General features: G+C 51.5%; 3 protein-coding genes, 1 long non-coding RNA gene and 1 other non-coding gene across 37 annotated transcripts; 3 read left to right on the forward strand and 2 right to left on the reverse strand.

Annotated features, from left to right (window-relative positions):
• Positions 1-4,857: 4,857 nt before the first annotated feature.
• On the reverse strand, positions 4,858-4,930 carry TRNAE-CUC (transfer RNA glutamic acid (anticodon CUC)). The gene has a single exon. It is a non-coding gene; the product is annotated as a tRNA-Glu (tRNA).
• Positions 4,931-9,784: 4,854 nt separating this feature from the next.
• Positions 9,785-15,979, forward strand: MEN1 (menin 1). Of its 3 annotated transcripts, none has more exons than XM_081532558.1 (10): positions 9,785-9,824; positions 10,221-10,681; positions 11,626-11,834; positions 12,025-12,153; positions 12,439-12,479; positions 12,555-12,642; positions 13,282-13,418; positions 13,840-13,975; positions 14,431-14,595; positions 14,796-15,979. In XM_081532558.1, coding segments are annotated over exons 1-10 (1,851 nt in total). In that variant the 5' UTR covers positions 9,785-9,822; the 3' UTR covers positions 15,279-15,979. The 3 variants fall into 3 exon arrangements, with proteins under 3 accessions (XP_081388684.1, XP_081388686.1, XP_081388685.1); XM_081532560.1 differs by having other exon boundaries at positions 9,811-9,926; XM_081532559.1 differs by having other exon boundaries at positions 9,811-9,836.
• Positions 15,980-16,410: 431 nt separating this feature from the next.
• On the forward strand, positions 16,411-33,880 carry MAP4K2 (mitogen-activated protein kinase kinase kinase kinase 2). Of its 3 annotated transcripts, none has more exons than XM_081532561.1 (32): positions 16,411-16,545; positions 16,691-16,748; positions 16,984-17,074; positions 17,161-17,225; positions 17,534-17,589; positions 17,915-17,962; positions 18,049-18,091; positions 18,478-18,550; positions 18,631-18,762; positions 18,837-18,899; positions 19,272-19,353; positions 19,445-19,552; positions 19,989-20,067; positions 20,383-20,441; positions 20,946-21,253; positions 21,335-21,373; positions 21,465-21,498; positions 21,602-21,707; positions 21,788-21,876; positions 21,951-21,992; positions 22,117-22,201; positions 22,295-22,374; positions 22,461-22,521; positions 22,605-22,722; positions 26,835-26,893; positions 26,979-27,082; positions 27,173-27,350; positions 28,105-28,173; positions 28,265-28,351; positions 28,595-28,665; positions 28,763-28,818; positions 28,924-33,880. In XM_081532561.1, exons 1-32 carry the CDS (start codon positions 16,450-16,452, stop codon positions 29,009-29,011), a joined length of 2,727 nt encoding a protein of 908 aa, XP_081388687.1. In that variant the 5' UTR covers positions 16,411-16,449; the 3' UTR covers positions 29,012-33,880. The 3 variants fall into 3 exon arrangements, with proteins under 3 accessions (XP_081388687.1, XP_081388688.1, XP_081388690.1); XM_081532562.1 differs by having other exon boundaries at positions 21,210-21,253; XM_081532564.1 differs by having other exon boundaries at positions 21,210-21,253; positions 21,812-21,876.
• LOC145523018 (uncharacterized) lies at positions 31,075-41,307 on the reverse strand. The gene is made up of 5 exons (XR_014066297.1): positions 41,127-41,307; positions 37,068-37,226; positions 35,859-36,012; positions 31,987-32,182; positions 31,075-31,892 (listed from the first exon to the last, which is right to left on the reverse strand). It is a non-coding gene; the product is annotated as an uncharacterized LOC145523018 (long non-coding RNA).
• SF1 (splicing factor 1) lies at positions 40,702-54,394 on the forward strand. 29 transcript variants are annotated; one of them, XM_081532571.1, is made up of 15 exons: positions 40,702-40,872; positions 41,082-41,244; positions 42,559-42,687; positions 45,347-45,422; positions 48,460-48,612; positions 48,816-48,905; positions 49,455-49,638; positions 49,727-49,842; positions 49,944-50,051; positions 50,745-50,925; positions 51,181-51,454; positions 51,781-51,840; positions 51,962-52,141; positions 52,850-53,054; positions 53,485-54,394. In XM_081532571.1, the coding sequence occupies exons 2-15, from the start codon at positions 41,169-41,171 to the stop codon at positions 53,612-53,614; spliced, it is 1,962 nt and encodes a 653-aa protein (XP_081388697.1). In that variant the 5' UTR covers positions 40,702-40,872; positions 41,082-41,168; the 3' UTR covers positions 53,615-54,394. The 29 variants fall into 29 exon arrangements, with proteins under 29 accessions (XP_081388697.1, XP_081388705.1, XP_081388700.1 ...); XM_081532579.1 differs by having other exon boundaries at positions 51,786-51,840; XM_081532574.1 differs by having other exon boundaries at positions 51,202-51,454.
• Positions 54,395-54,634: the final 240 nt, after the last annotated feature.

Genomic DNA, 54,634 nt, shown 5'->3' on the forward strand with positions numbered 1-54,634 from the left:
CACCAAATTGGAGAAATGGCCGTTTCTCTAGCACCCTTCAATAATTTAGCCAACAGGTTTTCAGTTTCACATTAAAAAAATGTTTTTTCTCCCAAAGTTTTATGTTGACAAATTTCAAAAATGGTTGAAAGATTACGAACTCCCCACCTCTTCTCCTGGATTCACCATTGTTCTCATTTTGCTGCTTTTGTATTTCTCATGTACTGATGTATTTCGCTACCATCTGAAAGTAAGTTACACACAACCTGAATTTTGCTAAATACTTTGCAGACATCTGTTAAGAAAAAGGAACCACCACCAAGGGAATTCCCTGCCAATCCATGTCTTGAACCCATGTCCTTGGCAGTGGAAGCGTAGAGTCCTAACCATTAGACCTCCAGGAAGTTCCCAGGGCATATCTTTTTTTTGTGTGTGGCTATGCTTTGGCAGTCCAGTGGTTAGGACTCCATGCTGTCACTGCTCAGGGCCCGGGTTCAATCCCTGGTCGGGGAACTAAGATCCTGCAAGCTGCGTGGTGAGGCCAAAAAAGAGAAAGAAAAAAAAAAGACAATAAGGAACCACCAGAAGTCACTCTCACAAGATTTAATATTGATACTCTGTAGCAATCTGTTATGCGTTGAATTATGACTCCTAAAAATGAAGTCCTATTCCCAAATACTTCAGAGTGTGACCCTATTCGGAACTAGAGTCATTGCAGACATAAGTAGTTAAAACCAGATCATTAGGGTGGGCCCTAATCCAATATGACTGGTGTTCTTTAAAAAAGGGGGAAATGTGGATATACACACAGGGAGCGCATCAACTGAAAATGAAGGCAGAGATCAGAGTGATGCTTCTATAATCCAAGGAACGCCATCGATTTGCCAACAAACCACTAGTAGCTAGGAGAGAGGCCTGGAATAGATTGTCTCACAGCTCTCAGGAGTAACAAATCCTGCAGACATTTTTTTTTTAATTTATTTATTTTTAATTGAAGGATAATTGCTTTACAATATTATGTTGGTTTCTGCCATACATCAACATGAATCAGCCATCAGTTCAGTTCAGTCGCTCAGTTGTGTCCGACTCTGCGACCCCATGAACCGCAGCACGCCAGGCCTCCCTGTCCATCACCAACTCCTGGAGTTTACCCAAACTCTTGTCCATCGAATTGGTGACGCCATCCAGCCATCTCATCCTCTGTCGTCCCCTTCTCCTCCTGCCCCCAATCCTTCCCAGCATTAGGGTCTTTTCCAATGAGTCAACTCTTTGCATGAGGTGGCCAAAATATTGGAGTTTCAGCTTCAACATCAGTCCTTCTAATGATCACCCAGGTCCGCTCTCCTTTAGGATGGGATGGTTGGATGTCCTTGCAGTCCAAGGGACTCTCAAGAGTCTTCTCCAACACCACAGTTCAAAAGCATCAATTCTTCGGCACTCAGCTTTCTTTATAGTCCAACTCTCACATCCATACATGACCACTGGGAAAACCATAGCCTTGACTAGACAGACCTTTGTTGGCAAAGTAACGTCTCTGCTTTTTAATATGCTATCTAGGTTGGTCATAACTTTCCTTCCAAGGAGTAATCAGCCATAGGTATACATATGTCCCCTCCCTCTTAAACTTCCCACCTCCCACCCCATCCCACCCCTCTAGGTTGTCACAGAGCGCTGGATTGAGTTCCCGGAGTCATAGAGCAAAATTCCCACTGGCTCTCTACTTTACATACGGTAGTGTGTATATTTCCATGCTACTCTCTCCATCCGTCCTACCCTCTCCTTCGCCCCCACTCCACCCCCATGCCCATAATTCTGTTCTCTATGTCTCCTGCAGTCATTTTGATCTTAGACTTCTAGGCTCCACATCTGTAAAGTGATACATTTCTGTTTAAGTCAACCAGTTTGTGGTATAATGGTGTCAAAAATATTCTTTGTAGCATTAAAAAAAATCGAGTATCCAATTCTAGATCACATGTTGCATTCAGTTCTTGTGTCTCTTGAATCTCCTTTGACCTAAGACAATTTTCTCCTCCTTCCTTTTTAGGTCATTTTTTTATGATGTTAACATCTTTTTAATGGTCCAGGCCAGTTTTCTTTGGTAGCTGCTGCTGCTGCTGCTAAGTCGCTTCAGTCGTGTCCGACTCTGTGCGACCCCATAGACGGCAGCCCACCAGGCTCCACTGTCCCTGGGATTCTCCAGGCAAGAATACTGGAGTGGGTTGCCATTTCCTTCTCCAGTGCATGAAAGGGGAAAGTGAAAGTGAAGTCGCTCAGTCGTGTCCGACTCTTAGCGACCCCATGGACTGTAGCCTACCAGGCTCCTCCATCCATGGGATTTTCCAGGCAAGAGTACTGGAGTGGGGTGCCATTGCCTTCTCCATTCTTTGGTAGAATAACTTGCAATTTGCATTTGCCTGTTTGTTTCCTCATTAAATTCAGATTTAATACTTTTGTCAAGACATAGCAGATGCTATTTTAAATTAATTTTGATTACAACAATACACATTTTTTTTTCTGGTAACTTAGAGGCTGAACTCCCATTTGGCTCCCTGCCCTCCCCGCCCATGATGTTAATTTATGTCAATGTGTACCATGTCATTGGCGGGCATCAAGAGGGACCACCCTCCCCTAGCCTCCTTCTCTCCATCAGCAGGAATCAAGTTGGATCTTCAGGACCCTCCCTGTCCTTGGCAGGAAGCCCTGACCTCCTTGCTTGCAGCTGGCCCACCACCCGACCCTTACCTCAAGACCATCAGACCTGGTCCTACTCTTTCTCCCTGTTGCTCAGTTTCACTGCAGGGGCTGAGGCTTCTAAGTTCTCCATGGCTCTGGCCATCCCTTTTTCTGACCCCATCTCCACCGTCAGCTCCTGATAGCTGTTCATCATGTGCTCTAGAGCTGATGGTCCAACTTCAGCAAAATCCCTCATGCCCTCGCCCCCTTTTGCAAATGGTCCTTAACCCTCCTGCTCTGGCGGAAACTTTGCCCTTTGGAGTCCCTGCTGCTCACTGCCTTGTGTCCCACAGACTTTCCACAGCCCTCCTGCCTTGGGGCCTGGAGATGGGGTAGGTGTCCTTCCCGAGGCCACTGGTAGACATTCTCCGCCCTCTTCCTTTCAAGCACTTAGTTTTGAACTCAAGTTATCAGCTTTTACCACTCACTTTGTCTCAATGTCTCCCAACCCATGCAAGGCTCATTTCTTAATAATTCTAGCTCCTGGCTTGTTGTCACTCTCTCTATCCAACTCCTGTTTTATTACATTTATTTATTTTGGCTGGCCATGCTGCGCAGCTTGTAGGACCTTGGTTCCCTGACCAGGGATCAAACCCAGGCCTTTGGCAGTGAAAGCACTGGTCCTAACCACTGGACCGCCAGGGAATTCCTTCTATCCTACTTCCCTGGTGGCTCAGCTGGTGAAGAATCCACTTACAATGCAGGAGACCTGGGTTTGATCCCTGGGTTGGGAAGATCCTCTGGAGAAGGGAACAACTACCCACTCCAGTATTCTGGCCTGGAGAATTCCATGGACCATATAGTCTATGGGGTTGCAAAGAGTTGGACACAACTGAGCGACTTTCAATTCACTTCACTTACTACTATTTTAATTGTTAGAGATTTTGATATACACGTGGATGATCCAGCTGCCCAGCCTCTCTGTTCCTTGAGCTCATCTTGTCTCATGATCTTACCTTCCAGTCACTCACTCTCACAGCCAATACTGGAGAGCCACACTGTCTTACATGGGAGCCACTGGTCACATGTAGCCACTGAACATTTGAAATGTGACTGGTCTGAGTTGAGATATGCTGTGTGTATAAAATACATACCAGATTTCAAAGGCTTTGTTGTTCAATTGCTAAGTCATATTGATGAATGGCGGAAACCAATACAATATTGTAAAGCAATTGTCTTTCAATTGTTGTTGTTGTGCAGTTGCTAAGTCATGTCTGACTCTTTGCAACCCCAAGGACTGCAGCATGCCAGGCTTTCCTGTCCTTCACTTATCTCCCAGAGTTTTCTCAAACTCATGTCCATTTAGTCAGTGAGTCAGTGATGCCGTTGAGCCATCTCTTCCTCTGTCACCCCCTTCTCCTCCAGCCCTCAGTCTGTCCCAGCATCAGGGGCTTTTCCAAGGAGTTGACACTCAAAGTATTGCAGCTTCAGCTCCAGCATCAGTCCTTCCAATGAACACCTGGGACTGATCTCCTTTAGGATGGACTGGTTGGATCTCCTTGCTGTCCAAGGGACTCTCAAGAGTCTTCTCAAGCACCACAATTTGAAAGCATCAGTTCTTCAGGGCTCAGCCTTCTTTATGGTCCAACTCTCACATCCATACATGACTAATGGAAAAACCATAGCTCTGACCATATGGACCTTTGTTGTGTACAGAACTAAGTCTTGGGACTCCCTTGGTGGTCCAGTGGTTAAGACTTTGCCTTCCAATGCAGGGAGTGCCTGGTTCGATCCCTGGTCGGGGAGCTAAGATCCCACATGCCTTGTGGCCAAAAGACCAAAAATATAAAACAGAAACAATATCGTAACAAATTCAATAAAGATTTAAAAAATATATATATATCAAAAAAAAAAAATAAAAAAATAAAAAATAAAAAAAAAAGAACTAAGTCTTATTCGAAGACTTAGTATGGCAAAAACATAAATTGTCCTTAATAATTTTATATTGACTGTGATTTGAAATACATTTTGCTATATGTGATTAAAATTAATCTCACTTGTGTCTTTTACTTATCTTTTACTTTTTTAATGTAGCTACTAGAAATTTAAAATTTATATATACAGCTCCTGTTAGGTTTGTACAGGAAGCACTACTCTAAATTTTTTTTTTTTTTTTGGCCTGGTTGCATGACTTGTGGGATTTAGTTCCCCAACCAGGGATTGAACCTGGGTCCTCAGCAGTGAGAGGGTGGAGTCCTAACCACTGGACCATCAGGGAATTTTCCTAAATATTTTCACTGCCAATAATGACAGCAACCTTCTCCCCATAATTTCAATGCCAAGCATCCTACTCTCTAATTAACACCCTTATCTTTCCAGCTCTCTCTAGTACCCCAACAACAATAAAGTTTTAACCCCCCTGGAACCTACATTCCATTTATTTATTCATTTTTGTCTGTGCTAGGTCTTCATTGCTTCATGGACTTTATCCAGCTGTGGCGGGTGGGGGGCTACTCTCTAATTGTGGTGTGCAGGCTTCTCATTGCAGTGGCTTCTCTTGTTGTTGAGCGTGGGCTTCAGTAGCTGTGATATGTGAGCTCAGTAGTCCCAGTTCTCAGCCTCTAGAGCACCGGCTCAATGGTTGTGGCGCATGGGCTTAGTTGCTCTACAGCATGTGGGATTTTTCCAGACCAGGGATCAAACCCATTTCTCCTGCCTTGCTCGTGTGTGTCCTCAGTCATGTCCGACTCTCTGTGACCCCATGGACTGTGGCCCACCAAGGTTCCTCTGTCTATGGAATTTCTCAGGCAAGAATACTGGAGTGGGTTGCCATTTCCCCTTCTAGGGCATCTTCCCAACCCAGGGATCAAACCTGTGTCTCCTGCATTGGCAGGTGGATTCTTTACCACTGAGCCAGCAGGAAAGCCCTGGCAGGTGGATTCTTAACCACTGGATCACCAGGGAAGTTCAATAATCCATTGATTTTGCCATACTTTTGCTGTCCCTCATTCCTCTTGTGTCTGTACGTCTGTCCCCTGCCTCAAACAGCCTAAATTCCAGGCCAATGGTATAATCACTCCTTTGAATGAATGTATTTGTTCATTTATTCAGCAAATAATTGTTGAACATCAGTTATGTACAGGACACTATTCTAGGAACATGAAACACATCCATGAATAAAACAGACATGTTACCTGTCATTGTGGAGCTTACATTTTGGTGGTTTGAGACAAATAATAAATAAGTCAAGCTATGGTTTTTCCAGTAGTCATGTACAGATGTGAGAGTTGGACCATAAAGAAGGCTGAGTGCCGAAGAATTGATGCTTTCAAACTGTGGTGTTGGAGAAGACTCTTGAGAGTCCCTTGGACTGCAGGGAGATCCAACCAGTCCATCCTAAAGGAGATCAGTCCTGGGTGTTCATTGGAAGGACTGATGCTGGAGCTGAAACTCCAATACTTTGGCAACCTGATGAGAAGAGCTGACTCATTGAAAAGACCCTGATGCTGGGAAAGACTGAGGACAGGAGGAGAAGAGGGTGACACAGGATGAGATGCTTGGATGGCATCACTGAGTCAATGGACATGAGTTTGCAAAAACTCTGGGAGATAGTGAAGGACAGGGAAGTCTGGTGTGCTGCAGTCCATGGGATGCAAAGAGTCGGACACGACTGAGTGACTGAGCAACAACAACAATTATGGAGGACTCTGGTGGGCTACAGTCCATGGGGCCACAAAGAGTCAGACATGACTGAAGCGACTGAGCCCTTATGAGATGCTGGAGAAGGGGTTCTTAACAGGGAGCAATTTGCCCCCCAGAGATATTTGGCAATGTTTGGAGACATTTCTACTGTCACAGTAGGGGGAGGGACATCTAAAGTGGGGAGAAGCCAGGGAGGCTGCTAAGCATCCTACAGGGCACAAATCAGTCCCCAACTATGGTGACACTAGTGGTAAAGAATCTGCCTGCCAGTTAAGGAGACGAAGGAGACATGGGTTCGATCCCTGGGTTGGGAAGCTCCCTTGGAGTAGGAAATGACAACCCGCTCCAGTATTCTTGCCTGAAAAATCCCATGGACAAAGGAGCCTGGTGGGCTTCAGTCCATGGGATCTCAAAAGAGTCAGACACAACTGAGTGACTGAGCATGTATATGGATACAAATGTCAGTAGTGCCCCGGTTGAGAAACCCTGTTCTAGAAGCTGTTAATGCTTTAAAAGAAAACATTTTAGAATGCAGAGTGGAGGGGAGGGGTTAGAAGAAGCATTTCAGTTGGAGAGTGTGATTTTAAGTAGGCTGGTTAGGTCTGGGTCAGTGGCATTGAGAAGGTGGCATTTGGGAGGAAGACCAGCTGGGCTTTCTACTTCATTGAGAAAATGAAAGTACCTGTGTACTCTACCTTATCTCCAATTATTGTGACTAGACTGTTCATGCTACTAGCAAAGGACAAGCCTGCAAATTGTGTTTTTTTTTAATTAAAAAAATTTTTTTTCTACAGGCCTGCAAATTGGGAACTCCCATCCTCTCTACTTGTTCAAGGTCATCAGTCCTGCCTTCTGTCCTATTAAACAACGGCCATGTTGCACTCGCCCTCTGCGACAGCCCACACTCTGTCTGTGGAGAGTGATTCTCTGTATCAGAGTAAATCCACTCCTCACCTATCACTTTGTCTGAATTCTTTCTGCGATGAGACATCAAGCTGCTAAGCTGCTAAGTCACTTCAGTCGTGTCCGACTCTGTGCGACCCCAGAGACGGCAGCCCACCAGGTTCCCCTGTCCCTGGGATTCTCCAGGCAAGAACATTGGAGTGGGTTGCCATTTCCTTCTCCAATGCTTGCAAGTGAAAAGCGAAAGTGAAGTCGCTCAGTCGTGTCCGACTCTTTGCGACCCCATGGACTGTAGCCTACCAGGATCCTCCGTCCATGGGATTTTCCAGGCAAGAGTACTGGAGTGGGGTGCCATTGCCTTCTCCGAGACATCAAGACTCAGCCTATAAAAACTAACCACACCAAATTTCAGGGCTGTACTCGCCCTCTGTGGTGGCCCAAACTCTGTCTGTGGAGTGTGCTTCTCTCTGTATCTGAATAAATCCACTTCTTACCTATCAAAAAAACCCCAAAACAGCCACAACACCAGGACCTCCTTTGACCCTCTTCTACCTCCAATTGCCAGCTTGGTTTTTTCTTCCCTTCTGCAAAGCTCCCTAACAGAGTTGTATATTATCACTGTCTCCATTTTCTTTCTTCTCATTTTTCTTGAGCCCAAGAACTCTGGGCTTTTTTTCCCCAAAGTACTCCTAAGGTGGTCACCAGGGGTTCTCACAGAGCTAAATGCAGTCAGTCCTTGGTGCTCAGCTTGCTGACCTGTGGGCAGCACCCAACCCTGTGGATCATTCCTCTGCCTTGGTCTTCTAAACCAAATGCCCATGTGGCTTTTCTCCCATCTCTCTGGCTGATTCCTCTCAGAATCCTTTGCTGGTTCCTCCTGGTTTCCCAGCCTCTACATGAAGGGGTACTCCAGAACTCAGTCCTTGATGATCTAATTCCCATACACGCCTCACTCAACTTCCATGAATGTTAACATCTTACACAACACGGTACATGTATCAAGACTTATGGATGAAAATTATAAATAAAGCTACAGATATTTTTGAATTTCACAAGTAGGGCTCACAGGTGCCCAAGACTTGACTGGTTTAGTTTTAAAACTGAAAGTCCTCTTGCCTGGAAAATCCCAGAGACATGGGAGCCTGGTGGGCTGCGGTCTATGGGGTTGCACAGGGTTGAACACGACTGGAGTGACTTAGCAGCAGCAGCAGCAGCCTTTACCTATTCTTCTATTGGATTTATAAGATAATAAGATTATCTTATTAATTTCTAGGAGGCCTTTATATATTATAAGGATTAACCATTATCTGTGATATGAGGATCAAATTGTTTTTTGTGATTTGAGATTTGTTTTAGCTTAAGGTGCTTTGTTGGGCAAAATTGAAAAAAAAATTAAGTATATTCAAATTATTAAAAAAAAAAAACAAAAAAACCTGAAAGTCCCACTCCCCTGAAATCCCCTCAGACTTGGGCAAGCTGGGCCAATCGGCCACCCTCTTCACCAGTTTTTCCACTAATTCCATTTTCTTCTGGTCTAGGATTCAATCTAGAACACCACGTTGGTCCTGTCTCCTTAGTATCTTCTACTGTGCAGCGGTTTCTCAGTCTTTCCTTGTCTTTCATGACCTGAACACTTTTGAGGAGAGCTGTCAGGTATGGCCAGTTTGAAAGTCCCTCAGTTTGTGTTTGCCCAAACTTTCACATTTACAGTTTTGTGGGGGAAAATGTACAGAAGTGAAGTAGGGTAGGAATTTGATCTGTTTTACTCACTGCTACATAGTCAGTGCCTGAGAGCTTGGCCCATTATAGGCAGTAAAAATCTGTTTCCTAAATGAATAAGTGAGTGACTGATTCTGCAGAAATTATTTAGTATTATTTTGAAGTTTTTTAATGGTAATATAAATACTACCCCATCATACATATCGTTCTTCAGCCTCTCCCCCTGAACAATGTGCCCTGAAGATCCATTTTAGGATGCAGAGTTACTTTACTCTTCTTTTGCTGTATTACAAATAACTACAATGTTTCTTTAGATGGTCTTTTTTGCGTACGTGTCAGATTTTCCCCGTAGACAGAAAGCTAGACATATATTTGGCACTTTTATGTGTTAATGGGTACTGATAAATAACCAACTAAAGTAGTTGAACACGTTTACAGTACTCCAGCAGTGTTAAAAAGTACCCGTTGTCATATCACATCTTGCCAACAAGCAACAAGCTACAGAAGCGCAGACACTGCCCGCTCACTCCCCGGACTACATCTCCCAGAAGGCACTGCGGTTCCTCGGCTACCTGGGTCTGCGTGAAATGGCATGACCAATCCCTGAGGACCTCAGAAAGGCGGGGCTGCCTCCGCTCTTCTCCGACCTCTGGGGCGCCCAGAGCAGCGGGACTACAACTCCCATAAGCCACCGCGGACTGGCCGGCCCGGCCACCATTTCAAGACTTGGCTGGGACAACAGGGGGCCTTGGACTCCACTTCCCGGCAGGCAGTGCGGCCCGAGGGGGGCGGAACTCCATTTCCCAGCAGGCTTCAGGCGGCGGGCGCCGCGGTGCCTTGTGTGGGATGTAAGCGCGGAGGTGGGCGCGGGGGACCTAGGCCAGGACTCTCTTTGGGATTTGGGGGGACTGGCCTAGGGGCGCCTTCCGGCGGACTCTAGGGCCTCGGGGGTATGAGCACAGAGAGGGGGCGGGGCGGCCATTGGGAGTGCTCAGCGGGGTCCTAGGGGCTCACCTCCATCGGGGCCGGGGCTCCTGGTGTGGGGGACAAGAAGGCCCTACAGCCTCGGCTGAGGGGGTCTCTTCGACGAAAGAGAGGGAACAGATGAGCGGAGCGTGAAGGGGCGGGGAAGCAAGGGTTGGTGTCTGTGAGTGTGTAGGGGGGTGTGGAACGCTAGCCGAGCCTGAGGAGGGGACTCGTGGGCCGTGCCCACCCGACCCTCCCGACCCTCCGCTCGCCCGCAGGCCGAGGGCCGCCGCCATGGGGCTGAAGGCTGCCCAGAAAACACTGTTCCCGCTGCGTTCCATCGACGATGTGGTGCGCCTGTTCGCTGCCGAGCTGGGCCGAGAGGAGCCGGACCTGGTGCTCCTATCCTTGGTACTGGGTTTCGTGGAGCATTTCCTAGCTGTCAACCGTGTCATCCCCACCAACGTGCCTGAGCTCACTTTCCAGCCTAGCCCTGCGCCCGACCCTCCTGGCGGCCTCACCTACTTCCCGGTGGCCGACCTGTCCATCATCGCTGCCCTCTATGCCCGCTTCACCGCCCAGATCCGTGGCGCCGTTGACCTGTCTCTCTACCCGCGAGAGGGGGGCGTCTCCAGCCGTGAGCTGGTCAAGAAGGTCTCCGATGTCATCTGGAATAGCCTCAGCCGCTCCTACTTCAAGGATCGGGCCCATATCCAGTCCCTCTTCAGCTTCATCACAGGTTGGAGCCCGACAGGTGGCAAGAGACAGGTGGCTGTCTCACGTGAAAATCTTGGCCCACCTCTTCCCAACACTGTGATTTACAGAGCCCGTTTGAGACCTTGTGTAAGCCATGTGAGGTGGGCCAAGTGTTATGTCCCCCTTTGCAGCTAGAGAAACTGAAGCTCCAGGAGAGAAAGTGCTCTCTACCAAAGTGACACAGAGTGGCAGGGCTGGGACTGGATCTCAGTCACTTGACTCCAAATCCATTAGCCCACCCTCTGCCCCCTCAGCACGTCAGCTACTGCAGCCCAGCCTGGGGCACAGAGGGCAGCAGAAAATTTAGGGGGTGAGGAGCCAAAATCAGGCTATGTTTCATGGAATTGAGACAATCCATGAAGTATCTATGAACATATTTTGAAGGTGAACAGACTAGGGCTTCACCTTAAGAAGCTGAAGGCTCAGGACTTGCAAAGAGCTTTCCTTTTTGTTCTAAGGCCTGTTAACTGGCAGTCAGGTTCTGGAGTGCCATATCGAGAAGGAATCTGAGGCTGCTTCTGAGTTTAGCAAGAAAAAGAGGACAGAGATAAATTAGGAGCGTCCGTCAGTGGGTGTGTAAAAAAAGTGTTGGCCAGTGTCCTGGTTATAACCTAGTACAGTAAAATGAGGAAATGCTTAAATTAGCAGAAATACATAATACAGTTGCAGAGAAATAGAAAAGGCAGGGTCAAAAGCTGGGGAACTATGAAAGATTCGGGGTCTCCTGTTGAGGATGGGGAACGTAAGGGGAAAGGAGAGGCCCTGAACAGTTAGGACGAAAGGGATAGAGGGAAGCAGGGCAGGAGTGTCTGAGGTTTGGGCAAAGGTATGGAGGTGAGGGTGGGAGGAAGCATGGCCTATCGCTGTCCGGTCCCTTCCCCCAATCAGAACTCAGAGGACCCTCTGTCATTACTTTCCCTTCCACAGGCACCAAACTGGACAGCTCTGGTGTGGCCTTTGCCGTGGTGGGGGCCTGCCAGGCTCTGGGTCTCCGGGATGTCCACCTGGCCTTGTCGGAGGACCACGCCTGGGTAGTGTTTGGGCCCAATGGAGAACAAACAGCTGAAGTCACTTGGCATGGCAAGGGCAACGAGGATCGCAGGGGCCAGACAGTCAACGCGGGTGTGGCTGAGCGGGTACTACACTCCCCCCCCCCCCATATTCTCCTAGCCCAGGCCACCCAACGACTTCTTTCTTGGGCCATGCTCCCCTCATCCTATCACCACCTCCATATATCTGGGAGGGGAGGGCCCTGTTCCTGACGTCAGTCCCTACAGCAGGCACTGGTGGGCCATCATAAGACATCTGGTCTTGTCCTCTCCCAAGAGCTGGCTGTACCTGAAAGGATCATACATGCGCTGTGACCGCAAGATGGAGGTGGCATTTATGGTATGCGCCATCAACCCTTCCATTGACCTGCACACCGACTCCCTGGAGCTACTGCAGCTGCAGCAGGTGAGGGTACCTGTGGGACCCTGGGCCAGGGTGCTTTCCCTTGCTGAGCTTCAGCTTCCCCCTTCTGGAACGTGGGTGAATCATTCCTGGCCTGGACTTTTCTGGGGCTCTTGGGAGGGGGGAAAATTGAGATATGAAAGTGCTTTGACTCCAGTCAGGGGCTAGTTCCTAAATTCTGGCTTTTCCCACCTGGGGGGAGGTCCCTACTGGTGCTGGACCGCTCCCTCTGCCTGGTAGACTGAGACTCCCTCTCACCAGCTCACACTTTTCTCCTTTGGCCCCTAGAAGCTGCTCTGGCTGCTCTATGACCTGGGACATCTGGAAAGGTCGGTAGGGGGAGTGGCCAGGTTGGGCCCCAGGGCGGGCTGGGGGGCAGCCTGGACTTACGAGCCCTTTCCCAGGTACCCTATGGCGCTGGGGAACCTGGCGGATCTGGAGGAGCTGGAGCCCACCCCGGGCCGTCCGGATCCACTCACCCTCTATCACAAGGTGGGGACATCTTAGGCGGGTATAGAAGGGAGGCCCAGCAGCGGCTGCGGTCCCCTTCTACCTGAGAACTGGGGGAGGGGACAGGTGAGGAGAGAACTTTGTGTGTATTGTGGGGTATCACCCATCAGGTCCCCTTTTTGTATTTACCACATGCGTATTCAGTGCAGTCAGGGATGTCTGAGAGGTGTTCTGGGTCTCTGCTTGGGAATGGTAGGTCCTAGAGTTGTCCCCTCAGCCCTACTTTTTCTACTGCCTGTCATTGTCCTTCTGGGAGTATAACAGAAGTCAAATGTGGTGCGAGCACTGAGGTGGGAGTATTGTGGGGCTGGGGGCTAGCAGGGATGTTAGACTGGATTGGGAAAGTTCAGGAAAGGGACAGACCCTGAGCTTGGAGGATAAGCCCCTTCCCTTCCTAGGCCTTGGTCTGCAGGGTGCCTGCAGCAGTCTGGCCCAGGCCTGAGCAAGCAGACCTGCAGACCAGGGGAGGGGCACCTGGTGGAGAGGATGATGACTAGGGTAGTAAAGTCTCATGGGAGGAGACTCTCTGGAATCTTCCTGATGCCCCTCCCAGTTGTGATCCAGTGGAACATTTGTGCCATCTGGGGCTGCCTCCTTGAGACCCCTCTGCTCTGTCCCCAGGGCATTGCCTCAGCCAAGACCTACTACCGGGATGAGCACATCTACCCCTACATGTACCTGGCTGGCTACCACTGCCGCAACCGCAATGTGCGCGAAGCTCTGCAGGCCTGGGCTGACACAGCCACTGTCATCCAGGAGTGAGGATCCCCCCACGGGACCCCAGCCCAGCCTTTCTTCCCCTTCCACCCAATTTACAACCCCTCTCATCCAGGAGGGAGGCCTGGGTCCCAAGTTCTCTCCCCTCTCCTTCCAGTCACTAGGCAGCCAAGACCATCATTGCCTGAGAGGTAGGGACCCCTCATGAGGGCCTCAGGCCTTTCCTTCCCTCCCCTCTCCTGATTTCTGACCACTGCCATCCAGCTCTGGAACCTGTATCCCCAGCCCCCCTCCTCACTCTTGCTCTGGGCTGACACAGCACCATCATCTCGGAGTGAGGACCCTAACCATTCACTCGGTCCCCGGATGATCCAGGAAAAGAAACCAGGGCTCCCTCCCCTGCCAGATCCCTGGGGGTACACGCCATGGCTGAGACCCCACAGTGCCCTGCTGCCCTCACAGCTACAACTACTGCCGTGAAGACGAGGAGATCTACAAGGAGTTCTTTGAAGTAGCCAATGACGTCATCCCCAACCTGCTGAAGGAGGCCGCCAGCCTGCTGGAGGCTGGCGAGGAGCGACCCGGGGAGCAGACCCAGGTGAAAGGCTGGGCTCCAGCCTGTGCACGCCTTCCCACCTGAGCAGGGCTCCCAGTCACAGGACGTAGAACTGCTGCATGGGACTGGGAGTGGCACAGGAAAGTTTGGTGCCGGACAGGCAGACAGCTGTGTTCTCTTACACGGTAGCCAAGGGCTTGGGTCTGGGTTTGAGGAGCTGAGGTAAATGGGATGGAATCCTTTCTCTTTCTCCATCAGGGTCACTCATTCAGTTGAGGGGGTGAAATGGAGGTAAGGGGTGGTTCCCCACTCCCCCCAAGTCCAGGCTAAGGACTAGATTTATAAAAGGAAGGAGTTTCTAAGAATTCTCTCCACCCCTACTCACCTCCGCCAGGGCCAGGGCTCTCTGTCCAGGCGAGAGGTCTGGCCTGTGCCCCTTGGTGAGGGGTGAGTAATGGGGTCTGAACTAACTGTGCTCTCCTTTCCCCCTTTCTCAGGGCACCCAGAGCCAGGGTTCTGCCCTCCAGGACCCAGAGTGCTTCGCCCATCTGCTGCGATTCTACGATGGCATCTGCAAATGGGAAGAGGGCAGCCCCACGCCCGTGCTGCACGTGGGCTGGGCCACCTTCCTTGTGCAGTCCCTAGGCCGTTTTGAGGGACAGGTGAGGGGCAGCTGTGCAGTGTGGCTGGGAAGGCGGGTGGTGACAGCAGTCAGGAAGTCAGAACCTTTGTAGCCCTGCAGGGGAATCTGCCTTTCCCCTTTGAGTGGGAATGAGACCAAGGCCCCAGGATGGCCGGAGCCCAGGGTGCCAGCCACTGGCTTGCAACCTTGGCCTTCGCTTGTCCTCCCCATCCGGCCCAGGTGCGGCAGAAGGTACGCATAGTGAGCCGAGAGGCGGAGGCGGCAGAAGCTGAAGAGCCGTGGGGCGAGGAAGCCCGAGAAGGCCGGCGGCGGGGCCCACGGCGGGAATCCAAGCCCGAAGAGCCGCCTCCGCCTAAAAAGCCGGCGCTGGACAAGGGCCCAGGCGCGGGCCAGGGTGCGGTGCCAGGACCCCCTCGGAAGCCCCCAGGCACAGTCCCCGGGACTGCCCGCGGCGGTGAAGGCAGCAGCGTGGCTCCAGCGCCGGCACCCGCCGCATCACCGCCACCCGAGGGTCCGGTGCTGACGTTCCAGAGCGAGAAGATGAAAGGCATGAAGGAGCTGCTTGTAGCCACCAAGATCAATTCGAGCGCCATCAAGCTGCAGCTCACAGCGCAGTCACAAGTGCAGATGAAGAAGCAGAAGGTGTCTACACCTAGTGACTACACGCTTTCCTTCCTCAAGCGGCAGCGCAAGGGTCTCTGAAGTACCCGGACTCCGTATCCGCCTACCGAGAGCCCGCCCTCAACCTGCCGAGGCTCCACCCCAGCCTCTTGAGCCCAGGCTCCGCCCCCAGGCCCCATCCCTACCCGGAACCCTGGCTGCAGGTTCCCAGAGTACAGACTCTGCCCAGCGCCCGAATCCAGGGCTCTGCCCAGTCTTTGGAATATAGAGCCCATCCCCTAGGGTCCCAGCCGGCCATCTGAAACCTTCCCTCTGAGCCCATCACCAGTCTTTAAAGGTCCAACCACGGGAAACAGCCTTCACCTCAGAACCTAGGCTCTAACCTTCGTCCTGACCGGTGTTGGCTCAGGGTTGCTTCCAGCCCATAGGGCTCTTTCACTCTAAACCCTAGAAGCACAGGTCCCACCTACAGCCCGGGAACCAAGGACCCTGCCCAGCTCCTAGGAGAACATTTCCGCACTTCAGAATTCCATTCCTTGGGAAATCCAAGCCCCCTACCACAAAGAACCTAAGAAACGCTTCCAGAATTTGGAAATGCTAGCTTCCTTCTCTGTCGCATGAGTCGGGGACACGAAACTGCTCCCGGCCTGTGTGAATCCTGAGCCCTGCCCCCTCCCTGCCCAAACTGGCCCTAGATCAGAGCAGACCTTTCTTCCGACCCTCTGGGAACCTCCCCGAGGTCCAGCCTGTCTCGGGGGACCCTAGAGGAAATCTACAGGGGTTTGTTTGCGAGTGGGTGAGGGGAGCCTGATCTCTTCCTGTTTTGTACATAGATTTATTTTTCAGTTCCAAGGAAGATGAATACATTTTGTAAAAAAAAAAAAAAATACTTGTCGGTGTTTCATCTGGGAATTTTGGGGTGGAGCGTCCCCTCTTTATTCTGCCTTCTGGCCCTCCGGGCTTCAGGCTCCCCACTTGTAGAGCTCGAGGAACCAGTGGCTGAAGAAAGAGCCTCGGCGCCGCCCGCTCCACCCGGGATCGGGGCTTCCCCTTGCCGCCGAGGGCCGGTCCCGCGGGCGCCTCCTCCCGGCCGGGCGGCGGGGCATCCCCGGCCTGGCCCCGCCTTGGGGCCCGGTCCCGCCCCCGCGGCCTCGGAGCCACCGGCGCCCGCCCCGGCGGTACTACCCCGCCCCGCCCCGCCCCGCGCCGCCCCGCGCCGGCTCCGCAGCTCGCGCCTGCCCGGCGCCGGGCCATGGCGCTGCTGCAGAACGTGTCGCTGCAGGATCCGCGGGACCGCTTCGAGCTGCTGCAGCGCGTGGGGGCCGGGACCTATGGCGACGTCTACAAGGTGCGCCGGGCGGCGGGCCGGGCGGGAGAGCGGAGAGCGGGGTACACGCTCTGCGTCTTGCTGCAGGAGCTGGCCCCCGGCCCCGCCTCCTCCTCATCCCTCCTCACCCCCTCCTCATCCCTCCTCACCTCCTCCGCCCCTGCAGGCCCGCGACACTGTCACGTCCGAACTGGCCGCGGTCAAAATAGTCAAGCTAGACCCAGGTGAGGGCCGGGAGCCAGGGCCTCAGCGCTGGAGGGAGGGCAGAGAGCGGCGCGGGCGGGCGCGGTGTGAGGGGCGGAGAGTTGCCATTTCGGAGACCCCCCTGAGAGGCATGCCCCAGGAGGTACTGTTGGCTGGCACCTGTCTGGCCTGAAGAGAGGAGGCACTTTGTACCCATTTTGCAGATGGGGGCACTGAGTTAAGGCGGCCCCCTTCATGATGCTCTCTGTTTCCCAGGGGACGACATCAGCTCCCTTCAGCAGGAAATCACCATCCTGCGTGAGTGCCGCCACCCCAATGTGGTGGCCTACATTGGCAGCTACCTCAGGTGAGGCTGCTTTATCCCCTTGCCCACCCCCAGGCAGACCCCATGTGGCCCTGCCATGTGCCCACCCCAGCTCTGTGTCACCCCAGGAATGACCGCTTGTGGATCTGCATGGAGTTCTGCGGAGGGGGGTCCCTGCAGGAGATTTACCACGGTGAGGGCTAGGACTCCAGGCCCCAGAGGGCCACAGCCTTCTTCCCACCCCCCTACCCCAACATAGGGCAGGAGGAGAGCGCTGAGGCCCTGTACTTGGGCCCCTCTCCACTTCTTCACTGGCTGTGTGACCTTGAGAAAAATGCTGTCCTTCTCTGGGCTGTATATCCTACCCTATGTCGGGAGGGGATGTGGCCAACTCCCCTTTCGCCAGGAGTGCCTGGTGCTTTCCCTACGCGGGGTGAAGCCTGGGTGGGTCAGCATATCCCCCCTAGACCCCCAAGCCAGCCCTTACCCCTTCCATTGCAGCCACCGGGCCCCTGGAGGAGCGGCAGATTGCCTATGTCTGTCGAGAGGCACTGAAGGTAGCTGGGTCCGTGGGACTGTTCACACCCCTAGTCTCCAGGAGCAGGGCAGGCAGCCCAGCAGGCCCCTGTGTGGGATGGGGTGGGGTGGGGTGCGGTGGGTGGAGTCCCTCAGGCCGAGCTGCCTGAGGGGCTGTGGGTCCTGGGGGGAAGGGGCCCCAGCCCTATTGCCGGAAGCAGCCCATTTCCCTTTTGGCTCAGTCACTTCCTGTTTGGGGAGAGGGGTGGAGGAAGCTGTTTGGGTGGGGGGCCCCAGGCCTGAGGGGGTTCAGGAGAGGGGAGATACACGGGGTAGCTGCTCTCAGGGGCTCCTCTTTGTCCACAGGGGCTGCACCACTTGCATTCTCAGGGGAAGATCCACAGAGACATCAAGGTAGGGGTCTGGCTAAGGGCATCATGGGAGGGAGGAGGGGACTTTCGGGGGCACCAGATGGGATTCTCTCTCCTCCATTCCCACAGGGAGCCAACCTTCTCCTCACCCTCCAGGGAGATGTCAAGCTGGGTCAGTACCCTGGGGACACCGTCAGGGTGAGGGTACTGTGGGACCTCCTGGAGTCTGGGAGCCTGCTTGTCCTTGGGCAAGTCGTTTTACCACTTGAGCCTCGGTTTCCCCATTTAGAACATTGCCTCCTTCTCCCTTCCTGCTGGAAAGCTGAATGTGGTTTGGTCTGTATGGAGTCTAACCCGAGACCGGCACTGGGTCAGGGCTAGAAGGTGGTCGACCCCTCCCAGGAGGGAACCTGGCCTTGCCTCGTGCCTGTGACCGTTGTAGCTGAGCCTGGGCCACCTGCTGTCTGAACCCCGCCAGGTGCATCCTGAGCCTGTGCCCTGGCCGTGGGTGGGGAGTGGCAGCCTGAGGTGAGGTGAGAGCCGCTTTTCTCCCTGCAGCTGACTTCGGGGTATCAGGCGAGCTGACAGCATCTGTGGCCAAGAGGAGGTCTTTCATTGGGACTCCGTACTGGTGAGGCTGTGCTTCTGGCTGAGAGGGTGGGGGCTGTGAGGGGAGGCACCTGGCCATCTCATGTGTGACCTTGCCTCCAGGATGGCCCCAGAGGTGGCCGCCGTGGAGCGCAAAGGTGGTTACAATGAACTGTGTGACGTCTGGGCCCTGGGCATCACCGCCATCGAGCTGGGCGAGCTGCAGCCACCTCTCTTCCACCTGCATCCCATGAGGTCAGCAGAACACTTGCCCCTGGCCTGGCCCAAGAGCCCTGTAAACCTTGACCCCTGACCTGTGGTCTCCATAGGGCCTTGATGCTCATGTCGAAGAGCAGCTTCCAGCCGCCAAAGCTGAGAGACAAGACTCGCTGGTAAGGGCCACATCGCCTGCTGGGGCCCCCCTTTCAGTCCAGCCTGATGGGGGTGGAGGAGCCGTCTGCCGCCTCCCCGGGTGCAGCTTTGAGGGTCTGCCCTTTCTGGGCCTCCACAGACCGTCTGCAGGAGTGGGGCCTGGGCCCTGCCTCCGTGCTGGGGACCCTTGTGGACCAGGAAGAAAGGCAGATGGCTGATAATGGAGGCGCTGCCGTGTCGCAACAGCAGTGTTGCTCAGGCCAGCTGCCTGCGGCCTCAAGCTGGCTCCTTCCTGGGCAGGCTCAGCAGAATCCTCTGGAGTGGGGGCAGGATGTTAGCCTGAGGGCTAACCTGGGCTGGGATTGGGGCGGGGGGGCTCTTGTATCCACTAGGACCCAGAATTTCCATCACTTCCTCAAGCTTGCCTTGACCAAGAATCCCAAGAAGAGACCGACAGCAGAGAAGCTTCTGCAGGTGGGAGGCAGGAGGGTGGAGCAGGGGGCCTGATGCTCAGAAGCAGGGACCGAAGGCCAGGGACCAAGCTGCGCCCCCCTCCATCCTCCAGCACCCCTTCACGACCCAGCAGCTTCCTCGGGCTCTCCTCACACAGCTGTTGGACAAGGCCAACGATCCCCACCTGGGAACCCCCTCTCCAGAAGACTGTGACCTGGAGGTAAGTAAGAGCCCCTGGGGACTGGGTCTTGGCCTGGTCTGGGGGTGAGGAGTACAGAGGTGATACAGTCACGTCCCTTCAGCTTGTGTGTTTGCAGCACAGGGACCTTCGGTCTGGTTGAGCCCACCCATTAGGAATCTTCCCTGAGCCGGTTTGCCTCCTTGCTGCCCACTCCAATAGGTGCTTGCCCTTGGCCCTGTGAAGTTAACTGAAGATCCTTAACTTAAGCCACCTTCTGTTTTCTCTGTGATCTTTGGCAAGTTCCTTGCCTCTCTGTGCTGGTTTTCTCATCTGTGGAAGGAGGGTGCAGTTAATCTCACGGTAATCTCAGAGCGTTATTGTGAACACAAACACGTCAGTGTGTATAAAGCACCTCAAGGAATACCTGGCGTGAGGTGAGTGTGGGCGTGTGTCCACCGTGTGTGTTCTCTTGTAGACTTATGACATATTTCCGGACACCATTCACTCCCGGGGGCAGCATGGCCCAGCCGAGAGGACCCCCTCGGAGATCCAGTGTGAGTCTGTTTTGGGGAGGGAGAGGGGTGGATTGGGGGGCTGTGTATGTGGATTTGGTGGGGGGCTGTGTAGATTGGGGGTCTATGTATGTGGATTTGGTGATGGAGGGCTGAGTGTGGACTTGGGGGGGGCTTTGTGTTTGCCTTGGGGGGGGCTGAATGTGTAGAGTTGGGAGAGTTGGCAGAGGGCTATCTGTGTGGAGTTGGTTGGGGGGCTGTGTGTGGAGTTAGGGGGGAGCTGTGTGCAGAGTTGGTATGAGTTTAGGGATCAGTCCTGAGTCTCTAGCCCCCTAACCCCTGGATCTGGGCCCCCAGTTCACCAGGTGAAATTTGGCGCCCCACGCAGGAAGGAAACAGACCCACTGAATGAGCCGGTGAGGGGCTGGCTGTGTGGCTGGGTGGTGCTCGGGGCAGGGCTGGGGAACTATGCGGGCGGCCAAGCACCTCACACCCAGGAGCCTTGACACCGCAGCAGCCTGGCCCTTAGGCCTGGGAGAGCCGTTCTAACAGACTTGTCCGCTCAGGGACTGGGAGGGCCGAGGGCTCCTTCCTGGGGCAGGTTGTTTTGGACAGTTGGTGGAGGGTGGCAGAGAGCGATCATGCCTTTCTAAAATGTGGGCCTGGGACTTCCCTGGCGGTCCAGTGATTAGGCCTCCACGCTTCTGCTGCAGGGGGTGCGGGTTCCATCCCTGGTCGGGGAACTAAGATCCCACGTGCTCCATGCAGCATGGCCAAAAAACACGCGTGGGCCTGTCGCTCGTTGGAGGATCCCCCCCGCCCCCCGCCACCTCCTTCGGCACGTTCCTCTGCCTCAGTTGCTGTGACTGCTGGGTTGTCTGACTCACCGTCTCTGCTCTCTCACTGTCTCTTGTTATCAGCATCTCTCTTCGCCCCCACAATCTCAGTCTCTCCGTGCCTGTCTCTCTCACTGTCTCCTCTCTCGCTCTTTGCGTTTGTCCCTCTTTCACGTGTCTTTGTCTCTTGTCTCTCTCCCAATCCTCTTGCCTGTTACCATCTCACTTTCCATCTGTCTGTCAGTCTGCCTTCTCCCTCTCTCTTCCCCCATCTCTCCAGCACCCTCTCACGTTGCCTGTCTGTCTCTCTGCCTCCCTCCTGGTCTTTCTGACTTGGTTTCCCCACAGTGGGAAGAGGAGTGGACGCTGCTGGGGAAGGAGGAGCTGAGCGGGTGAGTGAGGGGGAAGGAAGCTGGAGGTGGGCAGGAGCAGGAGGGCAGGCTGACCTCTGACCCCTCCCCATCCCTGCCCAGGAGCCTGCTGCAGTCAGTCCAGGAGGCCCTGGAGGAAAGGTGAGGGCCTGGAGCCCGGGGAGGGGTGGGGACCAGGCTCATGACCCCATCACACCTCACACCTCATCTCCCTTCAATCTGTCCCCAACAGGAGCCTGACCATCCGGCCGGCCTTGGAACTCCAGGTTCAGAGTGGAGGGGAGCTGGGGGTGGGGGTGCTGCTGGCTGGGAGTAGGTTACAGGGTCACTTGCTAACAGCTGGGCTGGGTCCCCTGACCCTCCCGCCAGGAGCTGGACTCTCCAGATGACACCATAGGAACCATCAAGAGGGCCCCATTCTTGGGGTCATCTCCCACTGAGCCTCCAGCCGAGGACCTTCACCCCAGCCTCCCAGGTGAGCCCAGGTGTGGGGAAGCAGGAGGCTGGCCCAGGGGTGGTCTGGGACTGGAATTCACAGCCACTCTGTGCCTGCAGGAACCCCACCCCTACCGCACCCAGGCCCTGCCAGTCCTCCCCTGCTCCCCACTGCCTGGGCCACCATGAAGCACCGGGAAGATCCTGAGGTGAGGGGCTGCTGAAGCGGGGTGGGGAGATGGGAAGCTGTGGGTAAGACCCTGACTCCTTTCCTTGCTCCCAGAGGTCAGCCTGCCACGGGCTCCCACCAACCCCCAAGGTGCACGTAAGTGTTTGTCTCATAGCTCCACCTCCCGGCCACCTGCTGCCCTACCACTTGCTGCCCACCCCCCCTCTACTGCCTCCCACCGCCCCTTAACTTCCTCATCAGCCTCCTGCCTCCTCTCCAGATGGGCGCCTGCTTCTCCAAGGTCTTCAATGGCTGCCCCCTGCGGATCCATGCTGCTATCACCTGGATTCACCCTGTCACCCGGGGTAGGCAGGGCCAGGGAGGAAGAAGGAGACTGGGAATCCCTGGCTTGGGTCAGGGGATGTGGCTGACCTCTGACCTCATACCCCAATCTGCAGACCAGTTCCTGGTGGTGGGAGCCGAGGAAGGTATCTATACCCTCAACCTGCACGAACTGCACGAGGATACACTGGAGAAGGTGAGGCCCGGCTGGCAGGGGAGGGCTGGGGGCCTGGGGGGCCTGGGGGTCTGACCCCTGTCCACCTGTCGCTCTGTGGCCTCCAGCTGATTTCACACCGCTGCGCCTGGCTCTACTGCGTGAACAACGTGCTACTGTCCCTCTCAGGTACCAGGTGGGGCAGGCAGGGGGCGGGGCCAGCACCCTCCCCACCAACTCTGATCCCCACCCCCTCCCACCTCCCTCCTCAGGGAAATCCACGCACATCTGGGCCCACGACCTCCCAGGCCTGTTTGAGCAGCGGCGGCTACAGCAGCAGGTCCCCCTCTCCATCCCCACCAACCGCCTCACCCAGCGCATCATCCCCAGGTCAGCGACCCTGGGGTAACCTGGCCCTGCGGGGGTGGGAGCACCAGGGGAGACGGAGGGACAGAGCCAGGGCTTGAACATGGCCTTTCCTGGTCCTGAGACTGTTGGGATCTTAGTCATGTCACTCGGCCTCTCTGAGGCCCAGTTTCCTCTTTGGTCCGTCCTGCTGGTAAGCCTCCCCTCCCACTGCCCCCAGGCGTGTCGGGAGGGAAGGAGACAGTGGATGTGAATATGTCAGGGGAGCCCTTGGTGCTGCGGTGGGTAAGCTGAGGGGCAAATGTCTCCTGAGCACTGGGAAACGCCAGTTCTTAGGTTGGGCTTGGGGACAACAAGTCCCATGAGTCCTTAACACTCAGCTCTGGGGGCTGAGGTGAGCCAGAGCTGGGAGGGGCAGGGAGGCCGCGGGGAGGCCAGGTGAGCTTGTGGGAGTTGACAGCACTTGGGGGTCTTCCAGGCTGATGCGTTAGAGAACAGCCTTCCAGCGAGGGAGGAATACCTGTGAATTCTCCTAGGCGATCTGGGGAGGTAGAAGGTGTTTGGGCTTGAGTGGGGGAGGGGGAGCCACCCAAGGGGAAGCTGCACAGGTGGCAGAGCCCTGCCTTTGATGCCAGGCTGGGATCTGGGCTTTGTCTGACTGGCAGCAGCACCAGGAGCATCTTAGTAGAATCCCTCTGTATGTCAGTCAGGACTCTTCCTGTTCCGGGTGATTTCACTCACTGGCTTCAGCACAAAAGGGAATTTAATGCCTCGGGTAGGAGTGGGGTCTGGTCCTTCCTTGGTAGCTCACATAGTAAAGAAACCATCTGCAATTCAGGAGACCCAGTTTCGATCCCTGAGTTGGGAAGATCCCTTGAAGAAGGAAATGCAACCCACTCCAGTAGTCTTGCCTGGAGAATCCCATGGACATAGGAGCCTGGCGGGCTACAGTCCGTGGGGCCACAAAGAGTCAGACATGACTGAGCGACCAAGCACTAACATCTATAGCACTAACAGGAGTAGGGTCAGCTCAGGCCCAGCTGGATCCAGGCTCCAGTGGCACCCTCAGACGTCTTCCTGCATCTCCTGGCTCTTGTCACCTCTTGTCACCTACATCCTCAAGTAGGCTTTCCTGTCCAGTGACAGCTACCTGCAGATCCACCCAGTGTTCCACTAGCTAATAAACCCGTGGAACTGGAACCTCTCCTTCCAAGTAATTCCCACCATAGGCTGGGGCCAATGCTCACGGGCCTAGCTGAGGGCCATGCCCACTTTTGGCCTGGTCACTGTGGCCACGGGATGAGGCGCTAGGGGCCAGGCAGGTCTGGGTCATGCGCCCTCTCCTGGAGCTGGGGAAGGAGAGAGGGGCTTGTCTGGGCAGATGCACACAGGAGCATCTGCCGATAGCTGTGGTGACAGCGGGAAGGATGAATGGAGCGGGAGACCGATGAGAGGGCCTGGAAAGGAGGCCAGTGTAGTGACCCGAGACGAGGGAGGGCGGTGGGAACTGGACGGAGTTGAGCAATGTTTAGGAAGTAGAGCTGATGAGATTTGGGGACTAATGAGAGTGTGCGTGAGGGGAAGGGAGGGACTGGGAGACCCCCAGTGAGCAGACTGTGAGGTGTGTTTATGAGGTGGTGTATGTGTGCTAAGTCTCTTCAGTCATGTCCGCCTCTGTGTGACCCTATGGGCTATAGCCTGCCAGGCTCCTCTGTCCATGGGTGGTAGAGGCCCTCATTCAGCTGTACAGCACCTGGTATGTGCCAGGCAGTCTCCTGGGTGTGAGAGCCTCCTGGGAACTAGAGACCCTTGTACTCCTCAGACTCTCTGTCAAGAGGGACAGACAACAATGGATACGAGGAAGGAGTCAGTGCAGTGGTGACATGGAGGAGGGTCAGGAGGTGGTGGTCAACAGGGTGGTCAGGAAGGACGTCCCTGAGAGGGTGCTGTTTGAGCAAAGACTTGGAAGGGGTGACAGAGTGAGTCCTGAGAATATCTGGGGGGTGGGGGGTGGAGGCTGGAGCCCAGAGGCCAGGCCTGCTTGTATGAGGAACAGCAAGGAGTCAGAGGGTCCACGTGGAGGGAGTGAGAGGGGGCTGGCCTCCGAGGGCCCTGTCGCCACAGAGAGGCCTTTACCGCTGACTGAGTGTGGCCTGAGGGCCAGTGCAGAGGAGTGGCCTGACCGAGGTTCTCACAGGTCAGTCTGGCTGCTGCGCTGGGAGGAGGCTGGAGGAGACGCAGGCGGAAGCAGAGGCCTGTCAGGAGGCTGGTGGGACGTGATGGCGCCTCGGGCCAGGGTAGCAGTGAAGGAGGACAGAGACAGTCAGATTCCAGTTTTATTTTGAAAGCCAGACCAACAGGATTTCCTGACAGTTGGTGGATGGAAGAGAAAGAGAGGAGTCAAGGATGACTCCAGGGTTTTGGCCTTGGCAACGGAAGGATGGAGCTGTCATCAGCTGTGGGTGGAGCAGAATTCAGTGGTGTCACGTGGAGTTTGAAATGTACAAGACAGGCCTCAGCTCTTGTCGGGGAGTGGGGGGTGGCCCTGAGATCTGAGCGGGCAGGTGGGCTATGGGCTTAGACATCCATGACCAGGTGGTGGTGGAAGGCGGTGGAGAGGGTGGGGGAGGCTGGGCCGTGGCTACACCCACCGGGGAGATGAGGGGCCCAGGCCCTTTGTGCAGTAGGCTCGCTCAAGGACCATGTTGGGAACCCAGTGGCCTTGGAACTTCCTGACCTCAGTCCCAGGCCAACCTCTGCTTTGGCCCGGGACCTGCAGGAAACAGGCCCAATACAGCCCCGAGTCACAGGCAGCTTTGGGTGTGGGTTCGGGAAGTCACAGAGGAGATCTCGAATTGTTGGAGAAAAAAACAACAAAAAAAATCTGCCTTTGTCCCATTTGAAGGCCAACTGGGAAGAGAGTGGAAGGGACAGGGTAGAGAGGAGCGAAGGCAGGGGGAGAGAGGTGCTGGCTTCCTCGGCGGGGCCCACGTCCCAGCAGAGGGTGCAGACAGGCCCTGGATCACAGGGAGAGATGGCCGGGCTAATGACATGTTGGCCTGTTCCTCAGAGCAAGAAACGGGTTCGGAACTTCCCCTGAGGGCTTGGGGGACGGCAAGTATCCAGAGCAAGGACCCTACTTCTCCCTCAGCACCAAAGGAAGCCACCCACTGGCCACCCCGTGTAATAGCCTCAGCAGAAGCAGAAGAGGGCAGGGCCGTTGCTGTTTCCTTTTGAGTCTTCATCTCCTCTGGCCAGCTTGCCCACCTGTGACATATGGCATGTGGGGTGGGAACTGGCCCTGAGTGCTCTGGCTGAAGGAGGAGCTGGAGCCTGAGTCAGCTCCCAGCCCTTCCACACTCTCATGTCTTCATTCATTTCTTCATTTTGGGCTTCCTGAGTGGCTTAGTGGTAAAGAACCCACCTGCCAATGCAGGAGATGCGGGTTCAATCCCTAGGTTGGCAAGATCCCTTGGAGGAGGAAGTGGCAACCCACTCCATTATTCTTGCCTGGGAAATTCCATGGACAGAGAAGCCTGACCAGCTACAGTCCACGGGGTCGTAAAAGAGTTGGACATGACTTAGCAACTAAACAACAACAACATTTGCATTCTTTCTTTCCTTAAAAAGGATTTTCAGTGACTGAAGATAGGTGGGAAAGTATTAATAGGGGATGAGAAAAGCTAGCCTTCTGTGAGGGCACCTGTTGTGGCAGGCTCTGCTGCAAGCCCTCTGCTGAGTTAACTCATACAAACCTCACTGTGACCCTCCAAGGTGGGTTCCACGGTCACACACACCCCCACTCCCACCCCTGCCGTCCCGCGTCTGCAGAGGAGTCAGCTGAGGCACGGAAAAGTGAAGTGCCTTGCCCCCAAGTCACAGTTAGAGATGACTCTGTGAGCCAAACCCCTGGTCTGGATGTACAGGCTCCAGGCTGTCAAGTTGGGTGCTGGAGCCATGGGCCCAGCATCACATCCGCTTCTCAGTAACTCGAGCAAGTGGCTTGGCCTTCCAGAGCCTCAGTCTGCCACCTGTGAGGCAGAGAAGGTGTTAGAACCCATCCTTAGGGCTCTGTGGGGGGCGAGCCTTGCCCAGGATGGCACCAGGGACACCTGCCCTGGTTGCTGTCCCCTCAGGCGCTTTGCCCTGTCCAACAAGATTCCTGATACCAAAGGCTGCCTGCAGTGTCGTGTGGGTAAGAGCTGGGGGGTGGGCGGGACAGGGTGGGGGTGGGGCGCAGGCGGGCACAGCCCCGGGGCCCACTGCCTCCTCTCCCGCAGTGCGGAACCCCCACACAGGCAGCACCTTCCTGCTGGCCGCACTCCCTGCCAGCCTGCTCCTGTTGCAGTGGTATGAGCCGCTGCAGAAGTTCCTGCTGCTGAAGGTGCGGGGCCGGTGGGGGTCCCCTCCCTGGGCGGGCGGCAGGGAGGTCTGGGGGAGGAAATGAAGACCTGAGCACCACTGCTGTCCCCAGAACTTCTCCAGCCCCTTGCCCAGCCCAGCAGGGATGCTGGAGCCGCTGGTACTGGATGGGAAGGAGCTACCACAGGTGTGTGTGGGGGCTGAGGGCCCTGAAGGGCCCGGCTGCCGCGTCCTGTTCCACGTCCTTCCGCTGGAGGCTGGCCTGACTCCAGACATCCTGATCCCACCCGGTGAGCTGGAGGGCCAGGCTCTGCGTGAATGAGTGTGTGTGTGCACGTGATATGTATACAGAAAGAGAGAGTTCCCCACGGTTTACAGCTCCATGGAGACCTTGGGGACCCCGAAGCTCCCAGCCTCCCTTCAGCTGGGTCTCCCCATAGAAGATGTCACTAGACCAAAGGGCTCAGCAGCTAAGACAACCTGAACAACCCCGTGGGGGCTGCAGGGACAGCCAAGCTGGGGAAGGCGGGAGCCAGAGGCCTTCATTCTGAGCAAGGAAGCAGGATCCTGGGTGCTGGGGCAGCTCAGGGAGTGAAGGGAGTGGCAGTGGGTGAAGGAAGGGGAAGGCGCCCTGGACCATACGGTGCCCAAACTCTCAGCCAGGGGTCTCATGAGATTTCACTCTTGATTCTCACAACGGCCCTGCGAGGTAGACATCTTCATGCCTGGGTTACAGTTGAGGAACCTGAAGCTCAGAGATCCGAGGTCACATAGTGACTGAGTCTTAAAGCCCGGCTCTGGGGTCCCTGCTCTCCTGCGGCTCCCTGGGTTTCAGCCCAGCTCCCTGTGAGCCTGTGGATGGGTCACTTTGGCGCCAAGCGTCAGTTCCCTAGCTATGCAGTGAGATCCGGCATCATGACGCCCCCCAGGATGCTCTTGTGGTGCAGGCTGCCTAACAACCCGCCCCCCGCTCCGTGTCTTCCTCTCGGGGCCAGAGTGGGGCTGGTGGCTCAGCCTGGCCATGTTTCCCTTCTCTAACTGCAGAGGGGTTCCCGGGCTCGGCCCAGCAGGTGATTCAGGTGGACAGGGACACAGTCCTGGTCTGCTTTGACCGTGAGTGTTCCTGGGATCTGGGCCGGGGTGTCGGAGGGGATGGTGAGGGAGCCCCCCACCCATCAGCACCTCCCACCCCGCCCCTGTGCAGGCTGCGTGAGGATTGTCAACCTGCTGGGCGAGCCCACTGCCACACTGGCACCCGTGCTGACCTTTGACTTCCCCATTGAGACTGTGGGTGAGTGAACCGGATGGTGGGTGGTGGGGGTGGGTGCAGAAGATGCCATCCTGGAACGCATGATGTGGCCCTGGGGCTCGGGGCTGGCAGCAGAAACAAGGAGGCAGGTCCCCAGCCCCTCTTGAGAGCCATCCTGGCCACCTGCAGACTGGTCTGCGACCCAGACCTGGGCCCAGGGTGTAGCTGGGGGAACCAGTGGCCTCCGGGCAGGCACGGGGCTGATGGTGGCCCGGCCCTTCCCAGTGTGCCTGCAGGACAGCGTGCTGGCCTTCTGGAGCCATGGGATGCAGGGCCGCAGCCTGGACACCAATGAGGTGAGGGGGACTCAGGAACTAGGCCTCCCCACCTGGTGGTCCCCACCTTCTAGGAGAGGATATGCTGGGCTGGCCTCAGCGCCCCTTTTCTTCCCAGGTGACCCAGGAGATCACAGATGAGACGAGGATCTTCCGAGTGCTTGGTGCCCACAGGTAGGACACGGTGCCTGGCCTCTCCCTCCGTCACCCCCAACACACACAGATGGCGGTGCCGTGTGCCTTCCCACCTTGCTCACCTCCATTTTCCCTCCCCTCCAGAGACATCATCCTTGAGAGCATCCCCACCGACAAGCCCGGGGCTCACAGCAACCTCTACATTCTCACAGGCCACCAGAGCAGTTACTGAGCAAGTCACCTAGCTGGCTTGGCCGGGGGCGCCGCCACCCACCCCACGTGGCAGTTCTTTCAGGCAGGGGGGCCCCTCCGAGATCAGAGGAGCTCAGGCCCTAGTTCTGCTGGTCTGAAAGGGCAGAAATCCTGAGAAGAGTCTGGGGGCTGGGGAAGGGAGGGGCCCGCAGCCCACACCTCCGCAATAACTGGACCAGAAGAAGCTGCTGTCATATCCCCCTCCCAAGCGGGCAGCTGGTCCCCGGAGCGCCGTGGTAGGGCCCTGGGCAGTTTGGGGGCAGCCCAGGGCTATCCATTCCATTTTGTTCCACTTTTCCTTTCCACTCGTCCTGCCAAGAGCCTGCCCCTGCGCTCCATCCTGGGGAACGTGGTATTTAAAAGAGAGACTATATTGGCATTAAAGCTGGTTTGATTTTATTCCACTGGTCCCTCTGGGTCAGGGGACGCTGAGCCCACTGCCTCATCTCCCGCCACCTCTCCCTCCAGCGCATCTTTCTGTGGCACCAGGGGCTGTGGATGAAACATGGAAGGCGGGCCCCCAGCGTTCTGGTGACTCTCTCATGGGGAGCCAGGCAGAGGTAAAGGGGAGGCCTCGGCCCCCCGTGAGATCTCAGGGTCGCTGTGTCTTCCTGGGCTCCCCTGCTCAGGATGAGCCCCCTGCCTTGCAGTGTGAGGTCTCCTTTGTGGCCAAGGAGTTATGCTGATGGGGTGGGGGGAGGCACCGAACAACGGATTCATCCAGAGGACCCCGTCCCAGGTGGGAGCCCACCGGGTAGCCTGTGGAAGGGCCCAGAAGGGGCCAGTCCAGGGCTACTCTACCCAGCCCCAGGGAGGCTGCAGCCGGTGGAGACAGCCTGTCAGGACCTGCATCCCGCACCCAGGCCTGGGGCTGCCTCCCACCTGCTGTCTGCCCGGTCAGGTTGGGATTACTAAACACGGGCGTGCTCATCAAGCTAGACTCTGCGAAGATTAACAAGAGTTAATTTATGTGTCCATTTAACAAAAGTTCCTGGGCTTCCAGAGGGATCCCTACCCAGATGTGGGCCAGCCCCCAGTGAAGGCAGCTGTCCTTGCTGGAGCCTGTATCTCGAGGGCACATCCATCCACCTGTTGCCAGCTTTGGGCTTTCCATAGTCATTCTCCCTCATGTCCCTCTTAGACAGTGCCGTACTCCCAGGTCAGGGAGCCCCAAGTGGTCCCAGGCACTGACCAGGCTGCCCTTGAGCAGAGTCTTTGGGTAGGTGAGGCAAGACCAAGGCTGCAGAGGGCGGGGAGGCCTGGGGCTGGGGGAGGAGCCTGAGCAAAGGTCCAAGGTCAGTTTGGCCTGGTCGCCTCCCTTCTGACGTTCAAGTGCTGGATGAGAACTCTGCACCTGTGGGCCATTGGTAAATACTTGATAAATGAATGAAGTGCTGAGTGGGTGGGTAGATGGCAGCCCAGTCCCTAGTGCTCCTGGCAGGGGACCCCGAGCCATCTTGTGTTCGTCACATTGTCCCCTTGTCCACCCTCCTGCAGAGCTTTGACTGCTCTCTTCAGGACAAGGGAGGGTTCTCAACTGAATTGGGGGCTCAGATCAGGAGCGGAGACACAGCTCCTGTGTTCTCCCTGAGACCCAAAGGAAGGTAAGAGGCACCTTCCAGGTTCTGAAGGTTTGTCTGCACCCACTCAGGGGGCATTTGATGGGCTAGGTGAAGGGGGTAACAGGGATATGATTCCTAACTTGCATTTTTCCAGATTTCTTGGCAGAGGTGCAGGATTGAGGAGTGCCAGGGTTGGGGAGGTGAGCTTCTGCTCAGTGGACATAGACCCCGACCCTTGATGCCCAGGTACCCTATGGACTTTCAGCCCACAGGGCAGCAGGCAGCAGACAGTGCCACCTTGTGGCAGGCCGGTCCCCCAACACACTAAAGCATTTGGGGGGTGGTCAGACTGTAAAGTGCCCAAAGCAGGAGGCCTGGGAAAAGCAGGGACCTTTGATAAAATATTTGCCGCCAGCAAACGCTGGCTACCAGCCAAAGAAAGGTTAAGAAGCCAGGGAATATACACTGAAAGACCAAAATTGTTATTTTATCTGTGTGTTTTTTAATAGATAACCCTTGGCCATGGTACATAGATATTTTTGGGGGAGATGGCATACCAGGTGGCCTGTGGAACTCACCCCTCACCGCCCCGGCCCCAGACCAGGGACTGCTGAGTCTTAACCACTGGACTACCAGGGAAGTCCCACAATTAAAAAATATATATATAAGCTAGATACAATGACAAGTCTCCTATCCAGGTCCCAGTTACTTATGAACTCTCTGGAAGTACTCACGCACGTTTAAGCAGTTCAGCATGCTTTAGTCTTTCCCCTTTCTTACATGGTGATATATTCCACACAGTGTTCTAATCTTGCCCTTTAAAATCCGTCCTGGAGGGAATTCCCTGGCAGTCCAGTGGTTACAGCTCTGTGCTTTCACTGCTTGGGGCCCAGGTTCGATCCCTGGTTGGGGAACTAAGGTCCCACAAGCTGTGCAGTATGGCCAAAAAAAAAAAATCTGTCCTGGAGAACTTTCCATGATCAGTGCCTCCACCTTTGTTCTTTTATAGCTAGTGATGTTCCACTGTATGGGTTTCCCGTAACTAATGTGAATTCACCATAGTTAGAGCCTATTGATGGAAATTTCAGTTGTTTCTACTAGTGTGATATTACAAATGATGCAGCAGTAAATACTCCTAAGCCAGTGCCATTCTGTACATACTCAAGTGCTCCATAGGATAAATTCCTGGAAGTGGCCTTGCTGGGTCAGAGCTGGCTTTGTCCTTGTGACAGCTACTGTCACATTGCTCTCCCTGGGCAGAAGCCTCTAGGATGGTCAGATCAGCTTCTCTAAGCCATCCTGTGGGTAAGTGGAAGAGGCAAGTCACCCCAGGATGTTTGGGTAGCTGGCCCATACCCCAAGTCAAGTGAGGGTCAGGAGGAGAGGTAACAACCAGATGTGTGCTTCAGGACCGCGGGGCATCTGCTGTGCTCACAGTGGCACGTCCAGTCACTGCTTGGTACTCAGAAGGCTTTTTGAGTGAAGGAATGAACGTGATAGTCTGACAAGGAGGCCCTGGAGTTGGGTCCCTGGACTGGGTGAGCTTGCTGGGCTGTATTTTCCCTGGGCAGACCATATCCTATATCGACCTGCAGGGTGTAGGGAGAATTGGAAGTATTGTAATACACATAATCCAACAAGACAGATGAATCATAGATGTAATGTCAAGTGAAAACAGCCAACTGCATAAAATGACACACAGCATGATAGCAAAAATAAGCAAAACTAAACCATCTATTAAAGAATCCGCCTGCAATGCAGGAGACGTGAGTTTGATCCCTTGGTTGGGAAGATTCCCTGGAAGAGGGCATGGCGACCCACTCCAGTATGCCTGGAGAACACCATGGACAGGGGAGCCTGGTGGGCTACAGTCCACAGGGTCACAAAAGAGCTGGACACAACTGAAGCAGCTGAGCGCACACACACGATCAAACGCTTAGGAGATCAGGGGGAGAAAAGCACACACTTCAAACGACGGTCCCTGTGAGGGGGGTGGGACTGGGGTAAGGAAGGACCTCAGGAATTTGCGAAGGTAGTATCGGTTCTCAGGCTGGCTGTGGGGGGTTCATGGATGTTCAATTTATAGCACAGTTGCTAATGCATGTGAGAGCCCACATACTTTTTGTATGCATCAAATATGATGTAAGGGACTTCCCTGTGGTCCAGTGGGTCCATGCTTCCACTGCACGGGGCATGAGTTCCATCCCTGGTCAAGGAATTAAGATCCCCCATGCCATGTCACAGACTTCCCTGGTAGCTCAGCTGGTAAAGAATCTGCCTGCAATGCAGGACACTCCAGTTCGATTCCTAGGTCAGGAAGATCCCCTGGAGAAGGGATAGGCTACCCACTCCACTATTCTTGGGCTTCCCTGGTGGCTCAGATGGTAAAGAATCTGCCTGCAATGCAGGAGACCTCGGTTCGATCTCTGGGTTGGGAAGATCTCCTGGAGGAGGGCATGGCAACCCACTCCAGTATACTTGCCTGTAAAATCCCCATGGTCAGAGGAGCCTGGTGGGCTACAGTGTATGGGGTCACAAAGAGTTGGACACAACTGAGTGACCAAGCACAGCACATGTCATGTCACAAATCCAGAAAAAAAAAAAACTATGTAAGAAAACATAAGTTTAAATATTTTAAGGCAAGCACTCAAAAAACTCAGTAATGGCTTGGAAAACAAAACCAAAAAACCAAGATAGTCAGTCTTCTCCTAGATGATGAAATCAAGTGGAGATAATATAACCAATGTTCTGTGACAAACTATGGGCAGGTCCCTCTCTCTGTAGCTGCTTTCTTCTGTTGCTTCTTTTAAAACAGCTTTATTGAGGTATAATCAGCATACAATGAACTGCATATATTAAAAATGTACTGTTTGTTGACTCTCACACACATACACCTGTGAAGCCATTATTGCAATCAAGATAAATGTTTCCATTGCCCCAAAAGCTTCCTCTTTGTAATCAGGCCCTCCTGTTCCTCCTTGCCTCCCCAGCCCGGAGTAACCCCTGATCTGGTTTGTCACTAGGCATCAATTTGCATATTTCAAGATTTATGTAAATACAAATGTATGGTATGTACTTTTTTTATTTGGCTTCTTTCACTAAGCATCATTATTTTGAGATTTATCCATGTTGTTTCATATATTAATGGTCATTCCTTTTATTGCCAAGTAGTATTCCATTGGATGGATGTTCAACAGTTTGTTTAGCTAATTGCCTGTTGATACACATTTGGGCTGTTTCCAGCTTTGGACTATTTATTGCAAATAAAGTTGCTATGAGCATTCACATACATGTCTTTGTGTGGATATAAACTTCCATTTCTCTTGGGTAAATGCTTTTGAGTGGAAGGGCTGGGTCATGTGGTGTGTTGTTTCACTTTAAAACATTTTTTTGTTCAATTCTGATTTTTAAAAAAAAAATCTTGTTTCACTTTTTAAGAAAATGCCAAGCTGTTTTGCAAAGTTGTTGGACCATCTGCATTCCAACCAGCTGTGCAGGAGAGTTCTAGTTCCTCCAAGTCTTCGTTAACACTTGGTATTGTCCATCTTGTTTAATTTTAGCCACTCAAATAGGTGTGTGGTGGTATCTCATAGTGGTTTTAACTTGTATTTCCCTCATGACTAATGATGTTGAGCATCTTTTCCTATGTTTATTTACCATATACAGACACACCTCAGAGATAGTATGGGTTCAGTCCCAGGTCACTGCAATAAAGGGTCCTGTGAATTTTTTGGTTTTACAGAACATATGACAATTATATTTATACTATACCAAGTCTATTAACTGTGTGACAGCATTATGTCTTTAATAAATGTACATACCTTAATTTAAAAATATTTTATTGCTAAAAAATGCTAACCATCATCTGAACCTTCAGCAAATGCTATCTTTTTGCTGGCTGAAGTTTTGAAATATTGAGAGAACTACCAACATGTGATGTTCCCTTCTCCAGGGGATCTTCCCCACCCAGGGCTTGAACCCAGGTCTCCCGTATTGCAGGTGGATTCTTTACCAGCTGAGCCACCGGAGAAGCCCTCAACATGTAACTGAGAGATACAAAAGAGGCAAACACTTTTGGAATAATGGGACCGGTGGACTTGCCTGACACAGGGTTGCTACAGACCTTCAATTTGTAAACACAATCTGCAAAGTACAATAAAACAAAGCGCAATAAAGTGAGGCCTGCCAGTATACATGTGTGTGTGTTCAGTCACTCAGCTGTGTCCCACTCTGCGGCCCCATGGACTGTAGCCCGCCAGGCTCCTCTGTCCATGGGATTCTCCAGGCAAGAATCCTGGAGCAGGTTGCCATTTCCTTCTCCAGGGGATCGTCCTGACCCAGGGATGGAACTCACGTCTCCTGTGTCCCCTACATTAGCAGGTGGATTCTTTACAAAATGTGCCACCTAGGAAGCCTGCCGGTATACATATTCGGTAAACTGTCTATTCAAATCTTTTGCTTTTAAAAATAGGGTTGTCGGACTTCCCTGGTGGCTCGGTGGGTAAGAATCCACCTGCCAATGAAGGGAATGTGGGTTCCATCCCTGGTCCAGGAAGACTCCACATGGTGCGGAGCAACGAAAGCCCTTACACCACAACTAATGAGCCTGTGTGCCCTGACCACTGAAGCTCATGCCCACAACAAGAGAAGCCACTGCAATAACTCTGAGCACTGCCACGAAGAGTAGTCCCCACTCGCCACAACTAGCGAAAGTCAGCTCACAGCAACGAAGACCCAGCATAGCCACAAATAAATATTTTTAACAATAGAATTAAAATTCCAGCTTTGAGATACAAATGACATAAAACATACTGAAAGGTTAAAGTGTACCATATGATGACTTGATACACATATATTGTGAAATGATTACAACAATAAGTTTAGTTAACACCACACGAGTTGTCTGTTTTCTTATTGCTGAGTTTTGAGAGTATGGATTAAAGTCCTTTACCAGATATGTGAGTTGTACATAGCTGTCTTGTTACTATTTCTAATTTGTACCCAACTCACAAATTCCAATACCTATCAACCCCTTGTTCAAATTAATACCTTTAATAGGAAGGTGTAAATATACATGGTTTTCCAGGAAAAAATTATGAAAAGTACTTGGTGCATGACATGTGCTCACTCGCTGGTAGACATTCCTAATTCGGGCAATGAAATCATGTGTGAGGCTCTCCAAAGGCTGGACATGGTGGGGGAAGGCGGGGTCAGAAACATCCATGGATTTGCTCCCTCCAGGCTCAACTAGCTCCATGATATTACCTCTCAATCTTGCCAGGGGCTTGAAGTTTCTGAACTATCAAATTAGAATGAAACGATGGAAAACGCCGGGGATTCGTAGGGTGTCAAAACTTCTTTTTGGCCGCACTGCCTCACACGCGGGATCTTAGACCCCTAAGAATCAAATCCGTGCCCCCTGCAGTGGAAATGCAGAGTCTTAACCACTGGGCCACCAGAGAAGTCCTAAAACTTATTCTTTACATTCTGACAGCAATTCTCTGACACAACTGGATGTCCCATAGTTCAATTCAGACATGAACTACCCTGAGTTGGTGATGATCCCACAGGTTAAGGGGTTCAACCATAAGACCTGGGCCTCCAGGCTACCCACACCTCTGACCAAACTTGCTACAAATTTGGTAGTTCCCACAGCCCACTTCAGGTTCAATAAGTTGCTAGAATGACACAAAGAACTCAGAAAAGTGCAGTATACATGACTGCTGTGTCATTTTAAAGGTTACATTTAAATAAAGAGCTAGATAAAGAGATGCATTGGGCAGCAAGGTCTGGATGAGTCCTGAGGTCAGGAGCCTCACCCTGATGCGTGCAATCCGGGTGCATCGCCCTCCTGTTACATTGGTATGTTCACCAACCTGGAAGTTCTCCAAACTTGTTAAGAGTTTTTATTGAGGCTTTATTATATACATATGATTGAATAAATCACTGGTCATGTGATTGAGTGCAATTTCCAGCCTCTCTCCCCCACCCAGAGGTGGAGGGTAGGGCTTAAAATTGGTTGGTTTTTCTGGTGACCAGCCACCATCCTGAAGCTCACTCAGGGCCCTCAGAGCTGACAGTGAGTCTCCCTGTTAGCATAAATCCAGCTACCGGTCCAAAGGGCCTCATTATGAATAATGAAAGACACTCCTAGCACTCAGGAAACCCCAAGGGTTTCTGAAGCTCTTCACCAGGATCTGGGAACAAAGACCAGATAGATGTGTTGCTGTTTTCATTATACTGCATCCTGGTTTAAAATCAGGAGGCATCTGTGTATAATTCTTGACCCCACAGCTCAGGAGGTAGTCCATTAAAACCAACCATGTCCTCCAATCTCATTCAATCAGTGCAGAGCCCTGTACAGTAGCATTAATGTCCATATGCTAGAGACAAGCTGAGATGCATAGACATTAAATGACTTCCGTAGTTGCCAGCTGGTGGGTGGCTGGCCTGGGTCTATAGGACTCCACTTGCCTCAAAACTGGGAAGTCTGTTCTATGGTCCTCAGTCAGAAAGCGGCATGGCCAACATTCCAATCCTGTTCTGCCAAATAGGAGTCCTGGACCGACAGACTACACTGGTAAGTTGTGTGACGTTGGGGTAGTTAACATCACTGTGCCTGGGTTTTCTCATCTATAAGTAACAGATAATACCCATCTCTGAAGGTGGCTGTGAGGATGAAATTAGCTACTACAAGGGAAAGAAGTCAGAACAGATTAGGGAGTAGCCAATGTTCAAACTCTTAACTATTCATCTGTCCTTAGAACACTTACAAAAATTGATCATATACTTGACCACAAAGGAAACTGTATTTTTTTTTAAAGATTAGAGATTTTAAGACCACATTCTGAAGAATCTAAAAAAATATAAATTAGTAAAAGAACAAACAAAATATTTTAACTTGGTAAAACACTCTCACAAAAATCCTAAAGGAAATGACTAGAAAGCAGTGACAGTGACTACCCTATGAGAATCACAGCTGCAGCTTTCACCATTATTAGTACCATAGTATCATTATTAACAGTAATAGTACATTTTTATTTGTGCATTAGTCTCTCTCCTTCACTAGACCATGAATTTCTGGAAGCAGGGGCTGAATTTCATTCAGGGTCATATCTGTCAAGCCGTTTTACATCTAGTAGTTGCTCAAACATCGAATGATTCTTTTCTCCCCTCCTCCCTAGAATTTGTGGTATTTACTGATAAATTAATGTTTCCTTATTTTTCAGGTGATTTAAACATTTCTAATTTTCCTTTTATATCCACAATATTAACTTCATTTTTATTAGTTACACTAGCATAAAATGTTAAACATAATACATAGAAATAGGAGAAAAAGTAAAAATCACCTGAGATCCCACTAACAGTGGAAATTTGGTGATTGTTCTGTCAATGCATTTTTTTGTTTTGCAGCATGGCTTGTGAGATTTTAGTTCCCTGACCAGTGATCAAACGCGAGCCCCTGGCAGTGAAAGCGGCAAGTCCTAATCACTGGGCCATAGGGAACTCCCTCAATGCATTTCTTTATATCTATACAGTTGTATGTTATGTAAATGCTTTTGAACTGTGATGTTGGAGAAGACTTTTAGAGTCCCTTGGACTGCAAGGAGATCAAACTCGTCAATCCTAAAGTAAATCACTCCTGAATATTCATTGGAAGGACTGATGCTGAAGCTGAAGCTCCAATACTTTGGTCACTTGATGTGAAAAACTGACTCATTAGAAAAGACCGTGATGCAGGGAAAGACTGAAGGCAGGAGGAGAAGGGGACAACAGAGGATGAGATAATCAGATGGCATCACCGGCTTGGACATGTGCTTGAGCAAGCTCTGGGAGTTGGGGATGGCCAGGGAAGCCTGGCATGCTGCTTGGGGTCGCAAAGAGTCAGACATGACTGAGCAACTGAACTGAACTGAAATGGGATCACCATCATACATTTTTTAAAAATACAAAAAATATTTTAAAAATACGTTGGGTTCTTAAAATGTATTGGATAACTTCCAAGTACCTATTTCCCTCTTCAGTGTCTTCACTGATGACTATCCTCTGTGGCTTTCTCCATACTCATATAATCATACGCATACACATGTATGGACTTTGTTTTACAAAAACAAGGTCATGTAATAGCTATTTCTCTGCTTCTTTTCTTATTCAGTAACAATACAGCACCTACCAGGTCAGTAGGTACGGATTATCTCCTTTTCAAGGCTGCCTACTAATCCAGGTTATGGATAATCTACTTCATTTAACGAATCATATATTGATGGTAGTTTTGTTTCCAGGTTTCTGCAGTTACAAACAAGACCGCAGTAAACGCAATAGAAGACTTTGAACACATTATATTATGTAATCACATGCCTTGTTTAGGGGCAGATTCCCAGGAGTGGGATTACCACATTGAACATGTTTTTCATTTTTCCCTGAAAGAGGTACAAAATTTTTTTAAGCCCCACCATGTAGGATTTTAGTTCCCCAGCCAGGGATCCAACCAGTGCCCCCATGCATTGGGAGTGCAAAGTCTTACCCACTGGACCACCAAGGAAGTCTTGAAAGGTACAATTTTAATAGATAATAGAATGCTTTTCAAAAAAGAATTCAAAGTAGTAACTTAGCTTTTTTTCCCCTGATTGTTAAAGATGTCTCATATCACCTTTAATTTGCATTTCATGCTTAGGAAGTTGGTACTTTTCATGTTTTTTTGGCTATTTGGATTTGCTCTTCTGAGACTTTATTCAGTCTTTGCTCATTTTCTGTTGTTTTTCTCTTTTAAATTATTTTTTAAGACTTCTTTGCATATTACAGATATTAGCTCTTTATCATATATATGGCAAATATACTTTCCTAATGTATAATGTAAAAGTCTGTTGACTTTTATCATAGGTTCCTTTGGTAATTTAACTTTGTTTCCTGTCTTCATAAAGTCTCCACCCCTAGAGGACTCCGATAATCCCCTAAATTGTATTGTGTCTGTTTTACTGTTTAAATTTAGGGCTCTGTATACCATTTACTAGCTAAATCTTTTCCTTACCGAATTGAAATACCACCTTTTTGGTTAGACTCTATCCTATTGTACTAATCTGTCTTTCCTACAACAATACCACATTGTTTCATTAGTGTGTCTTTTGTATTGTATTATTTGGAAAGGCAAGCTCCTCAACCTAGTTTACAAATTTCCCCACTATTTTCAGTTCTTTTACTCGACTTAAAAGATGATCTAATCAATCTCAACTTCGCTGGGATTCTAATCAAAACGCACGGTATATGCAAACTAATTTTTGAATTGGTAACTTCATATTGCTTTCCACCTAAGATATGTGTACCTCCATTGGCTCGGATTCCGTTTTTAATCCTTCAATAAGACTCTATTTTATAGCTCCTTTTTCTTCCCACTTTTTATTTTTTTCAAAAACAGGAAGTCCTCTTTTACCTGTGTTGTCGACGGAACCGGTTTACCGGTCCGCGCCAGCCCCTCCCCCATCCCTTCGTTCCGGGTTACCATGGGAATGGAGGATTGACGTCACCAAGGGCTTCCGCGCCGGACCCGAGGGTCGACGGTGAAGCCAGGGACAGAGACACGACTTTGCCCCATCTATGCTTGCGCGCTCCTGTTCCGCTCCTCCCCGACCCCAATTCTTATTCCGCCACGGCTTTTCCGCCGCGACCTCTAGCTTAAACCCAGCGAAATTACTCCCCGGGGAAAGAGAGCAAAGAAAAAAAAAAAAAAAACACCGACAGCCAATCCCAAGACATTACGACTCAACGGAGACTGATTGACTCCACCAACCTAGCCAATGGGAGGGCTCTTGGCCCCATACGTCACAGAGTTTGCCCCACCCTATCCCTCCTTTCTGGACTCCGAGCTCAGTTCGCGCAGTAACAAATGAAGTGCGCGCTGCGACACCTCCCAGCTCTTCAGGCTCGGCCGCCATTTCCTCGCCTGGCCTAACGGTCCGGCCAATCCCAGCGCGCATCGAGAAAGGCTAAGGCTCCACCAATCGGAAGCCGCCGATTCCGACCCTTCGCCTCCGGTCGGCCCAATCCCGGCCCCGGCCCCGTCGCCCCCGGCCCGCCCCCGCGGCGCCCTCTCTCCTCCCTCTTTGTGCGTCTCGCGCCGCCGCCGCCCGCCGCGTGAGAGGACGGGTTCCGCGCGCTCCGCGGCAGCTCAGTCAGGTCCCCTCCCCCCAGAAGATTCGCGAAGGAGAAGCCGCCGCCGAAAAGGAGCCGCCGGTGCCGGTCCCTGGGGGCGCCATGGCGACCGGAGCGAACGCTACGCCGCTGGGTAAGCTGGGCCCTCCAGGCCTCCCTCCCCTCCCTGGCCCCAAAGGGGGCTTCGAGCCGGAACCACCGACTGCCCCCGGGCCTGGGGCGGGGCTGCTGGTGTCCGGGCCGCTGCCGCCCCAACCCGTGGGCTCGGTGGGAGCCCTGACCGCGGCCTTCCCCTTTGCGGCGCTACCGCCGCCGCCGCCGCCGCCCCCCCCGCCTCCCCAGCAGCCGCCGCCGCCTCCACCGCCCCCCTTCTCGGGCTCCTCGTACTCGCCGCCGCAGCCGCCCCCTCCGCCGCCGCTCTACCAGCGCATGTCGCCACCACAGCCACCGCCACCCCAGCCGCCGCGTCAGGACCAGCAGCCGGGCCCGGCCGGTGGCGGAGGAGGTGAGTCGGGCCGAGAGAGCGCGCGAGGCGCTGCGCGGATGGGCCCGGCCGGCTGAGGGGCGCGCGGCGGCTGCGGCGACGGCGGCTGCACGCGGCAGGGGCGCGCGCGCGCGCACGGGGAGGCCCGGGCGGCGGAGCCACGGGGCGCGCGGCCTGGTTCTCGGGCCTCGAGTGCGCACGCGCCTCAGGGGTGGGGGCACGGTGGGAGGAAGTTTGTTGTACGCAGGCGCAGTTTGGCGGCCGGGCTTTGTGGCTAACCTAAAAGCCGAGATTGGGGGGACCCCTTGTTGCTCTCCGCCCCTGCTGTTCGGAAGGGGTGTGGAGAGGGGATCGAGTGGATGGTTGGGGTGCCTCATGTGCAAGTCTGGAGAGCGGGAAAGGGTCAACTGATGACGTGGAGCGTCTTCCTGGTTGTAGTAGAGTCCTAAAGGAAGATAGTATCAAGAGAAGCTCCCTAAAACTTCTTTAATAAGACAGGGCTTTCACTTCAGAACCAAAGTGGATGAAAGTTTGCAGGGGGTGTTTGGGTCCGATTTTTTGTGGCCCTTTTCGGGGAAAGATGTTCTGTTCGTTTCCTCATCTCATTTTATCTACCTAACAAGTATGACATGCCTTCTTTTTTTGAGGGTTTCTCTCTGGGTTTGGCGCCTGAGAAGGCACCTTTGTGTATCAAACGTCAGGGAGTTTCTACTTGTGTACTGGGGAAGAAGGATTTGGCTCCTGTTGTATAGCTCGTTCTTGAACTTAACGATACACTGTTTAGACACTTAAGTGTCCAACTGGCCAGGAAAATGCTGACCTTAGCTAAATTTCTGAGGAGAAAAGTGATTTTGCTGAAGAATCCAGGTTTTTCAGTTGATAACCATAGGTTTAGTTGCGTTTTGTTTCAGATGACTGGTGGGGAGGTGGGAGGAGCCAGCAGTTACCAATGTTGCTTTATACCTTGAATATTCAGTCTGCTCTTACGTCCTAGGGCTGTTAGGTTTATGGACAACCATGTGGTATATTATCTCAATACTTTTGTTTCTGAGATTTCTTATCTTGTTTACATATTTCACAGCATTTCTGTGGACAAAAATTATAAACGTGCAATGTTAACTTTTCAGACCCAGGTCCAGGTCCCCTTCTGGTGGCCATGTCTCTTGACTTCCCAGGTTTGTCTTCCATTCTTTGCTGTTTCTTTTTAGGTCAAGTTCTCAGTTTCACAGTCTGCTGAGGTTGTGTTGTAGTATCATAAGTATCCTAAACTAAACTGCCTGTTGGTAGTTACTCTGCTGGTTTATATTTGCATCTGACCGACTTTATCTCTTTTAGACTTCCCCAGTAAGAAGCGGAAGAGGAGCCGCTGGAACCAAGACACAATGGAACAGAAGACAGTGATTCCAGGAATGCCTACAGTCATCCCCCCTGGACTTACTCGGGAGCAAGAAAGAGCTTATATAGGTAAATACACGTTCTGCACTCAAATGCATTTTCAGATTGTTATTGTTTTGAGCACATTTTATTTGTTGAAAGTTTGGGACTTTACAGTTTTCTCTTTGAGAGGAGCTATGGTCAGATGACTTTGATATAATCCATCAGTTTTTGCTCTGTGAGTCCTGCATTTGTAGCTCCTTGTTTTGGTCTGTTGGTAACAGCAGTGTTCTCCATGAGTGCCAGAAGGGACCCACTTAGGAATGAGAATAGTTCCCAGCCCAGCACCCCACCCCACGCTTTTCAGCTGCTGTTCATTACCAGTTGATGAGGTGAGTGTTACATGCCTCTCTGAACTTGGCCCCAGTGGAGAACACTGCAGGTATTGTAAACCAAGTACCTTTTTCACAGCCTGGCCTTTCACCATAATTTCATATTCCTCCTTTCCCTAAAATGTGGTCTTTTATTTTTTTTATAGGTACTTTCTGAAAGGGGAAAAAACTCAGTTTAATCAAAAAGTGGTTCTGAAAGTGTGTTTACCCCCTTTTACCATTTTGTTGAATTTAACCTTTCCTTCAGCATCTTTTCTGGTTTGGTCTTTGGAGAGCTGTCTTAAAATGAGGGCTCTTGTGTTTACTCCTAAGGAACTCTGCAGGAAAAGGGGTACTGCTTGGATCTGGAATAATGAGGTGGTTAGGATAAAAGATCTTAACTGTTGGGAAATTTTGAGAATTACGAGTATCCACAGTAGAAATGAAACTAACTTCAAAATTACCTTTAAAAAAAAAAAGGTTTTTAATGCAAATTTTACATTTATTTATGTATCTGTACAGCTGTCTCAAAAAAGTTTATTTGATACACATTTCCTGCTAACCAAATAAACATTGGAGTAAATTAGGGCAGAAGCCTCCTAGACCAATGAGGTTGTGTCCTTCACAAGTAAAAAAACCTCAAGGCCATGGTTCTTGAGGGTCTTCATCTCTTTTCTAGACTGCTGAGAATTTTGAGGTGTTGAAATTGTCTTATTTCCTTTTTACAATACTAATATTTCTTCTTTCCCTACTGTTGAGTCTATTTCCACCCATCCTTTTATGTCTTGTATTTGACTAGTCTGGGTCTTGATAACCTTATGAAAATGTCCCTAGTGGAGTGATATCCCAAGAACACAAGCAGATGTAGAAAATGGGAAAAACAGACTCATTCTTTACATTTCCAGCTCTCTTCCTTTGGAGGAGGTTACTGCTCTGGGTCCTAAGAGCGTTTAAAGGTGTAATCAAAGCCAGGGCTAGTGTAGGCCTCTTCTCCAAGGAAGATAGCAATCTTTAGATTCAGGTGCCGGTGGTCTCCTCAGATCAGAGCCCACATCCCTGCTGTCTAGTTATGAGAACTGCCTGCCTCCATGAAGGTGACTTTTATCTTGAGCAGTTGAGCTTAATACTTGACTGCCAAGCCAGAATTTTTCTAGCATAAAACAACTTGGGGGCCCCCGTGTGTCTTAGTGCTGTTTTATCTCTCTTACACAGATGTCCCCAATATCCTCTTTTGATATTAATGTAGATTTTCATTTCTTCTGAGTTGGAGTGGATGTGGGGTATAACCCTGTGGGATGTATTTAAAGTTAGAGGGTGTCTAGGGTTAGACATACATTAATTCTTGGAGCCAACTCAACTTGAACCCAACCCATTAAGACTTGCCCTTATTAGAGATACCTGCTTAGGACACTCAGATGCTACAAAGGTAAGAAACAAGGTGGTCATTCAACATGCGAAGAAAGTGATCTGGTTTCACACTTCCCATTATCTTGAGAAAATCAGCTGGTTAATACTTCCCTGGAGTCACTGGACTTTTGTGAAACCCTCATCTCTCTTTTTCATACACAGCCTCATTTTGTCAAGGTGTGAGGGCCCCACATAACTCTCCTTGACCCACACTTTTCATTCTCTGCACCCCTACTATTATTCCCCATGTAAAGAGCGAGTCTAAACTTCTTGCCTTGTTACTGGTGTATTAAGGTATGCGGATTATCATAAAATTTGAATGAAAACAACAGGTGTTGGGAGATCTTTACTAGTATGGATCTGGTTTTACAGAAAGAATATGCACAAACTTACATATGAGACTGTTGAATTGGTTATTAAATGTTTTGTTTAAGGAACTTTAATCCTGGTATCAGTGAAAATGATCTTTGCTTAACTGGTGTTTTTCCTTGTCCCATGTTAATTGAATCTCATTTTGGGTTATGTTTAAGTTTTGATGAAGGAAAAGTAAAATCTAAGAGTCTTGCACTCAAGAATGTAATTTGGTGGGAACAGGGTATTGGTGATAACATACATGGTTTAGTTCTGGGTGCCAATTGTATAGCAAGCCTTGATGGAGAGGAAGAGGTAAAACGCCTCCTAATAATTGTTTTGATGTTAGCCGTAGTGAACAGTCTATATTGCTAACCCCTCTTCCAACAAACTGTTTGCTTCCTTAAGTGATAACCATTTTGAAGTGAAAGATACTTAGAGATGTAAGTGGACTCCTGCCAGTAGATGGTTGGGGGTTTTTGCCTCAATGTGTTCACTGATCAGTCGTCCCTTTCAAAGTCTCCGAGTTCTTCATGCTTGTTGTTGAGATTTGAGATGTTTTTTGGTAACATTGTCTTTTTTCCATCCTTTTTTTTCTTTCCTAACCTGGTTTCTTCCAGTGCAACTGCAGATAGAAGACCTGACTCGTAAACTGCGCACAGGAGACCTGGGCATCCCCCCTAACCCTGAGGACAGGTTGGGAAACAGTTTTAACCAGCTGACAGTAACGCTTTTACCTTTTTCTCAATACGTTTTACTGGTGGCAACATGTTGTGTCAGTTCAATAAAATCCTAGTAAGAAGACTGGTACTGTGACCATTCTGGGAACTAGAGTGTAAATTAGCAGTATATGTGGTCAGTTATCAGTTATAGCAAATTGGAATGAAATTTAATTACTAGCAGAATCAAAAGTTACAGGAAAATGGACAACTGGTTTTCAATTGAAAAGCATGTAGATTTTAACCTGATTTACCCACTAGTAGGGACAGTGAGGTGGCCCATTAACCAGCTATTTCAGTACCTCTTTTGGCTGAAAGCCCAGGTATAGAGTTTTCCTCACAGGTACTACACAATGTAGGGAATAAGAATATTTTTGAGCATCACTGAATATGAGCAGGCCAGAAACTCAGTCTGGTCAGCTCATGCTGCAGTCTTCTGCTCATGGTTTTGAAATAGACAAGATTCTAACCAACTTCCTTCATCGCTGCCAGTTAATTTTCAGCCTTGGCCATTGCCTGGGGTGTTGGGAGGGGCCAGGATATTTTCACCTGTTTTGGGAAGGCAAGCAACCAACCAATTACGTTTTTGTTTTTTCTTTAAAGGGGGAATGTGGTCCTCAAACAGCTGTGGTCATGTCATTTCAGTTTGTAATTTCTCTCACCTCTAAAAAGTAAAAAGTCTACAAAGTTTGAGGGAAATGAACTTTTTTAACAGGAATTTTATTGGCAGGCCAATATTTGAACAGCTAAAATCTGGTCCATTTAATAGAAAGGCAATGTGCCTCCTCAGTGAAGTTTCTCTTAGTGCTTGCAGCATAGTTGGAAACACTTTGCTTTAAAAAGTAGTGTTTTTGGCTTGTTACCCATTTTAATAACTTGTTAAATCAGGAAGATGATGTAATGGTTTTAGAAGCCACTTAAATAAGCACCTTTCTAGTGCCCTGTGTCAGGAAGCAAAGTAACTTCCATATTGATGCTTTTCATTTGAGTTAATTGAATTTTTTTATTTTTTCACCTGTAAATTTTGGTTGGAGGGTTGTGTTATGTTTTATATTTTGACTTTTTTTTTTTTTTTTTAAGATTTGCTTTATAGATTATAGACCACAACTGTTTAGTGCCTTTTTGGCCTTTTTTCCTTTAATAACATGTCCACAGGTTACCAGGCAGTTCCTCAAAAAGTTGAATTTTTAACAAACCTTTGTTTCCTGGAGAATTTGGATTAGAAATTAGATGACCTCTAATACTATTCCTATTCAAAGGGAAGAAGTTGGGCCAGTCTGACCTCTAGAATATTGGTTTTTGCCTTTCACTTCCACAATTTGGAAAGAGGTTACACTGTTGTGGGGCCTTTAAATGACCAATTTGGTACTGGTAAAGCTTCTTTTGGTGAATAGCCAGAAGTGCTTAATTCTAGACAGCTATGAATGAGGTGGGAATTAGAAATGTCAAGCATGTTAGAAATCAGAGGAGAGTTTTTTTTTCCTCCCTTGAATTCAGTTTGAAAGAGGCCCTAATTAATGCCTGATGGTTTTGCTTTGAAAGAGCCCAGGTTGGAGGGAAATGCATGAGTTTCTCACTTAAGGTTATTTCTTAAGAAGGTGTATTCTCAATATGAAGCCACTTTATGACATTTTGATGTTGCTTAAGTTGCACAGTTAAAAATGTTTTTAAATCTGTAGATTTAAATGTATAAGATGGTAGTCTAATGAGCTGGGGTATGTTTGTCTTTGTTCACTATTACTGGATTGTGCTAACAGTTTATACAAATGCTAGAAACGGAGGTGTCATTTAGCCGTCATTAGCCATGAACAAACCTGACCTTTTATTCCATCGTGTGTGTAATGTGGTATGACATGGTTCCCTTTAGGCTGAAGACAGTGGGAGCAGCCGAGTTCAGTCCTTGCTCTCCAACTAGGCAAGGTTCTCTCAACTAAACAAAGGGTATAGGAATCTTGACTACTTTCAGGATGTTTTTAAAATAACCTGATCCACATGGTCTCTTCCCTTCTTGCAGCTGCTACTAAATTTTCATTCAGAATATCAAGCTATGGTCCTTTTTGTAATCTTAACTCAGAATTCTAGGAGTGTAACTTCTCTTTTTTTTTTTTATTACCGCAATATCCAGCTGTGGTAAACTGATCATTTTATCATTGCTATTTTTTACTTGTAGCAACAGCATTTTACTCCTTTAAAAAAAGAGAGAGAGAAAATCTGCTTTCTGGACTTGTAAACTCTGGTGGAGAATCATAGGTTTTCCCCTTGCTGTTTGCAGGTTCAGACCCTAGACAAATACTTTACCAAATCTGCATTTGCAGCCTCTCAGAGAAGCTGCTTTAGCAATTTAACGGTTTTCTCTACCCAGACTCCCTAACCTCGAACAGCCAGAAAACAGGTTGACTCCTGGGCCTTGGACACAGCCAGCCAGGCCATTGAAGGAAAAGCAGAGACGAAGCCTTGAACCATCTCTCTCCATTGTGGGGGCCAAGTAGCTGCAGTAGCCTTGAGTCCCAGTTGCATTGGGTTAAAGAGCTCATACTTACTATGTGGTAGGGGTGCAGCTTCTCTTCCTGTTAGGGCGTGAGCTCTGCAAGAGTCATTTAACATTTTACCTAAACTTGGGGTTTCCGTGGTTCATAAAGTTGTAATATGGTTATTTTTTTTCCAAACAAAAGAAAATTCATATTTGGCAAGAAGACTCCAGAGGATGATACAGTCCTTGCCATTCACAGTCTAGAGATTTTCCCTTAGAAGGACAGACTTTTTTCCCTCTCATCACTTTTAGCACAAAACCACTTTTTTCCTTTCTCACACACACCCCAGTCCCCCTGATGCTAAGCCAGTTTCCACCTCCCTATTCCACACGATTTTGAATAGCACACGTTATGGTCGGTTCCTCCGAAGAGTGTTGTGTTAGGGTCTTGAGAGGCAGAGGGGCTGGGGAAGACTTATTTTAGCCCGTGTGGGAAGGAGAGTAAAGTGAAGGCAGAGGGGTGACGGTGGTCTGTTTCCCACAGGTCCCCTTCCCCTGAGCCCATCTACAATAGTGAGGGGAAGAGGCTTAACACTCGCGAGTTCCGCACCCGCAAGAAACTTGAGGAGGAACGGCATAATCTCATCACGGAAATGGTTGCCCTCAATCCTGATTTCAAGCCTCCTGCAGATTACAAGTAAGCCAGGGGACTGGGTGGTCTGGGATAAAGATCCCAGCAGATTAGGTGTGGTCTGCTCGAGTAGTGTGGATACTAACCTCTCACTCCTTACCCTGTCACCTATAACAACATGTGGTACAGAAGGTTAATTCTAGAAGAGCTGTTGTTGATTATCTGTGTCAACTCAGAAGTGTGCAGAGTGTGAGTCTTTTCTTTCTTAGACCTCCAGCAACACGTGTGAGCGATAAAGTAATGATCCCACAAGATGAGTATCCAGAAATCAATTTTGTGGGACTGCTGATTGGGCCAAGGTGAGTACCTGCTGTTCTGTGGAATACAGAATTCCCAAGGACCTGGGAGGGGCTCCCTGGGTGGCTTGGTGTTAAAGAATATGCCTGCTAATGCAAGAGACGTGGTTCTATCCCTGGGTTGGGAAGATCCCCTGGAGGAGGAAATGGCAGTGCACTCCAGTGTTCTTGCTTGGAAAATCCCATGGACAGAGGAGCCTGGTGGGCTACAGTCCATGGAGGTCACAAAAGAGTTGGACACGACTTAGTAACTGAGCACGCATGCAAAGACTTGGGAGATGTGTCTGTCTTGTGCCTTTTTGGGTACCATCTACCTGTTTTTGGTAGGATGTTCACTTTGGCTAAGTGAGTGCCTTTTGGTGAGAAAACTTTCCATTTCACCACAGAGAAGTCAAATCTTGAGGATTGCTGTCTGTGACCTTAACTTAAAGATCGTGGAGCTCTTGGTGGGAAAATCCCGTTCTATACACTCAACAGTTTCCTATCACTGCTCAGTGAGCCACTCTGAATTTCCATGTTGGGTGTTAAAGCCATCTTTTCTGCCTCTGATAGAGGGAACACCTTGAAGAACATAGAGAAGGAGTGTAATGCCAAGATCATGATCCGGGGGAAAGGTTCTGTGAAAGAAGGAAAAGTTGGGCGCAAAGATGGCCAGATGCTGCCAGGAGAAGATGAGCCGCTTCATGCCCTGGTCACTGCCAATACCATGGAGAATGTGAAGAAAGCTGTAGAACAGGTGAGGGAGTCAGGAAGGAAGCCTCCAGCCAGAAATCTAGGTGGCAGTCCCAGAACTTACATAACTGTGCCCGTTGCATCTCCACCAGATAAGAAACATCCTGAAGCAGGGTATCGAGACCCCTGAGGACCAGAACGACCTACGGAAGATGCAACTTCGAGAGTTGGCTCGCTTGAATGGGACCCTTCGGGAAGATGATAACAGGTGTGTTTGTGATTGGTTTGGAGGGACATGTATAGAAACCAGAACTTAAAGAGGAAGGGTGATTGGCCATAGCCCTTGAGGTGACCTTTTTCTCTCAACAGGATCTTAAGACCCTGGCAGAGCTCTGAGACGCGCAGCATTACCAATACCACAGTGTGTACCAAGTGTGGAGGAGCTGGCCACATTGCTTCCGATTGCAAGTTCCAAAGGTGAGGGTTTCCTGGTAGCCTCTGGTGTATAGGACAGCTTGTGTTAACCTGCAGACCCAAGAGCTTCCCTTCAGTGAGTTCGGTCTATTAACAGTGTGATGCAAAGCCCAGGATGATTAGAAACAGTGGATGCTGAACATCCCTACTTTATTGCTTTTTGAGCCCAGGGAACCTGAAAACATCCCTTCTGGATATAGGTGTTTTCACTGTGGTTCATTGCTAACTGCTATTTGTTGCTTATGGTTGGTATTACAAGACAGCTGTCAGTCGAGTTTTGACCAGTTGCAATCGAGCATTTGATAGCAATGTTTTTCTACTTAGAGTGGCGAATATAAAAAGCCTTGTTAAGGAAGTTTTGGCAGCTGCTCTGGTCTTGCATAGATTTTCCTTCCCTCATACATGTAATGTGGAAATTGATGAAACTTGCTCTTTTGGGAAAACCTTGACTTTTCCTGGCTTCCTTTCTCCTCTGTTCTTGCCCAAGGGTCTCTGCTGTGGCAGAGGTCCATGTGCTTTTCCCAGATGCAGAGCTGGGCACAGCTGAAGAGCTGATGGGACTGTTTCAAGGAGGGGGTTAGAAAGAGTGACTGAATTCCTCTGAACTTCCTCTGCGTAAATTCCTCGAAGTAAAGGTTTCCATTTTAATGAGTCTTCCCCACCCCTTTTCTCTTTGTGTTCCTACCCCACCTTTAGGCCTGGTGACCCCCAGTCAGCTCAGGATAAAGCACGGATGGATAAAGAATACTTGTCCCTCATGGCTGAACTGGGGGAGGCACCTGTGCCCGCATCTGTGGGCTCCACCTCTGGGCCTGCCACCACCCCACTGGCCAGTGCACCTCGGCCTGCTGCTCCTGCCAACAACCCACCTCCGCCGGTGAGTTTCAGGGAGTGGTTCTCACAACCTGGCCGCTTCCTCTCTTCCTGAGAGATGGAGGGGTGTGGCCAGGTGCTTTGGGTAGGACAGGTAGACAGGGCTGGCAACATTGTTCTTTTGGGCCATCAGGAATGTTTGGGGACCTCTCAGTTTGGGAAGGTCTGGGCCTTGTCCTGGTCCTGTGGCACAGCCGAAAGAACAGTGTTGCCACCAAAGGGAGCAGGCAGGGACACTTGCGGGAATGCTCTCACGTAGTCTCTCATGTCCACTACCCAGAGCCGCCCACCCTGGATGAATTCTGGCCCGTCAGAGAGTCGGCCCTACCATGGCATGCACGGAGGTGGCCCTGGTGGGCCTGGAGGTGGCCCCCACAGCTTCCCACACCCGCTACCTAGCCTCACAGGTGGGCATGGTGGACATCCCATGCAGCACAACCCTAACGGACCCCCGCCCCCCTGGATGCAGCCGCCGCCGCCACCGATGAACCAGGGCCCCCACCCACCTGGGCACCATGGCCCTCCTCCAATGGGTAAGTAAGTGTCAGACCAGAAACCTTGGGGCTTTGGGGTAAGCAGGGCTTTACATGGCTAGGAGCAGGTCTCAGAGGGGTTGAGTGTCGGTGCTGAGTCTCTTGCTGAGGCTTGGTCTTCAGGTCAGGAGGAAGTCTCCCTTATGGTTCAGGAAGGGATTTCTCTGTGGGGTATACACAGGCCTGCCTCATAGAGACAGCAATCAGAACTGCTCTTGTAAGGCAGTGGTGGCCATCTTTGCCACTGACTGAGCTGTTGGTGGGGATGTATCTTCCCTGGTCAGTTCCAATGTCCTGCTAAGTCCCTGCTCTTTCCTTCCATCAAGATCAGTACCTGGGAAGTACGCCTGTGGGCTCTGGGGTCTATCGCCTGCATCAAGGAAAAGGTAACAGAGACTGGTTGGTGCTTGCTGAGGGGTGTTGCCGGCCTAGGCTGGGGAGGCAGTGGGAGCCCTGTGGTGAACCCATCTCCTCTCCTGAGGCCTCATCCTCTCCACCTCTCTGCAGGTATGATGCCGCCGCCACCTATGGGCATGATGCCGCCGCCGCCGCCACCTCCCAGTGGGCAGCCTCCGCCCCCTCCCTCTGGTCCTCTTCCCCCATGGCAACAGCAGCAGCAGCAGCCTCCGCCACCCCCTCCGCCCAGCAGCAGTATGGCTTCCAGTACCCCCTTGCCATGGCAGCAAAGTGAGTGGGATATTTTGGGCTGGTGGGGGTGGGTGGGATTGGGAGGGTGGGGCTGAGAGGAATGAGAGACCCTCAGCTCAGACAGGCAGGCAGACACCTTGGGATGAGACTCGGGTTTCTGCTGTGGGGTAAAAAGAAAGGGCTTTGTGGCCCCTGGGGGTCTGGGGGAGGAGAGCTGATGTCTGGCGAGGCTGTGTCTGGAGAGAGATTTGTGGGGGCTCGAGAGGAGCCTGCCATCGTAGGCTGGGAGCCGCTGGCTGGCCCACACCTGCGCCTTAGGCCCGGGGTGGGGGGGTGCATGCATGCTCTGGAGAGGGATGTGACTGGGGCCTGAGAGACTGCAGGGATGGGACCGGGGAGTAGCTGTGGCCTTGAGGTTGAATGTGCCGTTCGGTGGTGGCGGCGGATGGGCGGAGGGCTGTCAGAGCCGGTTCTTGTGTCTGGTACCTTCCCCTCAGCCCTTCCAGGGGCATTGGTGACAAAAGGGCTTACTCCGCTAAGCCTAGAGACCTCGAGGCTGACCCCAGGGTAGTCCTGCCCACCCCTCCACCCCCATCACCAGGACCACCCCGCCCGCCCGCCCCCCACCACCGTACCGCATGCCAAGCAAGGAGCAGGCATCCCTCGCCCCCCCATCCCAAGGCAGCAGCCGCAGAGAGCCGCGGTGTGCCCCCGCGCGTGTGACCTTGGGCTTCTTTACCACCCCAGATACGACGACTACCACCACGAGCGCTGGCACAGGGTCCATCCCGCCATGGCAACAGCAGCAGGCGGCTGCCGCAGCTTCTCCAGGAGCCCCTCAGATGCAAGGCAACCCCACTATGGTGCCCCTGCCCCCAGGGGTCCAGCCGCCTCTGCCGCCCGGGGCCCCTCCCCCTCCGCCGCCTCCGCCGCCTGGTTCCGCCGGCATGATGTATGCCCCACCCCCTCCTCCTCCGCCTCCCATGGACCCTTCTAACTTTGTCACCATGATGGGCATGGGGGTGGCGGGCATGCCACCCTTTGGGATGCCTCCAGCTCCCCCACCGCCTCCACCACAGAACTAGACTTGGTTTTTTAAGAAAATATATATTATATAGAGAGAGAATTGGTCTCGTTTAAACACACGCCGAACCTCACCATATGGAGCCAGACATTGGGACGCACGCATGTGATTGTGTGCACGCATGTGTGTGTGTGCACGCACCGGGCTGGGCCAAGCGACTGAGGCCTCGCTTGGGAATGGGCAGGTGGTAATAGGGGCGCCAGCTTGGGCTCTCCTGGCGCCCCGTAGCATCGAGTGTCTTCTTTGTCTTTCTCTCCTCACCCAAATCCCTTTGCCTCTCCCCACACTGGGCCGCCAGGATCCCTCCCCGCGGCGGCGATGGCCCGAGCCATGAGAGTGAGGACTTTCCGCGTCCATTGGTGACCCTTCCAGGCAGACAGCCTCAGCAGCGCCCCTGGTGGACAGGATGGTTCGGCAAAGCAGCCTGAGTTATTTTTATGGACGGAATCGGAACACGCTGGCTCCATATTGTGAAATTTTTATTAATTTTTTCTTTTTTCTTTGTTATTTTCTTATCTCTTCCTTTCTTCAGACTCCGTCCAAGGAGATGCTCTCCCCGGTCTTCTGCTGCAATTAGATTCCTTTCCCTTTCTCATTCCTGGTTCTTCTATAAGGAGAGAGGAGCAAGTGGTTTTTAGGCAAAGACTTTTGGCCATCAGTGTGGCAGGGTGGGGTGGGTGTTTTTTTTGGTTCCAAGATTTTCAAACTGCCATATTTTTTTCAAGCTGAGATACTTTTTTTCCCTTAATTTTAAGTGTGGGGGTTTGTCTCAGCCACCCTCGTGGAGTAGTGGGTTAGTCCCCAGGTTCAGGGTCCATAACCATTCTGGCACCCCTGCCTGTGGTAGGTGAGGCCACATAAGCTGCCTGGGGCTTGTCTGCAGCCTACAGAGCCCTTACAGCGCTCCCTGAGCCGCCTCAGATTCCATTTGTTCCTCTCCTTCCTGGAAGGCTATCTTTTAAAATTTATTTTAATCCCAAATGTCTGAATGTTCTGCAGTGTCGAGGGGTTTGAGCCCCTTGTTTTCTTCGTTCTGCTTCCTTCCTTTCCTCCTCCCCTCTTCATGGAGTGATTATGTTGACAATAATGTATGATGCGCGTTCTCTTCACTGGTTTATCAGCAGAAATTTCTCTGGGCTTTTTGGTGTATGATTCAACACTGCGTTAAAGGGGGGTGTTCCATTGAATAAAAGAGCAGTGTGGTTTTCTGGTCTGTTGTTTTTCTTTTCTCTTACACTTCTGCCACCATCAGTGCCACCACCAGTTACCGAAGCTATGTTCAGCTTCAGGGGAGCTTTTGGAACCTTCATTAAGAAACCCCTTCCTGCCCCTCGTTTCCCTGTTCTCCCTCCCTGTGCAGGTCTGCTGGGGAAGCTGGTGTGTGGACGGCCCTACCTTCTGCTAGTTCACTGATTAATGGCTGAAGACCAGGTTCCCCCTTCCTTGTC

The sequence above is a fragment of the Giraffa tippelskirchi genome, chromosome 10, assembly GCF_054371585.1.
Source record: "Giraffa tippelskirchi isolate mGirTip1 chromosome 10, T2T-mGirTip1v1.2.pri, whole genome shotgun sequence".
NCBI classification, from domain to species: domain Eukaryota; kingdom Metazoa; phylum Chordata; class Mammalia; order Artiodactyla; family Giraffidae; genus Giraffa; species Giraffa tippelskirchi.

Coding starts and splice junctions, on each gene's coding strand:
- SF1 (XM_081532565.1), top strand. CDS start 40,842: ATGGCGACCGGAGCGAACGCTACGCCGCTGGGTAAGCTGGGCCCTCCA. Junction 48,613..48,815: donor AAGCCTCCTGCAGATTACAA/GTAAGCCAGGGG, acceptor TTTCTTTCTTAG/ACCTCCAGCAACACGTGTGA. Junction 49,639..49,726: donor TGAAGAAAGCTGTAGAACAG/GTGAGGGAGTCA, acceptor CATCTCCACCAG/ATAAGAAACATCCTGAAGCA.
- MAP4K2 (XM_081532561.1), top strand. CDS start 16,450: ATGGCGCTGCTGCAGAACGTGTCGCTGCAGGATCCGCGGGACCGCTTC. Junction 17,590..17,914: donor TCTGTCGAGAGGCACTGAAG/GTAGCTGGGTCC, acceptor CTTTGTCCACAG/GGGCTGCACCACTTGCATTC. Junction 22,202..22,294: donor GATTCACCCTGTCACCCGGG/GTAGGCAGGGCC, acceptor CCCAATCTGCAG/ACCAGTTCCTGGTGGTGGGA.
- MEN1 (XM_081532558.1), top strand. Junction 13,976..14,430: donor GACCCGGGGAGCAGACCCAG/GTGAAAGGCTGG, acceptor CCCCTTTCTCAG/GGCACCCAGAGCCAGGGTTC. Junction 14,596..14,795: donor TAGGCCGTTTTGAGGGACAG/GTGAGGGGCAGC, acceptor CATCCGGCCCAG/GTGCGGCAGAAGGTACGCAT.